Source organism: Arachis stenosperma, chromosome 3 (genome assembly GCF_014773155.1).
Source record: "Arachis stenosperma cultivar V10309 chromosome 3, arast.V10309.gnm1.PFL2, whole genome shotgun sequence".
Lineage (NCBI taxonomy): Eukaryota > Viridiplantae > Streptophyta > Magnoliopsida > Fabales > Fabaceae > Arachis > Arachis stenosperma.
In genome coordinates this window covers 172,549,047-172,621,135 of record NC_080379.1, presented here as the reverse complement: position 1 = coordinate 172,621,135, position 72,089 = coordinate 172,549,047, and the positions used below count along the sequence as shown (strand labels likewise).

The 72,089-nt window shown below is 35.9% G+C and overlaps 6 protein-coding genes across 10 annotated transcripts; 4 read left to right on the top strand and 2 right to left on the bottom strand.

Annotated features, from left to right (window-relative positions):
- The first annotated feature begins 18,383 nt into the window (after positions 1-18,383).
- Positions 18,384-22,498, top strand: LOC130967495 (uncharacterized). The gene is made up of 10 exons (XM_057892375.1): positions 18,384-18,617; positions 19,283-19,435; positions 19,544-19,711; positions 19,812-20,003; positions 20,096-20,349; positions 20,839-21,045; positions 21,136-21,228; positions 21,326-21,430; positions 21,527-21,931; positions 22,216-22,498. Exons 2-10 carry the CDS (start codon positions 19,294-19,296, stop codon positions 22,339-22,341), a joined length of 1,692 nt encoding a protein of 563 aa, XP_057748358.1. The 5' UTR covers positions 18,384-18,617; positions 19,283-19,293; the 3' UTR covers positions 22,342-22,498.
- A 392-nt stretch (positions 22,499-22,890) lies between these two features.
- Positions 22,891-25,669, bottom strand: LOC130967496 (pterin-4-alpha-carbinolamine dehydratase 2, mitochondrial). 3 transcript variants are annotated; one of them, XM_057892376.1, is made up of 5 exons: positions 25,356-25,669; positions 24,251-24,336; positions 24,042-24,165; positions 23,875-23,943; positions 22,891-23,216 (listed from the first exon to the last, which is right to left on the bottom strand). In XM_057892376.1, exons 1-5 carry the CDS (start codon positions 25,513-25,515, stop codon positions 23,128-23,130), a joined length of 528 nt encoding a protein of 175 aa, XP_057748359.1. In that variant the 5' UTR covers positions 25,516-25,669; the 3' UTR covers positions 22,891-23,127. The 3 variants fall into 3 exon arrangements, with proteins under 3 accessions (XP_057748359.1, XP_057748360.1, XP_057748361.1); XM_057892377.1 differs by lacking the exon at positions 25,356-25,669 and adding an exon at positions 24,831-25,045; XM_057892378.1 differs by lacking the exon at positions 25,356-25,669 and adding an exon at positions 24,633-24,844.
- Positions 25,670-26,550: 881 nt separating this feature from the next.
- LOC130967337 (uncharacterized) lies at positions 26,551-31,851 on the top strand. The gene has a single exon (XM_057892149.1). The coding sequence runs from the start codon at positions 26,551-26,553 to the stop codon at positions 31,849-31,851; it is 5,301 nt and encodes a 1,766-aa protein (XP_057748132.1).
- Positions 31,852-42,603: 10,752 nt separating this feature from the next.
- On the top strand, positions 42,604-47,856 carry LOC130970205 (T-complex protein 1 subunit alpha). Its single transcript, XM_057896202.1, has 16 exons — positions 42,604-42,968; positions 43,045-43,134; positions 43,218-43,304; positions 43,404-43,463; positions 43,579-43,629; positions 43,773-43,868; positions 43,994-44,059; positions 44,263-44,480; positions 44,947-45,043; positions 45,495-45,581; positions 45,821-45,955; positions 46,201-46,305; positions 46,653-46,781; positions 46,907-47,010; positions 47,163-47,253; positions 47,358-47,856. Exons 1-16 carry the CDS (start codon positions 42,831-42,833, stop codon positions 47,442-47,444), a joined length of 1,641 nt encoding a protein of 546 aa, XP_057752185.1. The 5' UTR covers positions 42,604-42,830; the 3' UTR covers positions 47,445-47,856.
- A 19,647-nt stretch (positions 47,857-67,503) lies between these two features.
- LOC130968291 (probable inactive poly [ADP-ribose] polymerase SRO2) lies at positions 67,504-69,096 on the top strand. Of its 3 annotated transcripts, none has more exons than XM_057893482.1 (4): positions 67,504-67,875; positions 68,104-68,288; positions 68,369-68,499; positions 68,608-69,096. In XM_057893482.1, exons 1-4 carry the CDS (start codon positions 67,535-67,537, stop codon positions 68,716-68,718), a joined length of 768 nt encoding a protein of 255 aa, XP_057749465.1. In that variant the 5' UTR covers positions 67,504-67,534; the 3' UTR covers positions 68,719-69,096. The 3 variants fall into 3 exon arrangements, with proteins under 3 accessions (XP_057749465.1, XP_057749463.1, XP_057749464.1); XM_057893480.1 differs by having other exon boundaries at positions 68,050-68,288; XM_057893481.1 differs by having other exon boundaries at positions 68,050-68,288; positions 68,591-69,096.
- Positions 69,097-69,122: 26 nt separating this feature from the next.
- On the bottom strand, positions 69,123-70,291 carry LOC130968292 (uncharacterized). The gene is made up of 2 exons (XM_057893485.1): positions 69,601-70,291; positions 69,123-69,502 (listed from the first exon to the last, which is right to left on the bottom strand). The coding sequence occupies exons 1-2, from the start codon at positions 70,080-70,082 to the stop codon at positions 69,328-69,330; spliced, it is 657 nt and encodes a 218-aa protein (XP_057749468.1). The 5' UTR covers positions 70,083-70,291; the 3' UTR covers positions 69,123-69,327.
- Positions 70,292-72,089: the final 1,798 nt, after the last annotated feature.

The window sequence follows — 72,089 nt, the reverse complement described above, 5'->3', positions numbered from 1 at the left end:
CAAATTTTAAAAAATTTATATTTTTATAAACTTATGAATTTAAAACAGAACATTAAACAATTTCTAAAAATTTATTAAAAATTATTCTTTGATTCATTAGCATCTAAAAAATTATTATCGGAATTTTTGATGTTGAATTCAAATTTAAAATTATCACATTGATTCGATTTAGTACTATACTGTATAATTCAAATTTAACCAATTCGATTTATACTTAAAACAGTGTTCTTATGTAATTCGAACTCATGTGTTTCGATTTACTACTATATTGTGTAATTCGAATTAATTTAATTCGATTTATATAAAAATATAATTAGAAACATCTATGTAACATTATTTAGTTTGGGTGATTTATGTAATATTGACATTAGTTTGGTGTATATAATAAGTGTTTTACCCAAAAAATATTTTTGAGTACAAATAAAAGATAATAAAATAAATCATTAAAGAGAATCAAGATTTAAGAGTATGAAATTACCTAAAAAGAAAAAAATTATGGAATTGATGTATCTCTGTGACTAAAGTTAAGATTATTTTAAGACTCTTCTTTTATTGATTAATTATCTAAGATACATATATTAATTGTTATCCTAAGTATATCATTCCTAATCCAATTAACATCATCTTTAACACTTATAAATTAATAAAACATAACACTTATTATTTGAGAATTATTTTTAAATTTTTTCATTTATGTCATGTTATCTAAATCATCGTATATATTAAACAAATTTTTTAAAATAGTGTTAATAACAACATACTAAGTATCATTTAGATCTTTTGTATAATAAATTTGTCTCATTTAAATTATAATTACAAATAGATCATTTTTATAAATTGATATTCTAAAATTTATATTATAAATACTAATCTAAAATTATCTTTTTTATTTTAAAATTAATCGCATTTAAATAGCACATATTTAAAAATACGAACGTATCTTTTTCAAAATCTAATAATAAAGGAAGCATTATCAATATTAAATACCATGCAAACTTTGATATCAAATGTGGTTCACGTTGTTGCTGAACTGCATATATATGTTTCGAAGTTGTTGCTTTGAAACCATTTAATTAATGCTGATGGCTTTAAGAATGGCTTTAAGAATGCATATGTTGATCATATTTATATATAGTAACTGGTAGATATATGCTTTCTGCTTCGCTACTAGTACTATCTTTTCAACTTAGAAGATAAAAATCTGATAGCTTTGAATCAAATCTACATAACCTTAAATCATCTATGTTTTCAGTTCTTCTGTCTAACTGACTAATTTGTGAAATTTTACAGAACATAAAGAAAAAATATATGACACGTTTGTTGAAGTTTACCTGCAATAATGTAACGACTTTTGACCAATGTGAATTTTGAGTATCAATTACGTGATGAAGTATTACACCAGGCACGGAGCATAGCGACGCAGAATTAGGGACCTCACACCTCGCCGCTGCAAAACATGTTGCGCAAGCAGGACTCTCTCGCCATTCTGCAACATCAGCGGCGATCGCATCACAAAACGCCGCCAGGCCTGAAACGGAGCATAGCGGCAAAGAATTGGCGGTGTTTCACCTTGCCAACGCAAAGCAAGGGTGCGGAAGAAGGATCTCTTCGATTGCCTTCACAACAGCGGCGATTACTTAGTGAAACACCGTTAGGTAAGGATCTATTAACTCAAATTCTGTTTTACCCCCTTTTAATTTATCCTATAAATTCTAATTGATTCCTCCCCAAATTTTGCAGAACCCCGCGAAGAGTTCTTGGAAGCGCGCGAACACTGTCATCGCTGCTCCATTGCGCCACTGCTGTCCATCCATCGTCCTCTAGCCGCCGTCGATCCTTTGCTTCATCCACAGTTCTGGAAACTCATACTCCCTCGTCCAGGGTGTGCGAAATCCCTAAGATCTGCAACACCCTGCACCTCTGTTTGGGTTGTGAAGTCGTGCAGCTCCCATACACGCTTCTCCCACCGGCGTCGAAGTCCCCCATCACCTTGGTCGTGCACGAAACTATTGAGTCCACCCTCCACCGTTCGCCATTCTGAACTATCACGGCCTCTCCCTATCACTGGTTAGTTCTAACACTTTGAGCTTTCCTTCGTGTTTTTGCTCTTGGTTTGGAATTTTGAACAAGAATTTGTCCATATCTTCTATTAATTGGGGTTAACTGCTGCTGTTTAGGGTTAGAAATTTGATTCATGTGACTTGGTCCCATGTGACCAAGCTCAGCTGGCTAATCATTATTCTGCTTCTGTCATAATTTTAACCAATTGAACACGTGAGTGTTGATTGGCAAGATAGCTAATTGAGTTAGATTAATTATCATATTGCAATTCTATCTTTTAAGAGACAATGCTGATTAGAGTGTAGTACATCTGTGTTTGATCAGCAAGAACGAATTGCTCTATTATTTTGTTTTTCTTAATTAATGAGACTAGATTATAGAGAATTAATCTCGTCTATCTCTTCCCTTGAGTCACCCTCTTATGTTGTAAATAGCTCGAGTACCTTTTGCATAGTCTGATGAGTGTGGAGCTGAGAAATAAGGTTGACTGGTTCGAGTGATCTAAAGAGTATGCTGTTCTCATTCAATTGAATTAATCTTTAAAGATACTGTGATTCTCAATTGACTGTTCATTTTTTTTTGTTCCTCCCATTTTTCTTATGATCGTTCATCCATCTTTCTCTTCTCTCTTAAACCGGCCTTAATTAGTAGACTTTGAAGGGCAATCATGTGAGTTGAAATGAATCAAGCAGGCTTTAGTACGAGTTAAAAGAAGACAACATTTGACTCTAAACCCATACTGAACCGCCTCCGCAACGGTGATTCTTTTAAAGTGAAGACTCTTAAACTGATCTAGTTACAAGTTTTTGGATGAATCCTAATAAATAGAGCCCAAATGGTTGTCATCATTTACTCTTTTTCGATCTCTTCTACACGTGATCTCTACTTTTAATTTACCAGTTAACCCTTTAAATTAATTTTTCTTCTCAGATGAGTCATGAACATTAAACAAGCCTTAAACAATCCCGGCTGCCCCTAACAATACCATAATTTACCAAGCTAAAATCTCTCGAGATGATCACCTAACCAAGGTTTCGATTCAATTCTTCCAACTAAAGAAAACTTGTGTTGAGAATGTTACTTGTTTTATACATAGGTCAGATAACATAATTAAACTAGACCATATTAATAGGACTACAAGGTGAGAATAATGCACACTATGGATTAAAATATACATGCATTTGGCTTTTGGACATTATAAAAGAAAAATGTCGATCTCCAATATGCTCTTTGTGTGCTACTAACATCTATGTTCTGCTTCTAAGCTTTGAAATTTAAAGCCACTATACAGCACTCTATAGAGAGCTTTGGAAACTGAAATCGTGTTGTTTTAATGCAGATTTATCTGCAACTGATAGTATGTAGAGGCTCTTCAACAAACCCGGTTCTGGTGCAGGAAGCGACTTTGTTTGGTGTCGATTGTTAAGTATTGTGCACGGAAATTGCCAAAGGGTGTTTTTGTTTTCGCTATTGATAATAATTGCAAAATTATTTGCAGCAGAGAAGCTTCTATAGCACACTCCAGACAAGGTTATTTTTTTTCAACTTTCTTGTTATATAAGAATATGATGATCTTGATTTATTATTATTGTACTATTCCTCTTTAGCCTTTGTGAGTAGTGAAATTGATCATTCTGTGGTAAGAAAAAGAAAAATAATGAGAAGGAATTGAGACTGATATAAACTATAATACTATTAAAGTGTTATAAGCAATATACAACATTGGCTACTGCTCAACACCACAACTTGGCCCTAGTTTCAGTTGTATCTGACTGTTATAATTAATATTATGGTGGTTTTTGGTATTGTTGGATAATTGATAATATAGTATATTTTGGATTATTGGGTTGACCTGGATTTTAGTTTCGTTATCAGCATAAGTTTATAAAAGAATACATTACTTGATAGGGACGTTAAATGGGAAGGGTGGGAGTTAATGAGACTAAAATTCTAGTAATGCTTTAAGGATAAAGGATGAAGTGTATATAGAGAATACATATCTAATCAAGCCATTTTTTACAAGAACAAGGACTTTGTGAATGACTCTTCCAAGTGACCATTGAACGTTGGTATCTTTATTTTTCATATGTTGTGTTGCTAGTCCGTTAATTGTGCTTTACACCTTGGTATTTTTTTTAACCATTTTTGCTAGAAAAGGTTAACATTTTATTTCAGCAAAATTTTGATCTGATAATTTTGATCCATCCAAATACCTTTGATGGAACAACTTTAAATTTGTTTGCTTAGTTGAATCTCTTTGAAACCTGTACATGTCATTGTACACTTTTAATTTCTCCTTGCTGCTTAGTTCCTGATATGGCTGTATTATCAGAGTATTTGGTTTATTGTGTCTGATTCATTGATTTTGTGAAAGCTCATTGATTACACTTTTTGTATATTGTGAACCTAACCCTATTTCATGTTTTGCAGCATTCATGCATGTTAGAAAATAGTACAGAATATAGAAGTTGCATTTGTATTATCCACTATGTGAAATTAGAAAATAGTACTTAATTTCATGGTGCAGCTAGCTAGCTTGGCTAGATTATGTATTTATTATTGGTAGAGAAATTGTTGTATAGAAGAGATGAAAGTTAATGTTTTTACAAATATGAATAATAATGGGTATATAATATACTTTGCATGTTTCATTTAATTCAACATTTATTTAATTGATTTCAATTTCTTTGCATGACGAAAGTTTTCTCTTTTTTATTCTTTTTTGGTTAATACAATTTCTTATTTCATTGCAAATGAAGTCAAAATTTCCACCGAACTCAATTATATACTTTATCATTGCTACTTTAATTATTATTGTTAAAGCATCTTCATTCTATGGCTCAAATCCAAATAAGGGAACCCAATAATTCAATGCACTATGTATTTTTTTTAACAAGGTCTGGTTTCATGCATTCATAGTCATGCCATTTTTTTCTGTTATTTCTCATAATACGGATTTTAAAGTTTAAATTTTCTTGTTCGTCTTTTCTTTTTTTTTTCCTAAGTAAAGAAAATATTGCACTCATAGCTCTGCTTTTTTTATTCCTATTTTTTATACTCTTTTCACTGGACCAATTATTTGCACTTACACGGTAGATGACAGGATATGGAAACTATAATACGACTTTCTTAGAAGCATATCTAAAATAAAATATCTACAATTTCAAGATTCTTATCCCTATCTGTTATAATTGTTTAGTTACGTTTTTTGATTTAATTATTTTCTTAATATAACTTTTAATCATGTTTTATTTTCGTTTTTTAAGATATTTTGAAGATTCTATTCTATTTTGATTGTTTAGTTATATTTCTTGTTATAACTATTTTTTAATTCTAACATTTATTCCTGCTTTCTTTCTCATTTTTTAAGGAAGCTTTTCTTTATCTTTTCATTTTTTGGACTTGGAACCAGCAATTCTTTCTATCGGTATTTTTTTTAGAAAGCACAGAATTTTGCAATGAGTAAGCCTCCTCCCCAATACCTTTCATGTGCTATTTGTTATCCTGGATGCAAGAATAAAATATTTCTGTTTGCGATTTGAGTTATTATGTCGCTCCCTACATGGTTTAGCTTGTAATAAATTGTTTAGTGTAACTCATATATTAATCTTCCATTTCATAATTGTGATAAACCGTGATTGGTTCTTCAGACACAGTCCATTTTGGCTCCATTTTTTTTATATCCATGTCCTTATTTACTGTTTATTCATTTGTTTGTGTTATTTCATTAAAGCCGATATAGATAAGGGCTGGATTAAAAAGGCATGAGGTAGTGCAGAATATAGGGATGGTCTGAATAAATTTTTTGACTTCGCATTTGTCAATGCATCTTCCGATGGGATGATACATTGCTCATGTCCTTTGTGTGGGTTTTGATTTTTCCAAACTAGACAGGATGCGTATGATCATCTTCTGATGAAACCCTTTACCCCTAACTATACCTTTTGGTTATATCACGGTGAGAGGATCGTAGATGAGAGCTCTAGCAGCAGAGAAGAATTAGAACCCACTCGTAACTCAGGTGATCAAATGCGTGACATGGTCCACGAGGCATTCAACTTCCCGGGAATGCAGGGGGATGATGAAGACTCGATGGATGAACATGTCGGGGACGGTGTGGAAGGGTTGCGGTACTTGTCGGACGAACCTAGCCGCGAGGCTCGTGCCTTACATGACTTGCTTGAGGATGGCGAGCAGGAACTATATCCGGGATGCTTAGGATTCTCGAAGCTGTCTTTTTTGGTGAGACTGTACCATATAAAGTGCATGTGCAGAGTGAGTGACAAGGCTTTCGGTTTGATTCTAGAGATATTAGGGAACGCCTTTCAGCATGCAAAGATTTCAAAGACCTTACACGATGCCAAGAGGATCATATGGAAGCTTGGTATTGAGTACAAGAAGATAGATGCATGTCCAAATGACTGCATGCTATATCAAGGCTCCGACCAAGACCTGTCTAGATGCAAATGGTGTGGAGCATCCAGGTGGGAGCAAAAGACCCGGATGAATTCTTTAGTAAGGATCAACGTCGTCGTCAAGAAAAATGAAAAACCTCAGGCGGCGAAGATTCTCCGCTACTTTCCTCTGATTCCACGGCTGCAGCGATTATTCATGTCCAGCAAGACAGCCGTGGACATGTTGTGGCACAAGAGAGGAACCAATTCTGACGGTTTTTTGAGGCAGCCCAGGGACGGCAAGGCCTGGAAAGCATTTGACAGGAGATATATACTGACTTTTTTGGCGATCCGCGCAGTGTTCGCTTAGCCCTGGGCAGTGATGGCTTCAATCCTTATGGAAACCTCTGTTCAAAGTACTCAATATGGCCAGTTATTCTTATTCCGTACAACTTACCCCCATGGATTTGCATGAAACAAACTAACTTTATTCTCTCCATGATTATTCCCGGTCCTAAAATGCCTGGCAATGACATATATGAATAAAAAGATGAAGGCGATGGAGAATGCTCTGATTTATCTATTTCAACGGCAGGGTGAGAAGCTGCCACCAGACATCGCTGCAGGGATGAATTTCGTAGAATCATAGAGTAAAAAATAGAATATTAGGATTGGAAATATTTTGCATTGAAGCAAACATTTTATTGAATTAGATTGAGCAACTCTTTGAAAGAGATTTATTTTTGTTCATATTTTGATGGATATATTATTTTGTTTTTGCTATAAGCTTAGATTCTAAGGTTGAAAATATTCACTCTTAAAATAATAAAAAATATAAAAAGAATTAAAAAAATAATTGAGTAATATTTTAAACCAATTATGCGTGTTTTTTTGAAAAACCCAAATTTCTTTTTTTTTAAATTTCTCTTAAATTAGCGGCGGTTTTAAACCGCCTCTGTTTGGGTTCAAAGATTATACAAAATGTTACATCTGGCGGCGGTTTGCAACCGCCAGTAAATTTGAATAACCTATAGTACCATTTAGTGGCAGTCTAAAACCACCGCTAAACGTGCGAAAACTTAGACATATCGAGATAAACTGCGGCGGTTTGGAAACTGCCGGTAATTATGAAGCAAATTGTGACAGTCTCATTCGGCGGCGGTTTTTTATTGGTGTGCCGCGAAATTTTTATTTAGCGGCATTTATACCGGCGGTTACTAGGAACAGTCACCAAACCCAATTCCGGCGCCCATATCCATGGTAGTTCGGTTAACCGCTGCCATTTAATTTTGCTGTAGTTTAAAACCGTCGCTATTCAAAAAAAAACCGCTGCCAATTCACACCTCCCTTGTTGTGAAGTAAAATATATATTTAAATTATTTGTTATGTTACTATCAGGATATGGAATTCTTTCTCTAAAACAACAAAAATAAAAAGAATAAACATGTAAAAAAAATAAAGTAAAGCAAATGATTATCAAAATAGATCTTTGGATTAAATTAGAAGGTAAATCCTAAATCATATGATCCTCCATATATTTTATGCATTGTTGTATGTATGAATCAGTCACTGATTCTATTTTCTTTTTCTTCTGTCACGTCGTTATTATTATTGATTTTTGGAAAAGAAGTCAAATAAAGTGTTGAAGACATATTTCAAGATTAGGAAGCTTCATTTTTCTATTAAAGGGATGAATGGCCACGAATTGAAAATAAGTAGTGAGAGCACTACGTTTGGGTTCTCATAACGCACTAAACTGTTTATTCATCACCTCATGGTTTTTGTTAAATATTCTACTGTTTCAATATAGTCTTTCTATGTTTCAATAGTAAAAAGTAAAATAATGAGATTTGTAAGTAAAAGTCATTGAGTGAAAAAAGACAAAGAGTTAGACTTGAAAAAAAAGAGTTATAAGTTTATTTCAGAAATTCTTTATAAGTGTTTCTATTTTGTTGTTATGATCTTGAGAATATTTTCTTATAAGTTGGGTTAACATTTTACTGTTGAAAAGTTAGGATGAATTCTTAGCCAAGTCTGATTTGGATTAGAAACTGAATTTGTCCCAAATAAGATTGATTGAAATATTAGAGAGAATTGGTGAATGTATTTCTGTTGAAAGATAGTAAATTCCGTCATTGTTGTGATGGAATAGGCTACATGGCTAGAGGTGGTAAGCGGGAAAGCCCGCCTCGCCCCACCAGAAGCCTGCCCTTTAGCGGATTGGCCCACCCCGTCCTGCCCCACCTAGTGAGGTGGTCTTAAAATTCTACTCCGCCCTGCCTAACTGCGGGCTGGCGGGCTAAGCCTGCCAAAACTCCTTTTTATTTTACTATTAACTATTAAATAATATATAATTTCACAACCATATTAATAAATTTATAATTTCTAAAGACTTAAAAAAATTATATTTTTTATATTCACAAACATTAAAATCTTTGTAATTATAAATATCTAATAAACATAATTATAAACCAAGTTTTCATCCAAAACATAATTATAAATATTGTCTCCAAAGCAAAATAATTAAATATAATCCAAAATATAATTATAAATATTGTCTCCAAAGTAACATAAACATAATCCATAACACTCAATTTTCATCTTCATACTGTAAGTTGGGTTGGAGGAGGTTGGATTTTGGCAAAAAAATTACAAAAATACTCCCTTGCCAAAAAAAATTAAGCCCAGCGAAAAAGTCCACCTCGCCCCGCCAAAGCCCGCAGCTTAAGTGGTGTGATCTAGGTGGACCTTTTTGCTCTTTGGCGATCCTAATTTTTCACTCTGACCCGCCTTTTTTGGCGAGTTATGCGGACGGCCCGACGGATTTAGACCCGTTTGCCACCCCTATACATAACACTGAGTAACTGAACCAGAATACATATATGTGTCATTTTTCTTTCTCTTTTCTATTTCTGGTTCTGTACTATAAGAGATAAAACTAAAATATCTCATGTCTCTACTAGCTATCCAGTTACACTTCACTATAATATACCATACTCGTAACTCTGTTTTGGTTTCTACTGTGTCAAGTGACAAAATAAAAGTATCTTTAATTTTCTACTCAAAGTATTTCAGCAGAATTACAATTTGATGAAAACAAGAAAAAAGTGGCTAAGATTCAACTCTTCCTTCTCTTAACCACTGATATCCATCAATCTATTTAAGATTTTAAGTAATCCACTAATTAGCATATATATGATTCTCAAATGGTATATTTATTTAAATTTATACAATTTTAACAACTTATAAATTTACTGTTTATAGGAGCATTTTTTGGAATAACACACCTTCAATTACAAATTATATAAACATAATCAATACACATACTATAAATATAATCAACACATAAATTATAATAAAACAATCAAATTAAAATTTATATATTTAAAAGAGTAAATTGCAACAAACTGATACAATGAGAAAGAAAAATGTACAAAAGGGGTTGTGTAGTGAGGAACGAACCAAAAGAAGCAGACCCAACTAGTCAAAGAATTGAGTGTAGCAACAAATAGAAGGAAGCCAATTGAAGATGGCGTTGTGCATAGTGAGCTTTCTTTTTCCTCTGAGACTTCTACTCTCTGAATCCCTTCTGAATCTTCATCTCTGGTCCGTTTCTCCTTTACTTCATTCGTCTATTCTTCCTGTGCATGTGACTGAGGTATTTATCCTTCTTTTATCATCCCCATACTCTTTCTTATATAAATTAGAGTTGCTGATTTCTTTGGTTCCATTACATACACATATACCCAAACCTATACTCATTTATTTCTTCTTTCATCTATTAATATTGACCATAAATAATTAACTTAAAATATTAAAGAATAAGTATTATTTTGATTCCTAACGTTAAGGTCAAAATCAAATTCGTCTCTAACTTTATTTTGAATTTAAAATCGTCTTCAATGTTTTATTTTGCTGCATTTGAAATTCTAGTTTAAATTTTGTTGAAATTCTAGTTGAAGAAGAAGGGAAAAAAAAGAGATGCTATTGTGATGGAGAAGAAGAAAATTAAAAAAGAATAGAAACAGAATATTTTGGTAAAAAAAAAAGAAAAAAGTATTGTAGTGAAGGACAATTTTAAAATAAAATTAAATCTTGACGATTTTATATGCAAAAAAAAGTTGAAAATAAATTTTTTTTTTTGGTATATATCTTAGAAACCAAAATCATACTTAACCCTTAAATTTTCTATTTTGAGACTTTCTTTTTTATGGAATTATTAATTAAAAAATAACACACACACACACACACACACATATATATATATATATATATATATATATATATATATATATATATATATATATATATATATGATCAGAGTCTTAATTCATCTTTTGATTTATCCTTTTAATTTCTAAAAAAAATTGAATTTTTTTGTACCTTTTATATATTTTTAAAAATAACATATATACTTAAATATATACCTATTTAAGTATTAAAAAAATAATTAAGAGAATAAATTAGATCTCTTAATCATCACTCAATAACTTTGTTGAGTTTCTTGAATTAAATTCTACTTGTTTAACTTTGTTGAGTTTCTTGAGATGACTAGTTTTACATGTGAAACGTATTATGAAAAATAAAATTTTGAGTATAAAAGTGAAGATCATATTTAAAATTTAAAAGTGGTAAAAATAATATTGATAAAAAGTAGAACAATTTTAGTATTTAAATATCTATTTTTCAATATTGTCTACTAGTATTGTAGATTGTATTCTTTAATTGCCCAACTACAAAGGCCAAAAGGTGACAATAGAATTAAGTAGAACATATTTTTCCCACTTCACTTTTTCATTATATTAACAAAGGCATCATTTTTTTTGGCTACTTTTAGCTATATTTTTCAAGAGTAATTGTACATTTTTTTATCACGGAGTTCTAGAAAACAAATCCTTAGACCTAGAGGGTATCTTGCGGAAGAGGCCACGTGAGGGGAAGAAGGCACGTGACTCTTGCAAGGTTTGTGTGTTAGGCGGTGAGTGAGGGCATGCTTGTTTGAAGCGGTGGTTGCAACAGCTGAGGAGGGTCTCCTCCAACAGTTTCCAATGGCGGCGCCAGCGAGTATGAATCTTAGATTGAAATGAGTTCATAGGATTCTTTGAGATTTTTTGTTACATTTTGTTTGTTTGAGATTGGATTTGCAGGCACAAGAAAAGTTCAGCAAACGTGAACACATGCTTCGCTAGTTACTCAATAAAAAGTACCATGCAAAAATGAAAAAGAAGAGTAATACTAGAGGTAGTAACTTTTGTATTTTGTAATTATTAATGGGTTATTAATAATATTTTTAATAGTGTGAGATTAAATCTAATAATATAGAACCATTTAATTTTTTTGTATGATTAAATTTTAACCAACTTTTTAAAAATTTGTTAGTCCGAAAAAGACTGTTAATATAATTCAGAGTAATACCCCAAATTAAGTATTCAGAATATTTTCTAACCATTTTTAATTATAAATGAATTCTTAACTTTTTATTTTATTAGACAAATTAATAATTATATAAAATTTTAGTAAACGTTATAATAATAAATTAATTTTTCTTGTTATTTAATAAATTTATAATAATTTTAATTTTTTTTAAAAATTATTAGATCAACTCTTTTATATACAAATCATTTAATATAAAAACTGATTTAGTTAACAAAATAAATATTTAAAAATTAATTTAATAATTAAAATTTATTAAATACTATAATATTTCACTAAAAGTTTTTTAAAAACTAATTTAGAATATTACTCAATAATATAATTAGTTAGGTTTTAATAAGAGTTATAAATTACATAAATCTCCTTTAATTTTTTTTTTTTGAAATTGCAGTCATCAATTTTTCTTTAATTTTTGATATTATATTCATCTATCTCCCTTGATTTTTCTTAATGACTATACATAAAATTACTTCAACTGTAGTCCAGTAATAATTCCATTATATTTTTTTTTTAGAATGAGGAGTTCTGTTAAAATTTTTCTTAAGTTTAATTTTAATACTCCAAACAACTAATTCTTTTCACATTGCTATTCAACCAAATTGAGGAACGTATGTATATAATAATTTGGGTAAATCACATAGCTAAATTAGTTGAGAATCAAAATGATGTATGTATTTTAAATTGAATTTGGTTATATATAATATATTTTGTTTGATTTTTCATATAAATCGAATCAATTAAATTTTATTTATATTTTTTTTAATGTAAATCAAATTAATTGGATTCAAATCAACTTGATTTTAGTCACCAAAATTAATTTTAGTCACCAAAAAAATTAACTTGATTTGATTTATTACTGTACAACACATACATATTAAATTATATAAATTTAATTTGATTTACTACTAATACAGATTATTGATATTTTTTACTTTTAAATTATTCATTAACTTTAAAATATAAATATCAATAAAAATTATCTCCATTAATTTGCATTCAAATAAAATATCAAAAAATCAAAACGAATAAAAATAAAAATTCGAATTCTGTATTTTAGGTCAAATTTCAGAAAATCTATATTTTTACAAATTTATTATAAATTCAAAACAGAATAATAAACAATTTCCAAAAATTTGTTAAAAATAATTATTTGACTCAATAAAATCTTAAAAATCATTATCGAATTCTTTATGTTAAAAAATTAATATAAAGTATAGTCCTTCAAAGTGACATAGAAATTAAAACTTGAATCTTTTTATAGTCAGAAATAACAGATAGTTATATAATATAAAAAGACCAACTATATTTATATAGTGAAATGCATCAAACCCACCAGGCCTAAAACTCGAAAAACACCAAAAGATCCATGACTGAAGTAGCTGCAACGGACTAGCCAACTTAACAATGTGCCTATTGGCAATACGGCACATACATCGATATAACCCTAAAAGCGCGGCAGACCCTAGCTATATCTACCCAAGTCCTCTAGTCTAGCTACGTAAGGCAGCCACTGGATGTGAAGACATGCCCCAGATTTGTCTCCAAACAACTAAGTCGACAGCAACATCATGATGTACGCCCTCACAAATTACCTCATAGTCTCCTCATCTGCACCCTTAGGCAACTCATTGAATGTATCATGCATTCATGTGCACTTCACAGTGAACTTGTCAATACAATCCGGTGGAGGTAACACACCAATAGCTCATTGAACCAAATCCATAGAGGTCAACCGCCTTCAATGTATGTCTTGAAGTTTGTCAAACATCCATTGATGTACTCACCGTCAATAGGAAGGCCTAGCTGTTGCGCCATATCTTGTAAGGTAACAGTACACTTTCCAAATGGCATATGAAAAGTATGCATCTTCGGATGCTATCTTTCCATAAAAGTGCTAACTAACAGCTCATCCAGTCTAAACCAATAGTCGTTAAGTCTCGCAAGATGATATAACTCGACAATCTACAAGTATGGTATGATCTACTCATCAAGGGACATACCATGCTATCTTCTCGTGCTAGTAATACATCGGATTGGCTGCAATTATGATAAAAACAAAAGTTAATGAAATCTAACACTACAGCAGAGGCGGAGCTTAGCGGCGCTTTTTCCTCCCTTTAGCGGCAGTTTTAAATCACCACAAAATAGATTCCCGACGGCTATGGAGACCGCCCTGGTTATGAGCGCTGGGAGTGAGTTCAGCGGCAGTTTTCAGAAACCGCTGGTATAACCACCGCTAAATACGTATTTTGCGACATTTGTTACAAAAGCCGCTGCAAAATTAACGTTCTACGATTGTCATCTTGTTTATCAGCGGTTTAAAAACTGCCGCGAATCAATTCAGTTTGTACAAGTTTGAATGTATTTTGCGGCTATGGTACAACCGCCGCAGTATAGGTCTGGTTTGTCTCTATGTTTATAGGCGGTTCCAAACCACCGCAATCCCCCATACAAGTGTCCTATTTTTTTAGTCTTTCTGGCGGTTTAAAAATCGCCGCCAAGTTAAGAAAAAAATAAAAAAAAAACGCAAAATTTGGGTTTTTATTTATGAAATCACATAAAATTATCTTAAATATTATAATAACTTTTGTTCCTTAGATTTCTAATTATTTTAGGAGTGATTGTATTGACGGATAGAATCTAAACTTGTGACAAAACCTGAAAAATATCCGCAAACCAAAATGTATTTATCAAAATATCAACAAAATATCTCTCTTGCTAAGAGTTGCATAGTCTACTTTAAAAAAAGTATGCATCAATCCAAAATAATTTCAATCCTAAAGTACTATTTTCTACTGTATCATTCTGTTGAACACATCCCTGCAGCAATCTCTGGTGGCAGCTCCTCACCCTGCCGTTGAAAAAGATAAATCAAAGTACTCTCTATTACCTTTATCCTTTTCTTGTCTGCTGCTGCTTCATCTTCCATCGCCTTCCTTTTCAACTTCTCGGCTTCCAGTTCTATCTGTAGTTCATTCAGCTTCCTTTGCGTCTCCTCTACTTTGACTCTGTTTACTGACGGTTGCAAATTTGTACCAAAGAGTTGACTAGGAGTCGGTCCGAAACCCACTCCACACACTCTACCCGGTTTCTCTCTTCCGAAAACCTGAGCAAGGGAATCGTTTTGGGACAAGACTCTAGAAGACTCATCCTGTTGCTCAATCTCCAGAAGTCTTTCCTATAGACATAAGACAACAATATGGATCCAATTCAAGTACATTCAACTTAATTAAAACTTAAACTGAGTTTATATTTGAGGCACACGATAAGCATAAGCATGCATATGGATATACATCTAAAGTGAGAGCAGAGAATACTTTTGAATGGATTGCATTCCAGTTCTATCACAAAATCAATTTGAGGAACCACAAGACACCCAAGTACGCTATAGTTTTCATCATTCAGAACTCCCTGGATTCTGAGACTTATACTGTTCTTCCTCTATTACTAAACTTGGATTCCAACCTTCTACTATTCTCTCTCTATTACTAAACTTATGCATTTTACACGCTCTCAAAATATCACTCATTTAAGTAAATGTATAAATACATAAATAAATAACTAAAATGGGCAAAGAAATAATTCAATACTAGTATTCTAGTAATTTTGATAATTGCTCCTAATCATGTGTTACATATATATTTCGAAACAAATAATTAGAGCTGTTAAAACATCATTATTCATAAAGCAATTATCAAAATTTCTGCCCAAATAAATAACCTTTTTGGTCATACAGATATTTTGTAAATTAATTGAATCCTTTACATGTAACAACTTTATATCATGGTATAAGCGTTGGACCTAAAAACTGTATTTATATACATTGAATGAAAAGAGACCCACAACTTATTTTCAGCTCAACACACAAGGAATGGGCAACTAAGAAGCAGCAATAATGTATTGATGCATTAGATATCATTGATGACTAATCATATTAAGTTGTACTTACACCAATTTCTCTTGCCTCATCATTAATATAAGAGCCATCCCTTCTTTTGTGAACCTTGATCCACAGCTTTCCTCTACCGACTATCCTTCCTTCCTTCATTGAACAATCGATTGAGCATCACATAATCCGTAAAATTAAATCAATCCAATGGTATCAACATGCTCTTTTGTTCAATCAAACCACTCAACCTTGTTTCTCAGCTCCACACCCATCACACAAAGCGAAAAGTACTCTATTTGTCTACACAATAAGAGATTGACTCAAGGGTGAGAGATAGACAATATTAAGCTGAACCAATCAAGTCTCCTCACTGAATATAAAAATTAACAGAGCAATTCATCCTTGATGATCATGGACAAAGGTATTATACTCTAATTTTTGTTATCTTTTAGAAGATAAACTGACAATCTGCTAATTAATCGTACTGAATAAAATCACTAACTCGAAACAGCTTCGATTAAACCCAATTTATAGAAGATATAGACAAATATATGTTCAGACCTTAATATTTTGGGATAACATTATCATCAATTTTATTAAGAAGTTCTTACACTACAACAGGGGCGGAGCCTGGCGGCGGCTAAACAGCGGCAGTAGTAAAAAATGCCGCTAATTAAAGAGATCCCGGCTGAGGTTAGCGGCGGTCTGGTAGGTTAGGTCACTAATATCACCAACATTATTCTAATTCAATATTTCTAATAAAATTTATTCTCATTAAGAGATCAGATTTAATATTTATAGTCAAATACTACTCAATAAATATTGCTAACATATTTTATTTAACTAAAAAAAATTATTTGCTTACATCTTCATTGTGCAACTCTATTCAAGTGATAGATACGATTCGGATCGTCTTCAATATGGAGTTTTCCAGATTTTCTTAGAGAATTCTCTCTTGGTACGTGTGGTTAATTACTGTTTAGGACAAATAATGTAATTATAGTAATTTGTATCTATCCAATTCAAACTCTTTAATTTTATAGAGTTTGTCACTAGTAATTCGAAACAACTAGCTTCGATTTACTTAGGGCTTGTGTAAATCAAATTTGATGGATTTGATTTACTGTGGGTTTGAAAATGACTAAATCAAAATTACTTTATTCGATTTACTATGGTCTTCTCTAAATTGAATTTATGTCATTCGATTTACTATAATTACAGCTAAATCAAATCTACTCCATTCGATTTACATGGAGCATAATAAATCGAGTTTAGTAGTTTCGATTTATATAAAATGATTATTCAATTTGAACATGCATGTAACATGCGTGTTTGATTTTAAAACATTCATGTAATATTAAATGCCATTCTATTTGTTTAGATGCTTTATCCTCTTTTTTTATTAGACATAATTAATTAGTAAATAAGTTCTTGTCTTTAATAATTATTTATGAAGATTATAATTAACAAAGATTACAGTGATTTATGAAAATTACATATGCAATGATATTAATAATAAAAAATAAAAGGTTATTGAATGATTATAAGCTCAATAAATATATATATAAAATAAAATAATCATAATAAAAAAATAATTAATATATGTAATTTAAATGTATTTACGTACAATTAATATATATACACATAAATAAAAAATATTTAAAATTATTTAAACAAAATAAATATATTTTAAAAATATAAAATTATTAATTAAATAATTAATAGATACAGATACATAAATAAAAAAATTATTAATTAAAAAATTATCATTAATTTTTAATTTTACAAACCAATCAAATATAATTAGAATGATTTGTTCTAAAAATAAATAATAAAATTAATTGAATATTTTTATTCTTAATTTAAAAGGAGATCAATCTTACACTATATATATGTTCCTTTAGTGTAAAATGTAAATTTTAATATTCGAAGTTTATATTTTTCTTAACAATTATTATGGCTATTAAATTATATTTTAATTTTGAGTTTAATATATTGCTAAATATAATTTTTTTAAAATTTTTTATATTCTTTTATCTTTTTTTATCTTAATTATTTTGCAGATATGATTTTATTAAGAATTTTAAGATAACATTAGACATAAAATTTGAACCTATTATTAAGATATTTCGATACCTGAATAAAGATATAATCTGTAAATATACAATAATTAAAATTAAAGACATAGACTAAAGTTTTGGTTGTTTACAAAAAATATATATATACATATTTTTTAATAAAAATTAAGACATTAATTTATTACATATTACACTTTTTTTAATTAATCTAATTATTTTGTTAATTTTTTGTATTATGTAGTTTTGCTTAGTATTTACATACATAAAATAATCAATTTAATTTAATTTAAAGTTAAATATATTTTAAAATATTTTTTATTAAAAGTAATTTAAAAATAAATAAAAAATTAAATATTTTTCGTACACCACGAATATATATTAGTGTGTGTATCTGGATATATAGATATGAATAAGATTAAAATATCCAATCATGGGCTTACCTGATTTATCGGAACAAAACGCATTATTTTTCCCAATTTTCTTTTTCAATAAAAAATGGGTCAAGGGCTTTAGCCTTAAAGACAAAATGAAAAAAGCAACCTTGACCTCCAAGGGTTTTTTTTTAAGCAAGAAAAAAAAAAAAAAGAAAATAGAAAATAGAGTTACGGCGAGGAGCATAGGAGGGTTTCGTTTTCATTCACTTCCGACGTAAATACTACGACTGTATAGGAAGAACGACGCGCCCATTCGTTTCAACTTCCTTTTCTTCTTTCTCTCTGCGACGGCGATCACCCTTTCTCCGCTCATCTTATTCTTCGCCTGGTTTGTCTTCTTCACACGCTCTTACTCTCTATTCCGCTATCGTCTCCCATAATCATTCTTCGCTTGCATGCTTCTCTTTTGTTTTTGAGAGTTTTAGAGGTCATTCTCTTCATCTTAATCTCCTCATTGTGTTTCCACAGTTTCGTAGTAGCAGGCTAGCAGCTTTTAATTCTGTTTTTTTAACCCACTTATCTCATTTTTAACGATTAATTTACTACAGCTACTACTATTATTTGATTTGATACGCTGATACTCTTATTATTTGTCGTAATGCATAATATATTTTCGGTTGATACTGGTAGGTTTTTGTTTTCGCTTTTCTCCTTTTCTGTTCAATGGTTATGAACCTTCCGTTTCAATTTATATGCTACTAGTTGAGGATAAATGTTTGCAATAACTGAGTCTGGTTTTTCTATTTTGGTGATTGGATGGATTGTGTTATTTGCAAAATAGTGCTTTTTGTTAATTGTATCAGCATCATGTATTGCTGCATGCATTTTATTTTATTTTATTTGGGTCTAAATTGTTGCATGCATTTTGAATAATCTAACTGCTTTTGCTGGGAATTCAAACGGCTATTTGGGCTAACATGCTAACTTGGGTGTTTCACTATTGGAAAATATGTATACTGCTCTTATTTTTATATTCTTTCCACCCGAATTCAGGTAGAGATACCATGCTAAAGAGAAGAGGATGCCCTAAAGGGTCAAGTGCTCAGAAGAAGATTAAAGAGAGTGCGGATAGTGGACTGGAGATTCTTGATAATTTGCCAAATGTTTTGAAAGTGGAATCCATCTCTGGAGATGTGCAGGATGCAGGTGCATATGTATTTACTTTATTTTATGCACATGATTATTTGTCTACTTGCTTTGTATTGTTTGATAATTGTCATGATAAACATATGCTACATGTTTTGGTATTTTTAGAATTCTATGTTTCAGATACGAGTATGCCAAAGAAGAGGGGACGAGGACGGCCCAAAGGTTCTGGGGTTCAGAACCATGAAGAAAGTATCCATAGCAACTTGAACAGTCAGAATATTTCATCAGCTTTGGGGGACGTTGGCCGTAGGTGTGAAGAGTCAGGACAGTCAGGTGTGGCTTGCTACAATTTTTTTTTTCTTTTTTACCTCTTCACTTTTCAATTACCATTGCTGTTTGAAAATTTATGCGTTACATTGTGTTTCAAATACAGGAATGCCAGAAAAAAGGGGACGAGGACGGCCTAAAGGGTCAAAGGTTCAGAAATGTCAAGTTGTTCAACGCAACTCAAACTTTGACCACGTTCCATTGAATATGGTGGGGGTTAGTTCTCGGGGTGAAGAGTTAGAAGAGGCTGGACCAGAAGATCCAACAACTCGTAAGAACCATAAACAGAATGCAGATGGTAAGTTGAATGTATGTATTTACTAGTTGGCTTTTGTTTCAGTTTGCAAGTTTCTACTTGACACACTTGTTTTGTAATTTGTTTTCTTCCAGGTGTAAGCATCAATCCTAAAAGAAAGGGAAGAGGACCGACAAAAGGATTGATACTTGAAATGAAGCGTCAACAGAGTGCAGACGGGAAGTTGGATGTTCTTATTCATCCAACAAAGCTAGTGGCAGTAGGTCCTGGCCGTAAAGATTTTATTACGGACCTCTCTCTTATTGTTCGAAAGCATGCCCGTTTGAACGTGCACATGTGGAGGAAGGTTCCAAAAAGTACTAGAGATACAATAGTGCAAAGTATTCTGGTATGTTCAGGCATTTGCATGGATTATTGTTGCCTTTTGCCATCTTTTATGGAATGATTTTTTTTTTCCGGAGAGGGGAGGGGGTGATTGTTTTTTCCCGGTAGGGGGGGGCTTATGTTAATAAATTCTTGTTGTATCCATCATTGATATCACCTGGTTCTGATATTGGTTTCATGGCTGTCAACTATTCTTTCTTTACCTCTTTCCCAAACAAGGTTGCTATGCAAGTATATGAAAATCCATTTGGTGTAATAAATTTTTTCTTTCAATACTCCATTGTGCTCTTTTAATGAAAAACTGGAATTTGCATGTTCAAATGTCAACATACTACCTTCTCTTCTGTTCTAGCATTAACAATCTCGCAGGCATCTCCACTTGGTTTGTTTATGGTGTGATTTTTTTTCCGTATCTTTATCCTTTATATTTTCTAGTAGAACATGTATGTATGCATGGAATTAGTTCTTTATGTTTCTTTCATTCTTTTTCAAGAACAACTGGAGACTTCAAGATACGGATATGGTGCGAAAAGCCATTTTGGATGAAGCAGGACGATTATATCGAAATTGGCGCAATAGGCTTCATGATTATTATTTGGTGTTTGAAACAAAAGAGGAGGCCTTGAAGCATGTTCCTAACGATGTCAATCCTTCTGATTGGCAATTCATGGTTGATTATTTTAGCAGTCCTTCTTTCAAGGTGCATTAGTTTATTCTCTTCTATCCACCTTACCACCCTGTGGAATATTAATGAATTCAATAACATTCCTTTGTTTTTATCAATCTTCAGTTGATAAGCACAGTAAACAAGACAAATAGGACAAAAATGCAGACAAATCATACCAGTGGCCAGAAATCTTTTCATGCGGTCAGCTATGAAGCTGTAAGATTTCAATTTAATTCAGTGGTTTACAATGTGTTACATCAGAATATATGGCAATTTTTTGCATATTATTTATTAAAGTAAACAAATTTAACAGAGGGACCCGGTGACTGGAAAGGAGCCTCATTTGCAGAAATTGTGGCAGCTGACACACAAAAAGACAAATGGTGAATGGGTTGATGAGGCATCTAAGGAAGTAAACGTAATTGCATTTTAAACTAGTACTACAACAGTATATATTGCTTGAAATTGTTCTTGCCCTCTTTAAGCGGTTGATTGTTTTGTCAATTCATCACAGGACAAGATTGCCGAACAAATTGATAAGAATTTACGTGAGCTAGAGGATTCTCAAGAAGGGATTGAAACAGTTGAACCTGAAATTATTAATAATGCCTTCGAGTCAGTGGTCAGGAATAAAACATGTGTGCTAGGTTCTGGAGGAGGACCGCAGTCTTCAAAGTCTAATACAGTTCAGCAGCTGCTGGCTGAATTAGAGGCCCAGAAGAGGGAGACAGAGAATGCTAGGAAAGAATGCAATGAAACGAGAGCTAAGCTTGTTGAGGTTGAGTCCCAGCTAGATGAAGAGCGGAGGAAGAGGGAGGAGATTGAGGCTCGTCTACTGAATCGTCAAAAGGAAATGCAGGAAATTAATAGTCAGGTTCAGACTGCTATCCAGTCTGCATTCATGCGGTATCATCCACCAGTAAGTACAGTTTATAAATCTATTTGTTGGAAATAGTATCGTTTTTGTGTGACTTATTGTTTTTCTCTTTACTGAGTTGATGATTTTGTAACATATAATCAACTCCTGTTGTTGCATTGCATTTCATTTCATCTTACTCCCTGGCTTCCAAGGACCATGACATTAGTAAAGTACTACATAACAGAAAATCGTGCATTGATTTGATTTGCATTTCTGTCTTTGTATCATATCTTAAGATTTTCTCCAATGTCTACAAGTTACATTTACCTGTGTCTTATGAATAGACAAATGAAGAAGAGACCTCAGCAAAGCAGAACAGCTTGATTGCAGAGCTTGAAGCACAACTCGTTGAGGCAGAGGATGTGATCTCAGATCTTAGATCAGAATTAGATAGGCGCAGCAGGCGCTAGTCAAGCAAAACTGGATTGAGTTATTAATCTTTGTGGGTGTCATTAATCTTTGCATTTTGTCGTCTCATGGCAATCCTTTTTGAGTTATTTATCATCCGCGTAAGAAAAACATGTGCTGATGCAACAATGTTTTAGAATCCGTAATGATTATATGGTAGAGGTCAGTAAGGTTATTTACCTGCATGTTAAATTCATCAAGATTTTTAGCTATTTCTAAAGTATTAATATTTCTTTTTATACAAGTACTAATAAACATTATTAAAACATGTGTGTGTTGTGTGATTTAAAAAAATAAAAGTTAAAAATATTGTAAAATAGTAAAAAATACAATTTAATTTTAGAATATTTTTTTAAGTATTTGTCAATTTTACATAACCATTGTATTACTATTATTATTATTCCACTTACATATGTATGGCATATATTATAGGTTTAGAACTTTAGATTAATTCAAGTTCGCATGAATTCTCGATACCAAGAACACACTTTGGCATGGCACAACCAAATCATAAACGATGTTTCCTGCACAAGTGTGACAATCATAATTAGTTGCTTGTTAATTTTTTAAATCTTCATTTTGTGCACTGAATACTCTTCTTGTTGCAATTGCATCTAGAAGCTTTTGGGAGAAACAGATCAAGTAAAAAATTTATGATAACTAAGAAGTTACAAGCAAAATATAGCAATGTAAAGATAAGAGTAACAAGCATGTGACAAAGAAGCTCATTGATAAGACATTATTGGAAGTACACATGTAAGTAATTCCCTATCACTGTTTTCAAAAACTCAGTCTGAAGGCTTTCGTCTCAGTAGGTCATTCACATTAAGCTTATCGATCTTAGCAGCAAGTATAAAGTCATTTTCTGTAAGCCCACCTGTAAGAACAAGAATCACTTGAAAGAATGACCACATGTAATATATAAAGTCAATTCAACAGAATAATTATTAAACAAAATCGTGAAAAGTTGATTCAAGCTTATTGAGCCAGCAAACCATTTTTTTAAGCATGACACGTTCGGTTAACCTATGAAATATTTTTCTCTCTATTTTTTACATTACATAGCTAAAGGCTTGCATTTGAGCAATTCCAGAATGGTCGTGACAGGGTTATCATTTCATTTTACTGCCAGTTAAGCTGCACAAATTACCATTTTCTATAAATGGTATATAAAACATATAAATTTTAACTTGGTTATTATTTATTTGTGGCCTAAATGTCTGTTCACAGGACAGGAACAAAAAAGGAAAAATATATAATTTCTTTCCTCTAGTTAACTTTCGTAAGTTCTATTGGTTCTGCAATTCATAATTCATCTGCTTTTCAGGGAAGCAATATATGTAAATTAGAAAAGCAGTATGGCACCCATTTACCTGTGATCTTATCTACAGGCTAGGCTCTCAATATTTTAAATTAACAATCTCTTTTAATTTCATTGCAGGACAATTGTGCCTAATCCATAGTCTTTTGGTACTGTATTTCTCATCTACCAATGTTTGATTAAAATAATAATTTGAGTAACGAACAATTCATACCGACAGCATGAGTCCAAATCTCAATAGTAACATTATTCCAGCCAACAAGGTGAAGATCAGGGTGATGACCTGCATTATAAACAAACCTTGTTTACACACCATAATCTCTATACACCTTTGAAATGATAAAAGTGAAAAAAAAAAAGAGAGAGAACAGAGAATGATACCTTCACTTTCAGCAAGGTCAGCTACTATCTTGAAGAATTCCAAGCCTTTGGTGAAAGTCTTTACTTTCCATGTCCTCTTCAGTTTAAATATGCCATCTTCTTTTACCAAATTCCACTCAGAAACCTAACCAGAAAATGTCAATTTCCAAAACACTTAAGTTGAAAAAGCTTTATTATGATGATGACGATTATGATGATTACAAATAAACCTGTGGCATCAAAGTGTGTGCTGCATCCTCAGTCATCGGTCGCAGTTCCTTCAGATTGCATGGCACACACTTCTTATCTCTGAGACCTAACAAAGGAAAAAAAGGTTATATATGACAGCATGAACAATGAGATTACAGAATATAGTGTTTGATAAAACTTGACTCTTTCATGAGATATGAACAAATCAGATATCACACAAAACAAAATATCTCAAATCAATTTTCATGACACAAGAAGCTCACAGATAAACATAGGGAAAAAGGGGGAAAAAAGAAAAGAAAAAGTATAAAGAAATCTACAAAGCATAATCAGAGAACATAAAAAGCTCTCTGTTTCTCATATCTTTATAATCCAAAATGCTATAACTTTTTATTTCAATACCTTGCATATCTGCGCGGGTCAGATACTAGTAATCAGATAAAGCAAGATTGTTAGAGAATAATTTAGAGACAGAAAGATCTAAGGAAGCATAGCTACTAGCACTATAACAAATTGTTGATTGAAGGAGATATAACTGAATCAAGGATATCATATTAGTGATGAATTGAATTAAATAAAAATAGGAAACATGAAAGTTACCATCCATATTTAGGAGAGAGAGAGAGAGAGAGAGAGAGAGAGAGAGAGAGAGAGAGAGAGAGAGAAGGATGTGATTGGATAAACGGTGGAAGAAAGGGAGAAGAAGGAGGTGAGGTGAGTTGTTTTTTGTAATTTTGTTGCTCAACTAACAAACAAATCAGTATCCTTTTTCACAAAACAAAATTGTTTAATTACTTTGAATTCGCAATGCAAAATAATTTTGCTCCACCTAAAGAAGAAAAATAGTTCTCTCACACTCAGCATATCTGATTAGATAGTCACAAAAAAAAAGCATATCTGATTAGATGCGACAGTTATTTACCCGCCTTTTATTCCTGTTCATTATTAGACTACATTTTTTTTTATTAACAACGGGCCTAACGCCCAAAAAAACAAAAGAAAACTAACCAGAAACTATCCTGGTTCACCTTTGGAATTTTTATATATAAATAAAAGAAATGAAACTATATATAATATAAAAAAATAAAAACATATTTTTATAATTATGAACGGTGTTTACAATACCCTTAGGAACGGCGCACTGGAAGGTGCGGTAGTTTGGCACAGTGATAGGGTGATGTGGCGGTGGATACCAGAAATTGCGGCCGCTTAGTGGGTGGAGAAATCCGAAACGGTACAGACGACGGAGAAATTGCAGATGCGACGGAGCATACGTCATGGCCATATCCTTCCAACTCCAAAGCTACGGTTAGTAAGTTGCGGACTCCGAGATTCTGAGCAGCTGCATTGAGGTGAAAGCTAAAACCCCCGCAATATCTCCATAATCATCCTTTTTTTTTTTTTACGGAAATTATGTTTGTACTGTACTTTATTTTTATTGAAAGAAAGAACCTAAGCCCAACAAGGATATCAATAGCATATACGACCTGATCTACCAGCAAGAAAAATTAGAATTTTTTTTCAGTTTTTTTATTTCAATTAAATTTTAAATAATATAAAATCGTAATTTACAAAATTGAAAAAAATTATTCTCGACAATAAGTGGAGGCGCATCAGAGACACGGTTTTTAATTTTAATATTGGGAGGCACTGGCATACAGGGTGTTTAAATTCAAACTGATTTAAATTAAACCACTCATTTAATCTAATCTAAATCGAAACCAATTAAAACCGTAATAATTTGAATTTGATTGGATTCTATTTTTTGCAAACTTTTAGATTGGATCGAATTTCGGATTTACTTTTCACAATCGATCCAATCCAATCCAAACCGCACAATATACTATAATATTATTATTTTATTATTATATTTACAATTATGTTTATAACATGTTCAATTTGTTATATATTTTTATATTATTTGTTACGGATCCGACCCACGGATCCTATGCACCCGGTTTATCGGGAGGAACCCGTTTCGACCTGAAGGCTCAAAACCGGCCCTTCAGAGCTCCTAACCAACTTTCGAATTCAAACACCTCTTATCTTGACCAAACAAGATAAAAATAAGATAACTATCATCACCTATAAATAAGAGGACCCAGGTCCCCCCAGGTATTCATTCACCCCTCACACTTTCAACCTCTTAGATCTATTCTGACTTGAGCGTCGGAGTGTCTTTGCAGGTACCACCCCCCCGCTCTGTCTGGACAGTTCGACATCCGCCTCGGCCCGCAAGTTCCCGATCCTCCTCCTGAACCGTACCAGAGTCATTCTGTACATTGGCGCCGTCTGTGGGGACTTGCGACAGTCGAACCGGATGGAGGGCATCCTGGAGGAAAACCCTTCAAGCCAGGATGACTCCCAACCACGTCGTCCAGCCTCAGAACACCAGGAGGTCACGAACCAAGCAAAAATAGCAAGTACCATCCACCGCACGAACGAACACGTAGTCACAGACCCGCAACATCCCGAGAAAGCCAGGGACAAAGCGGCACAGATCATCCAGGATCTATGCCTCCGGGTCCAAGAACTTGAAGGCAAACTGACCGACAGAGGGAAATACGCCAACGAACACGGAAGCCAGGCAACTTCCAGGCCACGATCCCACCGCGGAAGGTCGCCAACCCGACAACACGATAGGAGAGATGGTCGCAGTACTTCACGTAACCATCGACACGAGAAATCGCCAGAACGGCGATACAACAAAAAACACCACCGTAGCGCGTCCCACGATCTAAATCATCAGCACGACTCGGACGAAGACCCGAGACGACGAAACACCAAACGCACGAGAAACGACCACACCATAATGGGAGCCACGCCCTTCACAGAGAGAATCTTAAGAGCAAAACTCCCCAAAGGTTTCGACAAACCCACCGACATGAAGTATGATGGAACTAAGGACCCTCAAGAACATCTAACGGCCTTCGAGGCCAGAATGAACTTAGAAGGAGCGTCCGACGCAGTCCGATGTAGAGCCTTCCCGGTAACCCTTGCCGGACCAGCGATCAAATGGTTTAACGCCCTCCCGAACGGATCCATAGCCAGCTTCCACGACATAGCACGAAAATTCATGGCCCAATTCACAACCAGAATCACCAAAGCCAAACACCCAATCAGCTTGTTAGGGATCACACAGAAGCAAGAAGAATCCACAAGGAAATACCTCGACCGCTTCAACGATGAATGCCTAACGGTCGACAGACTCACGGACTCCGTTGCAAGCCTTTGCCTAACTAACGGGCTCATGAATGAAGATTTTCGCAAGCACCTCACTACTAAACCAGTATGGACCATGCACGAAATCCAGAACGTCGCCAAGGACTACATCAACGACGAGGAAGTCAGCCAGGTCGTCGCTGCCAACAAACGGCAGCACGCCGCCACTCAACACAGCAACTCGGCTCCCCGTCATAACCCACCACCCAAAGAGAACCAACGGGACCACCCCATGCCGGCCAACCGACCACCGAGAATAGGCAAATTCTCTAATTACACGCCCCTAACAGCACCAATTACGGAAATATACCATCAAATAGCAGATCGAGGCATCATCCCAAGAGCCCGACAACTCAAAGAAAGGACGGGAGGCAACAAAACCCTCTACTGTGACTACCACCGAGGTTACGGCCACAAAACACAAGATTGTTTCGACCTTAAAGACGCTCTCGAACAGGCCATACGAGACGGCAAACTCCCGGAATTCGCCAAAATCATCAGAGAACCAAGACGTGCGGAGAGAAACAAGTCGCCGGAAAGAGAAGGGCGTAACCCGAGAACTCAAAAGCTACCCCCCAGGGAAAGCCCGGAGGAAGACCCGACCATCATAGTGAACGTCATCACGGGCAAGGACGTGTCGAGCAAGTCAAAACTAACAATGAAAAAAGATCTCAAGGTAATGGCCGTCAGAAACCAAGCCCCAATCGCCACGGCCGACAATACGATAACATTCTTACCAGAGGATTGCCAACACGGCACCTCGGCCGAAGACGCCCCCTTCGTCATCTCAGCCAGAATCGGAACAGGACTAGTACGAAGGATACTGGTAGACACCGGCGCAGACTCCAACATCCTTTTCCGAGGAGCCTTCGACAAGCTCGGGCTCCGCGACAACAACCTCCAAACACACCGCCACGGCGTCACGGGACTCGGGGACAACTTTCTCAAACCAGATGGCTTAATTACCCTCCCCATCACTATAGGAACAAGCAATCAGAAGAAGACAATCCTATCTGAGTTCGTAGTCCTAAAAGACTCCACAGCCTATAACGTGATTCTCGGAAGAAAAACAATCAATGACCTCTCTGCAGTCATCTTCACCAAATACCTCCTCATGAAGTTCAGAACCGACGACGGCTCCGTCGGTACCATTCACGGAGACCGAGAGGTCGCAGCCGAATATGACAACACCAGCCTAGCCCTAAGGAAAAAATCCCGAGACGCGGCCGGAATATTCCTAGCCGACCTAGATGCACGACAAGACGGCCAACCTAGGCCAGAACCAGAAGGAGATATGGAAAAGCTACAAATAGGGCCAACCAAAGAGGAATATACCTTCATTAATCGAAACCTCCCATGCGATCTCAAAGAAGAGCTCTCCCAACTCCTGAAACAGAACAGAGACCTGTTCGCATTTACACCAGCCGATATGCCGGGAATAAACCCCGACCTAATGTCCCACCATCTAGCCGTGGACCCCCAAGCTAAGCCAGTGGCACAAAGGAGACGGAAAATGTCACCAGACCGTGCCGCCGAAGTCAAAAATCAAGTCAAAGCCCTACTTGAAGCTAACTTCATCCGGGAACTCCCTTACACGACCTGGCTAGCCAACGTCGTACTAGTAAGGAAAGCTAACGGGAAATGGCGAATGTGCGTCGACTACACGGACCTCAACAAAGCTTGCCCGAAGGACGCCTTCCCCCTACCAAACATCGACGGATTAGTAGACGCAACATCCGGCCACCGATACCTCAGCTTCATGGACGCATATTCTGGCTACAACCAGATCCCGATGCACCTACCAGATGAAGAAAAAACCGCGTTCATCACCCCAGACGGAACATACTGTTACACAGTGATGCCCTTCGGCTTGAAAAACGCTGGAGCCACCTATCAAAGACTTGTTAACAAGATCTTTCGGGACCTGACCGGAAACAAGTTAGAAGTCTACATAGACGATATGCTCGCCAAGACTGAATCCAGCGAACAACTAATCAACGACCTCAAGGTCATAATGAACACCTTACGAGAACACCAAATGCGGCTCAACCCGGCAAAGTACGCCTTCGGAATGGAGGCAGGAAAGTTCCTTGGCTTCATGATTACACAACGCGGAGTTGAAGCAAACCCGGAGAAATGTCGTGCCGTCCTCGAAATGACAAGCCCCAAAAACCTTAAAGACATCCAAAAGCTCACCGGCCGACTGACCGCGTTATCACGTTTTCTTGGTGCATCGGCCCAAAGAGCGATCCCTTTCTTCAAACTAATGAAAAAATGGACCCCTTTTAAATGGGAGGCAGAGTGCGAAGAAGCATTCCAACACTTCAAGAGGGTCCTATCGGAACCATCAATCCTCGCCAAACCCCAAACAGGGGAAACACTCTACCTATACCTCTCCATAACGGAAGAGGCACTCGCAGCAGCTCTCATCCGTGAAGACGAGAAAAGGGAGCAACAACCCGTATACTTCATAAGCAAAGTCTTACAGGACGCGAAAACTCGCTATTCACGCCTAGAAAAGCTAGCTTTCGCACTCCTCACAGCCTCCCGGCGCCTGCGACAATATTTCCAAGCTCACCCTGTGTCGGTCCGAACCGACCAGGCAGTCAAGCAAGTATTACAGAAACCCGACCTAGCAGGAAGAATGCTAGCGTGGTCCGTCGAGTTATCCCAATTCCAGATCAAATTCGAAATCCGGAATGCTATCAAAGCACAAGCCTTGACTGATTTCATCACCGAAATGACTCCGGGAAAACTCACCCCCGAACCATGGAAACTACACGTCGACGGCTCGTCAAACTCCACTCACGGAGGCGCCGGAATCATACTCAAAAACCAAAACGGGATCACAATTGAACAATCAGTACGATACGAATTTCCAGTATCAAATAACCAAGCAGAATACGAAGCCCTCCTGGCAGGTCTGACCCTAGCACGAGAAGTCGGTGCAAAAGCCCTAGAGGTAAATACCGATTCCCAGGTAGTCAGTTCCCAGATCAACGGAAGCTACCAGGCACGAGATCCCCTGCTCCAACAATACCTCACCAAGGTAAACAAACTAAAAGAAGGGTTCGAAAGCATTACCATACAGCACGTCCCCAGGGAACGAAACACCAGGGCAGACCTACTTTCCAAGCTAGCCAGTACCAAACCGGGACACGGTAACAAATCGTTAATTCAGGAGGTCGTTAGGTCGCCTTCCGTGTCAACAACAATCAACGCTCATCTGACGTCCTCAGACCGGGAGTCCTGGACGTGCCCTATCCTACAATACCTCATCGACGGAACTCTACCGCCAGATCCGAAGGAGGAAAAGCGAATAAAAAGGGAAGCCGCCAACTACACCATCGTAGCAGAACAACTATACAAACGTGGATTCTCGCAACCCCTACTCAAATGTGTCGAACCCGGGGACACGGAGTACATACTCCGCGAAATCCATGAAGGCTGTTGCGCTCACCACGTCGGAGGCAAAACATTAGCCCAAAAAATCGTCAGGGCTGGCTACTTCTGGCCCACAATCATTCGAGACTCCATACAACTAGTAAAAAGCTGCGACAAATGCCAAAGACACGCCAATATCCACCAAGCCTCCCCACACCAGCTCAGCACCATATCGGCAGAACGACCGTTCGGTACTTGGGGGATCGACCTCGTCGGGCCCTTCCCTACAGCTCCCGGCCAACTAAGATATCTCATTGTCGCCATAGACTACTACACCAAATGGATCGAGGCCGAACCTCTGGCCTCCATAACGGTGACCCAGTGCCGGAAATTCGTTTGGCGACAGATCATCACCCGATTCAGAATCCCTGAGGTCGTCATATCGGACAACGGAACCCAGTTTACCGACAAAAAATTCCGAGAATTCTTAGAAGGATTACACATATCCCATCGCTTCAGCTCAGTAGAACACCCTCAAACAAACGGACAGGTGGAATCCGCAAACAAAATAATCGTTAAAGGACTCAAGAAACGGCTCGACGAAACCAAAGGACTATGGGCAGACGAATTAGAGTCAGTTCTATGGTCGTACCGAACAACACCCCAAACGACCACGGGGGAAACGCCTTTCCGATTAACATACAGCGTAGAAGCTGTCATCCCAGTAGAAATCGGGGACCCCAGCCCCAGGAAAACGATCGGAGGTAACGACGAAGAAGCAGAACGAGACCTCATTAACGAAGAAAGAAGTATAGCTCACGTCAAAGAGTTAGCACTCAAACAAAGAATCAGCCTAAGATACAATCACGGCGTTATCCGACGAGAATTTGCGGCCGACGACCTCGTCCTACGACGAAACGATATCGGGCCCCCGACTCCAGGAGAAGGAAAGCTCACCCCCAACTGGGAAGGACCATACAGAATCAAGGCTGTAATCGGAAAAAGGAGCGTATAAACTCGAACGGCTCAACGGCAACGAAGTCCCGAGGACCTGGAACGCAGCCAACTTGCGACGATACTACACCTAAACCGACCTAAATAGGTCGCCCCTTATTTTCCTTTCTATTTTTTATCCTTTATTTATATTTTTGAAATCTCGGGTACTCTTTCCCGCCGTTAACGGAGGGTTTTAACGAGGCCCAACCATTCAATAAAAATTCCATTAAAAGCTATTTCCATTTTTTTTTACACGTCCCAAATACGGAACAAAAAGACACGGCCACCACTGGAGGACTGATCACCCCCCAGGCCGAACACGCGGATATCCATAAAAACCGACCAGACGACGGTTAAAGAAAACGAGAAAACAAACGGAATAGCTCAAAGCATACAAGAAGGCCCGAATGGCCCAAAAACACCACAATACGGATCATACAAAAAGGTCCCGACGGCCGAAAATACCATTAAAACGAAGTTACGGCCCTTAGCCATTCAAAACATTCAGAAATAAGCAAAGTTCAAAATACTAATTACAGAGATTAAAAAAGCTACTCAAGGTCTACAATACGACCATCACGAACAACCTTAAACGCTCCCATCACGGACACATCCACGCCAGGAGCCAGCACCAAAACTTGTGCCTTCATCGTCTCCTCGGTAGCAGTAATAGCATCTTTAGCGTCAGCCAACAGCCCCGTCTTCTCTCTCTTCAGAGCAGCAACCTCGGCCTTCAGAGCCTCCGACTCAGCAAGAAGCACGGCAGCTTGAGAACCCGCATCTGAAGCACGCTGCCGCTCCTCAGCCAATTGAGAGAGAAGCGAAGTCTCAACACCGGCAAGTCGGAGAATCTCCGCCCCGGCCTCCTCAGAAGACTTCACCGCCCTCTCCTTTGCGACATTGGCAGCCTCAAGCTCCTCCTTCAGCTTAGACACATCAGCCAGAGACTGACGAAGCTTCTTGTCCAACAAACCAACTTGAGCCATCACGGACTCGGCTTTCCGAACAACTACGGCAGAACGAAGAAGGGCACGGTACACCGACTTAGCCTGGAACGAGACATCACAGCCATCAAAAAACGATTCCGTTCCGGGCATCAAGTGCTGATCAATAAACCCTGAGGCATCAAAACGTCGATCCATCACACTAGGTACCAAACCCTCCTCCTCAAAATTCTCGCTACCCGGCTCCTCAGGTCTACTCCTCTTCCGAGAAGCCTCAGCAGCCGTCACTACGACGACTTCAGGCGAGCTCGCAGAACCGGGAGGAGCCTGAGCACCAGCAGGCGCCCCCGAAGAAACCACCCCCTGAGAAGCAGCCTGAGACTCCACGGCCGGATTCGAAACAGGAGTAGACGGAGACGACGACCCCTCCTCCCGGACCAACGCTACCTTCAACCTCGCCAAAGAAGTCAACCCACCAGCCATCTCAACTGAAAAGAAGCAGGAGAGAAGTTTAAAAAAAAAACACACCAATATATGTCCGACAAGCCTCAGGATCCCCCATAACGTCTCGAGGATTCAACGGACGCTCGCCAAACAAATGCCACAAAACGCTGGCAATGTCCTTATCCTCCCGAGATAAATCATCATAACTAATCTTAGTCAGAACCGACGGGCCAGCACCAAAGTTCCAATACGTCGGAAACCGACGCTCGCCCTCCAATGTCAGCCAAAACGGACGGTGCCCCTGAACGGGACGCACCTTAAAATACTCCCACTTAAACCCGTGAAAAGAATCCTCAAACAACCCAAAAATCTGGCGATGAGGTTGAGCACGGAAAGACATATATCCTTTCTTATGCTTCCCCTCCTTGGTCGGAAGAGTGCATAAGAAAAGAAAAAGAAAAATAGGAACAGAAGTCGGAAGATCAAGATACCGGCCACCAGTTCAAAACATCACACGGCAGCCCAACTGTTCGGGTGAAGCTGAGACGGCGCTACGGAACACCGACTAAGCAAACCCTGAACAAACGGCGAAAACGGGAACCGCACGCCAAGCCGAGTAAACATAGACTCATAAACCCACATCCAGTCCGGCACGGTGGGCGAATGAAGGTTTAAATAACAGACGCGCTCGTCGGCATCAGGGAGCACGAGCTCATACCGACCTTCCTCATCGCCACCACCACAGATCGCCCCCTGATCGCGGAGCCGTTGAAGATCATCCTCCGTCATTCGCGACGGAACGCCCCACACATCGCTGGTCACCCAACCGTAGCGATTGGGAACGCCCCTGGAGGGGGCTACTGGGGCACCCACACCCTCATTTCTCCGACGCTGCATACCTAAAACAGGGAGGAGCACCACCATCAGCCCACTAACTCTACGTAGAAGCAAGATAGAAACCTAATACCACTACCAAACCAGCGCGGTGGCTCGCCACCGCTATTAAGCGAACACGGCGGTGCTCAGCCCCTCCAAACTCAAAGATACTACCCCCCAGAAAATACCAAACACAGTAAACAAACAGTAAAACAGTATACAAGCAAAACAAACGCATGGCAAGGACAGAACAAATATTTGCAGAGTAAAAAGACGGAAAGAAAAACATGCCAACCTGATGATACAGAAGGAAGCTTGAGGAAAGCTAGAAAAACGGAAGAAGCAAAGCAGCACCAAAAAACCAAGAGGAACTTCCCTTCAGACGACGAATTTTTTCAGAAGAGAAAATGAAGAAGAAAATAAAAACGAACGAGGGAACTGAAACAAAAGTAAAAAAGCGGTTTCAAAAGGGGGCAAAAGGACACAATTAACCCTAGGCACAATGAAGACCCATAGGGGCAAAAGAAGAAAACGTCCCCTCACAATAAATACCCCCATCGAAAAAAGTAACGCCTCGAAGAACGTAACAAGCACGATTGATACGGAAGAGTCACGTCAGACCTAAACGGTCAGACGAATCTTCCATGACGCGAAATCGAGACGCCGACCTCATATCGAAAGGACCAGACGGGCACCCGAGAAAAAATCAAAAGCCCACCACAAGAACAAACGTCTCCCAGCGACAGCACGATCCCACTCGTTCTCCCGCTGCGGGGGCAATTGTTACGGATCCGACCCACGGATCCTACGCACCCGGTTTATCGGGAGGAACCCGTTTCGACCTGAAGGCCCAAAACCGGCCCTTCAGAGCTCATAACCAACTTTCGAATTCAAACACCTCTTATCTTGACCAAACAAGATAAAAATAAGATAACTATCATCACCTATAAATAAGAGGACCAAGGTCCCCCCAGGTATTCATTCACCCCTCACACTTTCAACCTCTTAGATCTATTCTGACTTGAGCGTCGGAGTGTCTTTGCAGGTACCACCCCCCGCTCTGTCTGGACAGTCCAACATCCGCCTCGGCCCGCAAGTTCCCGATCCTCCTCCTGAACCGTACCAGAGTCATTCTGTACATTATTCATGTATTATTATTATTTAATAAATATTTTATATTCAAAATATTATTTATTTGTTTATTTTAACTGACCTATAATTTTATTTCTATTGTTCTGTTATCGTTGGATTTTTAAGATGTTGTTGAGACTTGTTACGTTATTGTTAATTATTTAAAATTTGATGTTAAGACTTGTTATATGTATTATTTTTTTTAATTTACAAAACCGCAAATCCAATCCAATCCAAACCGCTTGAAATTGGATCGGATCGGATCGGATTTTTTTTAAAACACCATCCAATCCAAACCTCACCGCAAGTAAATTAGTGTTTGGATCGGATGAGTTTTTTACTCAAAACCGATCCAACCGCACCGCGAACACCCCTACTGGCAGATGGTAATTTTTACTGTTATTGTCGACGTGTGTGTGATCCATGGGTGTAGATGATTGTTAACAGTGTAAAAGATAAATTTGAGCCTCTGATTTTTAGAGGAACAAAATCGGAGAGTCCGTTTTCAGTGAATTCGGAGCCTCAAATTTGAGGCTAGGGAGAAGCATCAAACTTGAATTGAAGAAGATCGGACGTTAATTATGGGTGAGCAAAATCTAGAGTCTCAAATTTGAAACCCTTCCAATCCAAAAAACGGGAGTGAAGCAAAACAGATCTAACAATGAGAAAGTGGTTCATAAATCTGACCTTCAGATTTGTGGTCACTCCCCACGTGTCGCCCATGCATTCTAACATTGAAGACTAAAGCCATACTGCTCCTATCTTCTTTCTCTCAAGCTTTCTTCCTCTTCTTTGAATATTACTTTCTTCCTTTCCTACAACACTCCCATTTATTTTCATAACTCATATCTTACCCACCCAAAAAATTAATCACAATGCCTTAAAAAATAAAGTTGATCGTCCTCAACTTCACATTGGTAATTATTTTAGTCAAGCTAATTATGTAATTATTTTTTTAATTTTTTTAAATATAAATATAGAAATAATAATATTTATGAGTTAATGTTATTTATAGTAATTAAATGATAATATTAATATTATTTAGATGATTGTTAGTTTTACTTTTATATGCATATATATGTTTATAACGGTAGCTAGTTTACGTTGTTAATAATAATAATAATATGATTGTGAACAATAATTAGTATTATATTTTTTTTAAATGACAAACAAGCTCAACATACTCGGTGGAGCATATAACAATAAAAGAAATAAAGAAACAAAGCAATTTTTATGTCATCTTTGGCATAGCCATCAACAACATGAGTTAGTTTTACACCATTTTCTCGAACTACAAAGTGATCTAGCAATGCAATCCACTACGACCATTGTCTTATTCTGAAAAGTGAGTTCATTTCGACACAGACAGATGTTCCATATAATTGAGAAGAAACCCACTAACCATGTTTTACGCTCGTATTTCTTCATAGGAATCGTCTTCCATCTCTCAAAGAGTTTTCTTATGGACCCCGGGATGCACCATGCCCGACCCACGTGAGCGAATCACGCACACCAGACCTGCCACGCAAACTCACACGTAACAAACAAGTGTTGTACATATTCAACTTCATTGTTACACATCACACAAGCATTATCATTCTGGGCAATGATGTCCCTACTCAACCGCTCCTTTGTATTAACTCGACCTACTAGCACAAACCAAATAAGCAACTTAACTCTAAGGGGCACCAGTCCTTTCCAAATTCCATTTGTGAACTTGTAGCTAAGGATATCATCTGTCATCGTCTGTTCCTGCAAAACCTGCACAAATGAGTTAGTAGTATAAACATCTTCCTTGTCAAACTTCTACACCACTCTATATTGTACATGTGCTATCAATCTCACAACGTGCAAGATATCGAGCATTTGATTCAGATTGTCTATCTCCCATTGGCGGAGTTCCCTCCTCCATTGGAAGCTCCACACCCACTCTATCCCATCCCAGAATCCACAGTCCTCAATTACGGATCCTTTGTTATTTGAAACCAAGAAAAGCCTCGGAAATGAGTCTTTCAACTTCCCCGACTATAACCATGTATCCTCCCAGAATCTGGTTGATTTACCATCACTAACTTCCATAACAAGTCCATCAATCATCCTCTGTCTGACAGTTGCTCTTTTATTTGCAAGTTACATATTTCTTTCCACGGGCCCCCTTTTGGTGGTGATGCTTGAGTAGATAATAATTGGGTAGGATTCAGATTATTGCACGAGCACACTATCTTATTTCACAGCGGACAGTCTTCCTTAGAAAATCTCCACCACCACTTGAACAATAAGGCAGTGTTCCTAATCAAAGCATCTCCCACACCTAGACCTCCTAGTTTCTTCGGTGCATGTATCATCTCCCATTTTACAAGAGCCAATCCAGGTTTTCCATCATCTTTCCCCCAAAAGAACCTTTGCTGTAGTGAGATTAATTTTTTCGCCACCGCAGCTGGCATTTTATACACGCTGAGATAATAAATTGGTAGACTATTGATGACTGACTTGATGAGGACCAACTTCCCTGCTTTACTGAGGACCTTTGCTTTCTATAGACTAAGTTTCTCTTCCACCTTATCTATTACCGGCTTCCATGTTTTTACCAGTCTTGGGTTTGCTCCAAGATTAATACCCAAGTACCTCACTGGTAAAGTTGCCGCTCGGCACCCTAGAAGACCGCACATCTGATTCACCCATTCTTGACTACAATTTACTGGTATCAAGATGGACTTTTCAAAGTTAATGCTCAACCCGGACATCACTTCAAAGCACCGTAATAGTCTCTTGTAATTTCGCACTGTCTCCTCCTCTAGTGGACAGAACAATATAGTGTCATCAGCAAATTACATGTGTGATAACTCTATATTATCCCTACCGACTAGAAGAGGAGATATCCTCCCAATTCTAACTGCCTCCCCAATAATCCTATTCAACACATCTACAACAAGGACGAACAGAAACGGTGATAAAGGATCGCCTTGCCGCAGCCCCCTTTCCATCTTGAACAGTTTCGAAGTTGACCCGTTAATCAATATGGAGATAGATGCTGACCTGATACACTCTGCAACCCATGCCCTCTATCTTCTTCCGAACCCCATCTTTTCTAGGACGACATCAATAAAGTTCCACTTGACTCTGTCATAGGATTTTTGGAAGTCCAATTTGATGATTGCTGACGCCTTTCTTTTCAGTTTTAGCCATTGTACAGTTTCACATGCTATTAACGCTCTATCATGTATTCTCCTTCCTTTAACAAAAGCACTCTGCGATTCCCCTACTAAGCCTGGCATAACTCTCCTCATTCTCTTTGTCATCACTTTTGATATTACCTTATAAATGCATCCAACCATACTTATAGGTCTAAGGTCCTTTATATCCTTTGCACCCACAAATTTCTGTGCCAGCGCTACCTAGGTAACATTGGAGTCTGCTGGTAGTCTTACCGTCTCAAAGAAAGTCATCATAGCTTTAGTAATTTCCACTCCAATGTCCTCCTAACACTTTTTTATAAAGTTCATGTTATACCCATCACAGCCTGGTGCCTTAGATGATTCGCAGTCCCATACTACATCCTTAACTTCCTCCTCCGACGGTAACACCTCTAACGCTTGAGCTTCCTCCCTCTCCAACCGATTGACTAGACCATCTCGAAAGCTAATATTTGGCAAAGCTTCCTGTTGGAACAGATTCCTATAGAAATCTCTAATGGCTACCTTGATTTTTGCATGGTTCCTGACCAACCTCCCGTTAATCACTAAGGCCTCAATCCTGTTATTTCTTCTTCTTGCTGATGCAATGTTGTGGAAATATCTAGTGTTCTTGTCTATCTCCTTGGCATGTCAAGACCTGGACATTTGTTTCCAGTGCATATCTTGTCTTGTATACCATAGCTCACAACACCTCACGAGCGCCTTTCTTCTTGCTTTTAATGTACCATCATAAATTCTGTTGCTGACCATATTATCCACTTTCTTGATATCCTTCTCAAACCTTTTCAACTTTTCAAGTATGTTTCCAAAGTGCTGCTTATGCCATTTACCCAGCGATTTTGTTAACGCCTTCGGCTTATCCAGAAACTGTGCATCTCTCAACCCCTCCCTCTTTCTTCACCATCTTTGAGAAGCCTTCATGCGTGAACCATGAATCCAGGCTGCGAAACGATCTTGTACCCTGAACCAATCTTCTTCCTTCCACTATCAAGGGACAATTATCTGATAATCCTCTCGGTCCTCCTCTAAGATGAGTGTCCGGATACGCGTCCAGCCATTCCAAACTCACCAGGCTTCTATCAATACGACTACAAGACTAACCTCTAAACCATGTATACGTGCAATCATTAAACGCCAAGTCCACTAGCTCCATGTCATTTATCCATACTCTGAAGTCTTCAGCAGTTGCAGATATACTCGTCGCCCCTTTCCTCTCATCTATATGCACAATTTCATTGAAGTCTCCCATGTAACAAAATGGAGTTTGGCACAATCCTGCAACATAACTTAATTCCTCCCATAGTAATAGTTTTTCATCCCTCACATGCGGTCCATATACCAGACACACAACATAGTGAAAATTATCATTGGTCGTTACTCCCTCCACACATAACCACCTATCTCCTTTATAGAAATTTGTTAATTTAAAAACAGATTCATCCCATATTAATAGTAAACCTCCCGATGCCCCAATTGAATTAACACACTCCCAGCTAGCTCTATCATTACCCCAAATACTTGCTGCATCAAATTTATTCACCATCTCTTTTTTTGTTTCTATAAACCCCCAACATGTGAACTCTAAACTTGTTTTTGAAGCTTTTTATCATATTCAATTTCGCAACTCCTCCCAAACCCCTAATGTTCCAAGAGCTTAAAATCATTTATATAATTTATTACACACCTGCTTACGAATCTTTGGCCGACTCCTTCTAATTTTCTCCTTTTGCTTCGACTGTCTCCGTTTTCTAGCTAATGCTTCATTTTGTTCTTGGAGAATCGCCATAATGTCTTCTTCATCACTGCACGGAATTGCACCTAATTCAACCGCTAATTTCCAAGCCTCTCTATTCTCTGCCATATCTTCTTCCAGACTCTAAATTTGGTTTCCAAGGTGTGTCGCCGAATCTTCGTACCTACCCAGCCCTGCAACAGTCTCATCTATTACTTGAATCTCCTTTCCAGATCCTCTCCCAGCTTCATATGCTTCTTCTAACCCTACCGCCATTACCCTAGCCATCGCATCCCTGGGTTTCGGACTCCCTAGGTTCTCTGTAATCCGTTCTCTTCCTTCCCTCTCCTCCCTTACCATGTTCTGTCCCGAACGTTCAATGTCATGGATCTGCTGTTGTGTTGCATTCTTCCCAAGATCAGGTTCATCCTCACCATAATATCGTCCAGCGCTCAGGTCTCTAGCCTCATCGTCGACTTCGTGACTGCCAATCGCCGCGCCTCCTTCGGCTTCTCACTTTTCACAGCAGCGACCTTGTGCAGCCACAAGGACCTGTTCATCCTCGTCTTTGTCGCGCCTAGCACGCCCATCTGCAAAGTATATATCCTGTCTGTCATCGCCGCTTTCCTTTCTTCCGTTAGCTTTTGCCTCCCCGTCTCCTTGCATTGCACAACGGCGATCGTTCATGGCCCGAGTCCCTAGCAAAGTCACCTCGTCTTCTCTCCTCTCCAGCCACCATGACCCAATAAAGGAGCATGCTGCATTCGCTGGTTCTTCCACCAACCGGGTCAGGGGCTGCATAACCCGCAATCCTTCATACAGCTAGGTCGGGTCGTCAACAACTCCAGCCTTACCGCGTTGGACAGGCCGTACCCTCCCTTATTCATTTGGGCCCCCTTAATTTTGTCCATTCCATCCTTAGTTTTTAGAACATTGGGCCTACTTGCATTAAGCCCAATTCCCTCCCTTACACCAATGGCTGATTCCTCATTTTGAAATTGAATTCCTTCATAATTACATGATAGCGTGCAATCTGAATCAATCTCCTGATTATTTGCGTCTGTTACCATCAAGATTTCTTTCCTCTTTGTTCGCGTATAATCATGGCTCTCATAATGATAATTTGAAAACTGAATATTCCACTCATTTAATTCATAAGGTAAAATTACTATTTTGTCCTTGTCTTGTTCCTCAGTCGAAATTTCAACCCACCATCCGTGTTATAATCCTCCCTTTCGCCAGTATTGAAAGGATCATCTAGTTGTATTGCGTCCAAATTCAAAGTGTGACATTGACTTGAAACTTCTGACAATTGTGGAATGGCCAATGGGGGAGGTAGGAGAAATCGAGCACCCCGTCAGTGAGATTCTCTGGCTCTTACTCATCAGAGGATGCTGTCTCAGTCGACAACCCGGTTTTGGCAACATAATCCGAATCGCCCTCGCTGTCGTCTTGTTCAACACTATCACGAGGCTAGGCGAAGTGGACCAGTTTTGCATCTAATGGGATTACTTGAGGACTCGAAGAGGACGACCCACCACCACCATCTACGTCACGAACCGTAGCATACCACTCCATCACATGTTGTAGCATTAGCCTTACATGTACGTCGAACATTACCCTCACATGCTGATCAGCTTCAAGCCAGAATAACTTGTTTGTAAATCCACTACTCGAAAGTGTTGATAAAAATCTATATGTAACTCGTCCAACCTCTTTGAAACCTATTCCCTCTATGTTACTCAGTATGACCGTCTTTAGCATATGTAGAGTATCAACACGACAATTGCGCAACATCACAGTTGAATTAGCCTAAAAAATCACTCCTTTATCACCGTTTCTTACTATCTAATTAGGATAAATTACAATAAAAAAGAAGAGATTATTATCCATGAGAGCAAAGTAGAAGGATGAAGAGAGAATAGAGAAACGAATGAATTGTGACTAATGGCTAGGGTGGGAGTCTATATAAGAGACTATATATAGAGTTTTTCTCCAAAATATCTACCATCTAGGGTGCATAAACACTTACACTATAATATACATATTTCGGGTGCTGTGGCCCTAATTCCTATTTTGACCTTATTTTGGGTGCTGTGACACATATAAGGTTTTGAACGCATTTTGGGTGCTTAATACCTGTTGTTTGCGTGCAACGTATCCCAGGTGCATTCTAGATACGTCAGATTTTTTACGCATCATATTCCGGAGTTTTAGTACTTGGGATATGTTCATATTCATATTTGTCTCACAGTATCTAAGATATGGTATGTTATTTATTTAAAGTAATTATTTTGCAATTTATGTATTTCAATAAATTATATAATTATTTAATTTAAATAAAAAAATCCTTTAGTTTATTGTAAAACGAATTATCATAAAAAGAATGGAGATAAAGTGAAAATTACATATTTAACCTAGGAAGCACGGAGGAGTGGAGGAGGATTGAAAAAAGGAAAAGTTGGGGGGGGTTGTGAAATTTTGAAACTGAGAGTGAACCCTAAAACCCTTTTAGTGTGACTGACTGACTGGCCTGAAGAGCGAGTGAAGCATCCAGAAAGCCCTAACAGTCCCGCCAAGACCTCCTCTTCTTTCCACTTCCCGACTCCATCATCCATTGATTTATACACTCTGCAGTCCCTGAAACCCTAAATCTCTGAATCTTTCTCTCACAAAAATGGCACTGGTCGCTCAAACACCAGACATCTCCGGCGAGAGGCAGTCCGGCCAGGACGTCCGCACTCAGAATGTCGTCGCCTGCCAGGCTGTCGCCAACATCGTCAAGACCTCCTTGGGTCCCGTCGGCCTCGACAAGGTCCACCACCTCCACTTTCTTTTCTTCTCCTTCAGATCTCTTTGATTTGGTTGATTCATTCGTTTTGTTCCCTCAGATGCTCGTGGATGACATTGGTGACGTCACCATCACCAACGACGGCGCCACTATTCTCAAGATGTTGGAAGTCGAGCACCCTGCTGCCAAGGTGTCACTCCATTTCTTCACTCTCTCCACTTTCAGTTGTTGTTGTTGCTGTCAAATTGTGATGCTGAGGGATTGGCTTTTCAGGTATTGGTTGAACTCGCGGAGCTTCAAGACAGAGAAGTTGGTGACGGCACCACCTCCGTTGTCATTGTCGCTGCTGAGCTCCTCAAAGTAATTGGCACTTCAACTCTTTCTTTTTCTTATGCTTTATTTATCTTTTTCATTGTTATTAATAAATATCATGTATCTAAGTTATGATTTCTCGTGCAGAGAGCAAATGACCTTGTTAGGAATAAGATTCACCCAACCTCAATTATCAGCGGATACAGAGTAAGTCGTTTCAATTTTATAGGTTTTTCTTCTGTCTTTGCAGCCACTTTTAGAAATTATGTTGTTCTGGAGTATGATTCGAATAACTTCTCGACTTGTGGATTACTCTGGATAGCTTGCGATGCGGGAAGCTTGTAAATATGTTGAAGAAAAGCTCTCCGTCAAGGTATCGATTGCCTACTAATACAGCTTTCCCATTCTGCATTTTTGTATTGATCAGAGCTTGCTTCTCTTGCCATAAGTGCGATGCAGTTACTAGCTCTTGTATATCTTATTTGTTACTAAATCGGATTTGTCTATTGACTTTAGGTTGACAAGCTTGGAAAGGAATCCCTTATTAACTGTGCCAAGACCAGCATGTCGTCAAAGTTGATAGCTGGTGACAGCGACTTCTTTGCTAACTTGGTATGTTTGAAGTTTAGTGCTTGAAAAGGTTAAATTTTGGGGATATGGACTGCGCAATTGCAAAAAGCAGTTTCAGTTCTCATCATGTGGGCTTATGGTTCTGGTGGTTTTGGTTATTTACACAGGTCGTAGAGGCAGTGCAAGCTGTAAAGATGACCAATGCTAGGGGGGAAGTTAAATACCCAATCAAGGTTGGTTTTTTGAATTCCTTTTCATCTTATTGTTTATATGGCTTGCTCCTAGGTGAAACTAAAACATTCTATTTTCAGCATGTGTTGAGAATCTGTGATGTGTACTTCAATTAGTTAAATCTTGCCTTTACGTGCTTTAATTATCACGGTCTTTCTCTGGATTTTATTCTGTGTCCTTTTTTTTTGGTTCACCATTATTATAGGGAATCAATATATTGAAGGCTCATGGAAAAAGTGCTAGAGACAGCTTTCTGATGAATGGTTATGCTCTAAATACTGGCCGTGCAGCTCAAGGAATGCCTCTTAGGGTTGCCCCTGCAAAAATTGCCTGTCTTGATTTTAATCTTCAGAAGACTAAAATGCAATTGGGTGTTCAAGTATTAGTTACTGATCCCAGAGAGCTTGAGAAAATTCGTCAAAGGTAATATTAGTACAATCTATGCTTAAATCTTCTGTCAGTGACATATGATCATGCCTTCCATATTATTCTAAAAAACAATCCTGCCAGACTCCCTTTCATATTTCAGCGGGAATATTTATTTTGTTGTTAAAAATTAAATAGTGTTATATACCAACACAGTTGCTGTTCACCATATATTGCTAAGTGTTAAATTTTAAAATGGTCTTAAGAATTTGCCAGGGGTTTCCCTTTGTGTACACTGAAATTTTCCCTTTATAGATTTTTCCCTTTGATTATTGTTATGGTTAATAATTCTATAATTTTTCAATTACTTAAAATAGTAAATAATTGTGTAATGCCAATGTCCTTTATTGTGGAAATTTGCTTGTGCTTTGTCTAAAACAATATTGTTACCACCTCGGAAATAAAATAATATCCAAGTTTCACTCCATGGCTTGGCAATTGGTCATTTTATTTCGTATTGCAGAGAGGCTGATATGACTAAGGAACGCATTGAAAAACTATTGAAAGCTGGAGCCAATGTTGTTTTGACTACTAAAGGAATTGATGACATGGCACTCAAGGTATATTAATTTCTTTTTTTCTTTGAAATTCTTAATAGTTTTTACTTTCTGCAAGAGACATTAGTTGTAATTATTTCATTTAGGCATGCGCAGAAAATAATTAATTTTTTTTATTATGCTTTACATGTTGATAAGGAAAAAGAATGCCTTTCAATTGTAGGATTAATATAGCTTAGTTACCAAAACACCACATCTAGGGTTCTTCCTTTTTAGGCATCACACCAAAGAACTTATGTTATGCCTGCAGCTAGATTTTTTATGAAAGTTTTCTTGTCATCTACTATATTCATTATCTACTACTAATTTTCTGCTTCCTGCACCAATAAAAGGCTCGAGTCAAATTGATGCATTGTGTGGTTTACTGTTTAAATTATGTCTGGTTTCTTGACATAAGAATCATAAATTTTTTCTGTCTTAAGTAATATTCTAATTATTTAATCTATTGTTTCAGTACTTTGTTGAGGCTGGTGCAATTGCTGTAAGACGTGTGCGGAAAGAGGATATGCGTCACGTTGCCAAGGCAACTGGTGCTACATTGGTATGGCTGTTTTATTCAAATTTTATTTTTAAATTTTAACTGCAGCTTAAGGTACTAAACTTGATAGTAAAACTGAAAATGATTATGTGACGTTAGCTTTATGTATATTTAAACCAGGTGTGATTATTCAAGATTTAGTTACATTTGACCTGGTTAAAAAAATAATTGTTTTTAGCTTTTAGCTGTATTTCTCTTTATTTGTCACCACCTTTTGACTTGACCATGATTTGTTGGCACAGGTCTCGACATTTGCTGATATGGAAGGGGAGGAAACATTTGAACCATCGTTTCTTGGATATGCAGATGAGGTTGTCGAAGAGCGCATATCCGATGATGCTGTTGTTATGATCAAAGGAACTAAAACTACAAGTGCAGTAAGTTAATGGATTTAAATTGTTAGTTAAATTTTTTGTTTATTATATAAAGTAAGAAATACTTTAAAACATGGACTTTGGAGGATCTTGGACGGTTGGACCCTGCTACATAGCAGAAAGAGGAAAAATAGAATTTCTGATAAAAATAGAAATCATTGCTGGAAATTGCCTGATCTCCTTCCATATGTTAAGAAAAATCCTGAAAATTTCATAGATTGATCATTCTGTATTATTTGATTCTATAGGTTTCTTTGGTTCTTCGAGGTGCAAATGACTACATGCTTGATGAGATGGATAGAGCTCTTCATGATGCATTATCAATTGTCAAGAGAACTCTTGAATCAAATACGGTATTTTGCTGTGTTTTGCTTTCGACCTTATTTTTCTATCTTCAAATAATCTGAAGGTTTTGAAATGATTTGATTTGTATTTCATCTGGGAAAATATTACGAGTTTTGCAACTCTTGTTCAGCTGTGTTAAAATTATTACCAGCAGTTAGGTAATACGTTGAAAACTATAGTCAGTCATTGCAATGGTGATGATTTAGGATTTGGATTTGATGTTTACATTGCTATTCTTTGTCATGTTAATTAACTATAAAGAATTTTCTGTTTCCCTGTGGACACTGATAGATACTTTTTTGTGTTACTATTTCCCTTTTTTTTATATTTTAATTTTTCAATCAATAAAATTTAGGTGGTAGCTGGTGGAGGTGCTGTTGAATCAGCATTATCAGTTTATTTGGAATACCTTGCCACAACTCTAGGATCCAGGGAGCAGTTGGCCATAGCAGAGTTTGCTGAATCTTTGTTAATCATTCCAAAGGTAAGTGATAAGCTTAATTAACAGCTTAAGGTTTTAGGTCATGTGGCTCTTCAAATAGATATATATCCTAGTGTCCTATCATATAATCGCTTAAAAAACATATTGATGACATGAATGTGGTGCAGGTGCTTTCTGTCAACGCTGCGAAGGATGCTACTGAGCTGGTTGCAAAATTACGTGCCTACCACCATACAGCCCAAACTAAAGCTGATAAAAAACATTTATCAAGGTAAGTTACCTGTTATTGATAACTATATTTTCCTTATCTTCGTTATTATTAAATTCCTATTTGCTTTCGTGTTTATTATATTCCCAGCACTTGAAGTATTCTATTTTGTATTTTATTATAACCTCTTCGTTCTTGTTTCAAAATATCTTCAGCATGGGTTTGGATCTCGCAGAAGGAAAGATCAGAAACAACTTGGAGGCTGGTGTCATTGAGCCTGCAATGAGCAAAGTCAAAATTATTCAGGTAACTAGTTAGTTACATTAGTTTGTGAACTTGAAGCCATGGGTTCCTAATAGCTTTCTCAGCAAAAAATTATTACGATTCTATTTTTGATTTTTTTTTTTCAGTTTGCCACTGAAGCTGCCATCACAATCCTTCGAATTGATGACATGATCAAGCTTATCAAGGATGAAAATCAAGATGGAGAGGAATAGTCCGTAATCCAAGTTTGAATAGGTTGTGCATTTGAAGAGGGCCTCATCATTTTAAATGCCCTGTGTTGTGTGGTTTTGGCGGGAGGCTTTTAATTTCTTTCTCAAAGTAGCTTTTATTTTCTTTAAATTTAAGGTCTTTTTTCCTTTATTAATTTTAATTTTACATTTTTGAGATTTTCTGGGCACGGGACCACAATGGAACATTGCGATGGTTTTTGACCAGTTAGAAAATGGCATTATGTGTAACAGAAGTTGCAGTGTTGGTGGATTGGGAACTTTGTTGGTAGGCTGCTCATCCAACGTTTTTAATGTAAGAACTAAAAACATGGGAAAGTGGGAACGTGATGCTAATTTAATTTGTTGATAGAAGCAACATATCCGCCACTTGATATGGAATTGGTGTTACAAAGTATGGTGCTATAGTCCACATAGGCCATGTTACTTCAGATTGAAGTAATTTTATAACCTATTTTTTTTATAGAGTATGAAAAAGTGACTTTTTTAGGGGAAAAGATATTTTTTGGGGTGTTTAAAAAAACCAATTTAACTAAATTGAATTGTAGTCGAACTGAAATTGTTTTAAATAAAAAACTGAAATGAAATTATAGATTTTAACAAAATCAGTTTATTAAAAAGTTTTTGGGGTTTAGTTTGGTTTTAAATCAAATAAAATTGGTTTTATTCAATGCCGCCATTCCTCTCTTTGTTGTCGCTACTACTAACCCACTACTGCTATCATCATTGTTGCCATCGGCCAGTTTCGTAGTAGTTCCTGCGTTGCGCACTGTCGTCGATTTTTAACATAGCAATGCCATTCATCTTTCGCCTGCTGTCGCTGCTACCAACCCACCACTGCCATCATCAATGTTGCTGTCGTCGAACTACTCTCCGTCGGCCAGTTTCAGCATTGCTCGCTGTTGTCGTTGCCTTCTAACACAGCAATGCCATTCCTCTGTCCTTTGTTGCCGCCACTACCAACCCATCACTGCCATCATCGTCGTCGTCGTCAAACTACTCTTCGTTGGCCAGTTTTGCAGTTGCGGCGTCACTCACTGTTGTTGTCGCCTCATCTTTGCTCGTGATTCTTGTGTGGCTCTAGCTTTGTTCACCCTTTATTGAATCTTTATATTTGAATGGTTTTTTTGCTTATGAAAACAATGTTATTTCCGATCTTTATCAAATATCCCAATCTGAACTTTTCCATTTCAAACAAACCTTAGGATCAGTTATTGCTGCAGTTTATGGTGGAATAATGTGCATAGGCGTGTTAATTGTTCTTGGAGACTTGATGCTGGGTCCATTTGGCATAGGAGCTGAGATCGTGCTTGCTGCTACCATCTTTTGTGAGTTGGCCGAGACATTAGAAAAGGAACATGACCCCTGATCTTGGCTTTAAGGAACTAGTTTCTTTCTTGATTGGCAACGAGCTTACATTTAGTTTAGTTAGTTGGCTTTCTTGTAAATAATGAATTGATTTTCCCTAGAATTTTTCTTCTTTTTATCCTTTGAACTTTTGGTGTTTAAGCATTGTTGAACAACAAGTCTAAGATGAGAATAATTAAGAAATGCAAATTGAATTAATCAATTCAGTTTTTCCAACCAAGATGGTTCTGTTTTCATCTGTTAACAATTTATTGATGTATGATAATCCTCGTGATTCATATGAGCAATCTGAATAGTCAATATTTGCATCACAATCAACAATTTCTTGATTAGACTTCAATGACTAAAGCTCCTCATCAAGACTCTCCAGAATGAATCAAGTTTGGATACTTGAAAATTGCATCAAGTTTTTACTATAATAGTTTACAACGCAACTTCCAATGATGGTGCAATTCTATACTTGAAAAAGAAATTAAATGTATGGAATAGTATAGTTTTGAAGGGGGTTACCTTCATTGCGTTGTTGTGCCCATATCTTGAATTTGATAATGAAAAATAGCTTAAAAGAGATTGATGACTTGATTACAAAAATTCACAATGGAGTAAAATATGTCAAGTTATCCTCTATGAGAAGTGAAAACTTCAAAGCATGCATTAAGAGGAAGAGCATCAACTATAAAAGCCTTGTTTGTTTGAATGCCAAAACTCGGTGAAATTCGATGTGTTTAATGTTGGAGGCAGCATTGAAGTTTCGAGTAGCATTTGATTTGCTAGAGTTACAAGATGATAAATATAAAAATAAGCTTAACAAACCTCATGGTGTGCCTACGGATGATGATTAGACTTATGCTTTTTTGCTTTTTTTTTTTTTAAGGAAGAAGTTCATTGAACACGGAGAAATAGAATAGAAGAATAAAATCGGAAGAAGATGAACTTTGATGCTCACTGCTGCGACAGAGAAAGGAACGCTCTCGTGAAGACGGCAACCCTCCCATGAAGATGGCGACACTCTCGTGAAGATGGCGACGATGTTCTCGTTGGCAGGGGCGTCTTAGGCGGTGCGTGACGAACTGACGATTCCTGCGATGACCTTGAGGGTGAGATGAGGAAGCAATGAGAAGGAGGATCGCGACGGTAAAGGGGTTTAGAGGGCAGCAGACGATGGAGGAGATGTGGACTGGAAAGATTGGGGTTCTTCGAAGAAGAGAGGAAGTGAATCGGTGAGTGAGACTGAGAGGGAGTGAGGCGGCTTAGGGTTACAAAGGCCAAAGAGAAACAAACTAATATATATGAAGGGCATTTAAGTAATTTCTTATAATGGAATTATACGAGTTCCCACGGGACCAGGACTCCCATTCCTGCTCCCGCCCTGTTTATTATACGGTCCCTGTCCCCCGTCTTCGCGGGGAGAAAATGGTCCCCAAACCTGTCTTCCGGCGGGTAAATTCTCGCGGATATCCGCTCCGCCGGAAAAATTGCCATGCCTAATGGTATCCTCCAATTTAACAGGCTAAAGACTAATTCATCGTTGATTTGAGCTCTAGTTAAAGGTCTGTCGCTAGCTAATGAGTTGCTGCATACATAAGGTGGGATTCAAATTTCCGACACTTGCTTAAGTGGGAGAGTGAATGACTACTCGACCAACCCAAGTTGGTTATATTTTAAGATGCTACATTGCACATTTATTAGAGTTTGCATATTACTAGTAATAAATACATGAAAGAAGTCTTTAGCATCGGAAGAAAAATCAAGTTGCATTGTGAAAATAATGATTTAAGCATAAAATTAATGGTGTCCAAGATACAAAGAAAATATGATAAATATTGAAAAACTCCAAATGCTATTAATATGTTATTAATTGCAATTATGCTTGATCCATGCCTATAGTTGAATTTTGTAAATTGGATTTTGGAGGAGTTATTTAGGGTAAAAAGGGGAGGAGAACTGTAACACCCAACCACAAAATCTTTATGCTATAGTCATAAATAAAAGGTGGTGAATTATTATGACACCTAAAAAAAGTACATACATAATACATGAAAAATAATGATATAACTAGGAACCTACGAAAGAAAGACTAACAAAATCAATAGCCGTTAGCCACACTCAAACCACGTTAATGCAAGTGAACGTCATATACAGAAGCAAGAATATATATATATATATATATATATATAAGTTCAGAAATAGGATACATAGTAGTTATTAGTCTCGACCTGTGAAAAAAAAAGGTCAGCTAGAAATATTACAAAACCAAAAAAAATATACAAAATAAAAATCCTATTTCTCCAAATAAAAACTTCTAAGAAAATATACAATAAAGTTTTTAAAAGTGGAGAAAGGACTAAATAAACCAAAATAAACTTCAAAAGAGTCTTTTTTGCATCTCTAAACAGAATCCTACACACTCAGAGAGGTACATCACGCCCTGCATCAGAAAAACAGAAAATCCACGACGGGTGAGAACTCGAAGGTTCCCAATAGGGTAATAGTTTCAAATAAAAACTATATATAAAAAACATGAATCCACTGGACAATCCTAATCTCCAACTTCACCGACGTTCAAGTCTAGGGTCTTAACTAATCCCAAAAAGGGTCAATTTGCTAAAGTCTCAACTCTATTAATTACCTCTAGCCTCAATTATTCTCAATGCATCATCATCTTTACTCCCAATATTCAATTACTCAGTTCAGTATTCAATTCAGTAATATCAATCACAAATAACAATTAATACAAAACAAATACAATTAGAGAGCATGCAAGACAATTATTATAATTAGCAATTAGACAAAAATATACAGTTAGGCAAACCAAAACAAATATGCACATTTAAACAATAGCAAACAAATGCACATGATACATGTCTGTCCTACTGGTCGTGAGCTCACTTATCGATTAAAGTGCCAGAACCCGAGACATCCGATAGCTAACTCGGACATTGTCTTTCTACTGCGCATCCCCAAGAGGAATATAAACGAAAGAGAATGCATTTTTACCTTCTCCCGAAGAAATTACGAAGGAGTGTGACTTTTCACATTCGAATGAGTGTGCCTTTCCCTCTTGCAACCAGAGAAAAATATGGGAGAACAATACGAAGAAGAGTGCCTTTCTACATACGAAGGAGAGTGTCTTTCCACCTTCTCTACATTCACACTGCAACAAGAGATAGAATCTTTCATCCTCAACTTGTCTATTGCAACAAGAGAGAAAATTCTTCATCCTCAACTTGACTATTCGTGAGCGGGACAAAGCCACCGTCCTCATCGTGGGAGGGACGAACCACCATCCCCACAATATCAATAATGCAAGCGGGACAAAACCCATGACCCTGCCATGCAAGCAGGACAAAATCCACAACCTTGCCAATCAATAATCATTATCAATCAAACTCACTGTCATCATCAAATTTATTAAAATTATAATCTTAACCAATCCTAACCCCATTCCTTTATTAAATAATTAATCTCATCATTTCGTGAGTGGGATTAAGCTACCGTCCTCACTGTGAACAGGACGAATCACCATCCCCATAATATTTTTATCTGGTTAACCAAGTGTTTATCTGAGAATTAATCAATTCAATTCATTAGATTTATCCATACTCTTTTCAAAGCTTAAAAATTAGTTATCGGATGTCATATGGAGGTTACAGGAGATTACGAGCTTACCGGGAAGACAAAACAGTAAAAAAATAGCATTTTATAGAAAAAAGATGTGTGCACACATACGGTACAAATTCTGCAATTCTGTAGAATTTTCAACAGCGATGTCCGAACTTAAAAAATCCATAACTTTGGTACAAAAATTGTTTTCTCTCCGTTCTTCGACGGTTTTAAAATACACATCCCCAATTTTAATTCAAGATTAATTTCACTCAATTCTAAACTTCGAGCGTTAAGTTATGACCTGTTGAAATTGGCTAAAATCATTAACTTACCCAAAAATTTCTGCACAATTCATTTTTGTCATTTTTCAAATTCACCTCTTTTAACATCCATAGCCCTTAATCTTAGGCATCCTCTACACTCAATCATCAATCCCAATTTTCAATTTACAACTTAGCCATTCAAGACCCAAAACAATCAATTTCTATTAATTAACCATTTTCAATTTACAACAATTCCATTCAAAACCAAAACCAACCAATTCTTTTCAATTAACCACTTTCAATTTACATCAGTTCCAAGTTGAACATCATACCACATTAAAAAGAAAAGTATAAGGAACCAAAAGTTTATCAGCCAAACACTAAACAAAACTACATTTATTCATCTTAATAATTAATTAATTTTAAACTTTTTAAATTTAAACTTTAAAAAATTTTAAATTAATTAACTAAACCTAATTAAAACTTATAAAAACCTTCCTCATTTCTCTCACATTAACCTATCCACCTCCAACAATCACAAATTCGAAAAATATATAAAAGAACATCCATTTAATATAAAAAAGAAACATTCTGATACTTAGTAGAAGAAACATCCATATATATTAACTCGTAGAGATTTTGAATTCATCCAAAGTATTTGGCTAGATTTTGGCTGATATGCTTTTGGTTCCTAACTTTACTCACATTAAAATTGATGCATATAGCTCACCCATTATACCACAGCACAATCAATACATATTAATATAATATTTCACTCCGTCAATCCTCGTCAAACTTACCAACATTAATCCAATTACAGCCTCCTACCCAATTATCATTCAATAATAATTAATCAATCAAATTCACACATTTCTACAATCCATATGACTTAAATCAATTCCGTCATACTTATCAAGGGTGCAACTCACTCAATCACGACCTCTGACTCAATTTTCATCCAAACATCAATAATCAATCAAACCACACATTCATACTACAACATATCAACATTTCAACAATCACTCCACCTCAATTATTCAACTACACCATAATCAAACAATATCAATTATTCAACAATATTATAGGATCATCTAACCTATATTTTCACATAGCGTTATATAGTGTTTATCCGAAACCAAAATTCATACATTTGTTGACGGCAGTTTTCAAATTCCTTGAATTTTCTCTCTGGTCAAATCCAAACTTCAATTAATGCAACCAAGTCTCAGCTGAGCCTCCTCCAATCAAATGACGCACCCAATTCTGCACAAAATCAATCAAGCAACACTACTCAATCTAATTACACCAAGATTACACATTTTCAAGCTAGGTTTTCGCATATAATTGAAAAAAATCAAAGAAAAAGAGTTCTCTTATCTTGTACGACATAACCTTGGATCAAAATCCCGCTAGAATTTGAGATTAAGTTTTCCCTATACGTCAAACAGGAAAACAGTAATAAATTGAAAAATGAAGTTGTGTTCTCACAATTAGTTACCACAAAAGCTATATAGAAATGAAGAAAAAGACAAGATGAACGCCTGACTGGTTTGTGAGAAAAGTGGATTTGAAGTTGAGTTGTGAATAGTGTTTGGGTTCTCTCTTCTCTTTTCTCTATGTCTCAATCTCTCCTCTTTTTCTCTCTCTCTTTCTATTTGTGAAATTGGTGATTTTTTGTGAAATGGGAGTGAGTCATGTGTTTTTATTCAAGTGGATGAGGGGTATTTCTATCCTTTCTCCCATTGACCCCACCTAGGGTCAAATTTTTAAAGATAAGTGTTCCGATTTGTATTCTAAATATTTTTCAAATTATTTTTACAGTTTTATTTTTCTCATACGCAGTACCAGATAGACTTAAACTTGTACAATTAATTTTAACGCCGGTACATATTTTTTCACAATTAATTATATTTTTGTGTTCTAAATAATTTTCTGAATTAAATTTTTATCTATAAATTTCTAAATTATAAATAATAAATTTTTTAACCCAGTCCAAACGGTTTAATGCCCTCCTAACTCACTCTTAATTAATCAGTTAATTAGTTATCTAATTACTATTTTTTCGAATCTTACAAGAATTCAAATTAAAATTGCTTACTTGTTTGAATTCTCTTTATAATCACTACCAAGACAAAAAGAATGAGTCTCAAAGTAATCAAGATGCAATTATTAAAAAAGAGGATAAAAAGGATACCCTAAATATTTATTTGTAATAAACTGGACACGATTTAGATGCTAAATCTGAACTTGATAGATATCTGAAAGAAGATTGTTGGTCTAAAAGTAAGTTAGCAAAGTTATTTTGGGTTCGTCGAAAAAAAATTCAACTTGATTCCCTAGTCTTGCACGTATAGCTCGAGAAATTCTAGTTATACCCATTTCTACAATTGCTTCTGAGAGTGCGTTTAGCACAAAAAGAAGGATTATTGACCTTTATCGGAGCTCTTTGATACCACAAAGTTATTGTATGCACTCAAGATTTGATAATAGAAGAGTCTTTTGGACTAATTGAAAATTTTGAAGAGATTGAAAAAGCTGAACAGAATAGTGTACTATTTTTTTTTATTGCTTATTTGTTACAAATCGTTAGTTTTTCTACAATTAATGAGATTTTTTTATGTTGGAAGAAATTCTTGCAACAAATGTTGGCACACATATTTCTTTAGAAAATAATTAGAATATCGTAATGGGCTAAAATTGTATTCAGTTTGAATTAATTTATCTAACTTCATTTAGATTAGTGCTAAATCATATCAGGTTTTGAATTTTATCATTGAACAAAAATTAAGATAATGCTTTAGTTTATTAGTATGTACATATTTTATGATTTATGCAATTTTTGATATATATATATATATATATATATATATATATATATATATATATATATAGAGAGAGAGAGAGAGTTAAAATTAATTTTTTTTATATTAAAAACTAGTTTTAGCATATAAACTAGTTTAAACTGATTTTTTAAATTAAAATTAATTTTATTTTTATAAACTAATTTAAACTGGTACACTACATTATAAAAAGTATAAATCAGTAGTTTATTATGTAAAAAAGTGGTTTAATTTAATTTTTAAATTATTTAAAATATTTTGGTGCAAGGAATGGGCGTTATGGCAAAGAACAAGAAGAAAACTAAAGGAGGAATTTGTCCAATAGTAACAAAAGGTGCCTCCACTGGTTGACATCCGATCCAACCTAATAGTAAGCGATCCGCCAAAAGCGATCGAGAGTATTCCCTGAAAGAGCTCTCTAAAATGCTTGCCGATTAGAAATCATTTTGAAAGAATGCTTCGCGTGCCAAAAGGGGCCCTTTCTTGGTCGTTAGCCCTCCTTAGCACAAGCACTATCCCTCATATTATCCAAATATATAAATCTTGGTAAAAAGACTCTATCATGGCATTGTGGATCCTCAATTCATTGCTTATCATCGGGTATGTCTCAATTTCAGTTCAATTTATGAAAAAAAAATCATAAACACTCCTTGTTTTTAGGAGAGTAAATTAATATTTTAGTTTTTTTAAAAAAATTAATTTTTGACAATATTTTTTAAAATAGAAAAAGATTTTGACCTTCTAAAAGTACTTTTTAGGGTTATTTTATCTAATTTTTTTTTCTTTTCTTTTACCAGGACGATCTTGTTATCTATATTATTTCTTTAAAACAAATTATGAATTTTAAGTTGTGTTTTTTTCTTTGAAAAGATCACGTTTAAGCCGCCTAATTGCAATACTCCTTTTCAAAATAAGTGTTTATGCATGACTCCTGTACTTGGCTTTTAGGAACTAGTTTCTTTTTTGATTGACAACTAGCTTACAGTTAATTTAGTTAGTTGGCCTTCCTGTAAATAATAAATTAATTTTTCCTAGAATTTTTCTTTCTCTTATTCTTTGAACTTCTGGTGTTTAAGCATTGTGTTGAACAACAAGTTTAAGATAAGAATAATTAAAAAATGTAAATTGAATTAATCAATTCAGTTTTCCCAACTAAGATGGTCATGTTTTCATCTGTTAACAATTTATTGATGTATGATAATTCTCGAGATTCATATGAGCAATCTGAATAGTCACTATTTACATCACAATCAACAATTTCTTGATTAGATTTCAATGATGATTAAAGCCCCATCATCATCAAGATTCGAGACTCTCAGAATAAATCTAGATTAAGTACTTGGAAAATGAATATAATAGTTATCCCAGATTAAGATCACTATCAAAAGGAATTATATAGAGATTTCTGTTATAACTAGGCTCCCTTACATACTTATATATGTGAGAGCATGAGGTTCTGCATTATATACTATTCCTAGCTATTATTTGTTTCATTTTATTCCTGTAGTAATAATTATTTGTTATAATCTCATTTCTTAGTTTTTATATTAATTGAATAGTTTGTTGTTCACAAAACAAAATCTTCAACTCGTGTGTGATTTTGTTTATTTTAACTTCATTTAGTTTAGTACTATATTATATCATATTTTAAATTTTATCATCGAACATGGAGTAAGATAATACTTTAGTTTACTAGTATGTATATATTTTATGATTCATACAACTTTTGATATATATACATATAGAGAGAGAGCGAGTAGGTTAAAATTAATTTTTTTTATGTTAAAATCTAAGTGAGCGAGAGAGAGAGAGTTAAAATCAATCCTTTTTTATGTTAAAAACTAATTTTAGTATATAAACAGTTTAAACTAATTTTTTAAATTAAAATTGATTTTATTTTTATAAACTAAACAGGTGTATTACATTATAAATTGGTCTAAATCGGTTTATTATGTAAAAAAGCAATTTAATTCAGTTTTTAAACTATTTAAAATAGTTTGGTATAATTTCAGTTCAGTTTTTGAAAGAAAGTGAACCAAATCGAAAAAACTGAACTAAACCATAAACACTCCTAGTTTTTAGGAGAGTAAATTAGTACTTAATAAAATTCTATATTCAAACAAAATACTAAACTAAGTCTAACTAAGTTGTTATAACCGTTTTTCAAATCACGCGCCTCCTCCTTCTCCATTTCCTCCTCCTCCTCCTCCTCCTCCTCCTCCTCCTTCCTCTTCCTCTTCCTCTTCCTCTTACTAACATCTCAGTTGCTATTTTTTCTTCTTCTGTTTTTCTTTTTTTTCTTTCGTTATCGTTGTCATCACCATCATCACTACCTTCTCCTCTTCCTCTTCCCTTTTTTCATTTGATTTCTTCTTTTCAATCATTTTTCTCCGTCCTACTTCTTCTCCATCATCATCGTTATCATTATATCATTATCGTCATTATCATTATCATCATCGCCATCTACTTTATCATCATCATCATTATTATTGTCGTTATTGTTGAATTTTCGTCATATTAATGATGTTGTCTGATCAGTCTTGTTTGTGTACTTGTTTTCGAACTGAGTTTGCATGTTGCAATCATTAAGTAATTTCGGTGTAAAAACTAAGAAATTTATGTGTATTTATTAAGAAATTTCAGTGTATTTTTATTCTGATAAGTTCTGCATAATTTAAAACTTAGCATAACGATGAGGGGTCCAACCCTTTCTTCTTCAAGGTAAGGAAGAATATTATCTACAATCCGACCAAAAAACACACAGTTTATCATATTATTCCTCCACATTAACTTGCTAATGAGATGCTGCAGTACTAAAGTGTTAATCATTCCATAACAATTTGCGTTAGGCCATGATATATTACTTTAGGTCTTGCAACTTCTTCTTCTGTTTTATCATCATCATTTTTTTTCTTATTCATCTTTTTCTTCTTGTTTTACTTTCTTAAGTTTCTTCTTATTTTACTCTCTTAACAAGAATAAAAACAATGAACTTACATTCATTTAACTAAAAGAAAGAAAGAAATAAGAAAAAGAAGAAGAAGAAGAAAAAAAATACAACATTAAAGAAGGCATTTTTGTGCTTTTGTAGTAAAGTTTCGGTATACAAATTAAGAAATTTATGTATATTTGTTAATAAACTTTGGTGTATTTTTATTCTAATAAATTCTGCATAAATCAAAACTCTTCCTCTTCTTCCTCCTTGTCTTCTATTGTTGCTTCTTCTTCTTTTTCATCATTATCTTCTTTTTCTTATTCATCTTTTCCTTCTTATTTTACCTTCTCAAGTTTTTTCTTATTTTACTCTCTTAATACGAATAAAAAAATCAAACAAAGAAGAAGAAGAAACACATAATGCTGCAAAATTACTAGGAAGGGGATAAATCTACATTCATTCAACTAAAAAAAAGAAAAAAATAAGGAAAAAAGAAGAAAAAAATGCAGCATTAAAGAAGACATTTTTGTGCTTTCGTAGCAAAGTTTCAGTGTAACAACTAAGAAATTTATGTGTATTTGTTAAGAAATTTCAGTGTATTTTTATTTTGATAAGTTCTGCATAATTCAAAACTTTTCCTCTTCCGCCTTCTCATATTCTGCTGCTTCTTCTTCATCATCTTTTTTTTATTTTATTTTCTCATAATTCTTATTTTTTCACTATTTTAAGAGAAATAAAAAAAATCAATACTGCAAAATTATTAGGAAGAAAAGGAGGAAAAAATGCAGAAACAACTCTAGCAATAAAAGAATGACAATAGAGAGAAAACACTCAAAGAAGAAGAAGGAATGCGACGAAAAATAAGGAGAAATGCGAAGAAGAATATAGAAGAACGCGAAGAAGAAAAAGGAACGTGAAGGAGAAACGTAACACCCTACTACACTGAATCTTATGCTTAAGTTATAAGATAGAGGTGGTGCGGTATTACGACTTTTAGAAGTAAATATATATATATATATATATATATATATATATATATATATATGTATATGTAAATATGATAGTATTAAAAATGATACAATATACGAGGAGCCTTGACAAACGGATAAAGCAAAATTGCAAAAATAAAAAGTGCAACGCTCAGGAACGTGATTACTTGCGTGAAGGAACAAAGATCATAAGCATAAATAAACAGATAGTAGGAATAGAGGGTCAAAGGTACAAAATAACAAGCTCCAAACTCAGCCTGCGAAACGAAGGCTGGCTGGAGGATATTTACCTACATATATACATAGCCCGAAACCCAAAGATACATACATAAAATCCTAGTTCTCCATAAACCTCTAAAAGGTACAAAAGTAATACATAAACATACGAGGAGAGTCTATACATATATATAAATCAAAATATCAAAGTAAGCCCCAAAATGTAACCACTTCGCTTCAGAAGCTCAATACGCCTAGCGAGGTGCCTCTTGACCTACATCTGAAAAATACAACATAGTATGGGATGAGAATCGGAGGTTCTCATCATGGTAAAGGTGTCACGTACATAAGATATAAGGTTTCGGGAATGCGAGAGGCAATCCTAGAACTCCGATACTCTGTTTATAAAACTTCAAGAATTAAAACTAAAACCATAAAAAGGGTGGTTCTCTAAAACCTCCTAAACTTAACAAAAACTCTAATCAAGAGCCTTAAGTCTCCGTCTTCCTTCAATCCTCCAAACTTCGGTAGAACTACAAAAAAAAAAAAAAACAAAGCAGACAAAGCAGGCACAAATAAAATACAGATATAGCAAATAGAACATTTAGCATATTATAGTCACTTAGACATTCCCAATTAATACACAAGCAAGCAATTCAAACAATATGCACATGATGCATGCCTATCCTATGGCTGTTGATATCAACTGTCGGTTACATAGCCAGCCCGACATGTCCTGGTAGGTAACTGTAGAAAATTAACCATGGAAAGAATTCCAAGCTAACATGGGAAAGACACACCCTAAGCTCAATAATAACTATGGGCAGGATCCCAAAGACACACCCCAAGCTCAATAATAACTATGGGCAGGATCCCAAGCTGACATGGGGGAGACAATATCCCAAGCTCAATATTATCCATAGGACGAATTCCAGGCTGACATGAGGAGACAACACCCCAAGCAGACATAGGGGAGACAACCTCCTAAACTCAATATATTCAATCATTTCTCATAAATATCATTTTCATTCTCAATAATAATTCATAGCTCATCTCATATTTCTCAATGTTACCTTACTCTCTTAAGTGATTCATATATCACTTGCATAATCTTTGTCACCTTAAATACTATTTTCTCCAACTACATATTACCTTTTAAAAATCTTTCTTCATTTCCAAGTTACTACCATTTCCTATCTTCATCCGATTACTGAGCTTTCTAACAAGATCTAGAGTAAAGGGAATGAAAATAGAGGTTTAGAGGTTTGAATTTGAGCTTTTAAACACAAAATCTATTTTTGCTGAAACAGGAGCTACGCGTACGCGTGGGCCACGCGTACGCAAGCACCTTCGTCACGTCGGTGTAGGTGGTTGCATATGCAAGCTTATGCAGAACAGCAAAAATGCTGAATGCTGCAGAATTTTCAGTTTGCACTTCGAACTTCTGACGCGCATAACTTTTTCGTTTTAAATTATTTTTCTTCCGTTTTTCGAACGGCGTAAACTTCACAAACCTAATTTTTATATTAAACAAGTTTGAAACCATTTTGGGATTCGGAAGTCGAGTTATGCCTCGCCGAAGTTTGGCCAAAAACTAACTTTACACAAAAGACTCAAAACCTCAATTTTCTTGGAACCTAAACTCATATCCATAATTTTACACCTAGATTCAGCACAATATCAACACTACACTCTTCACATCATACCACCTTCAACCATACTTCATAATTACACAATTTCAAACCTCAATTTTCTTGTTTTGCATCAACAATATTATCAACAACTCACTCAATACACATATAATCATATCATCACATCATCCATCACCAATTCATCAATTAACACACTATCCTTAGCATAAGCAGCAACCATCCAACATACACTCAATTTATATCATTGTAGTTATCACAGGTGCTAAGCATTGAACATTTTTTTTTCATTCCAACATATCCTATGGGCAGCTAGCCTAAGTTTTCATAAAACATTTTATATTAAATACGTAAAACCTAAACCATACCTTGGCCGATTTCCATGTATTACCCAAGGCAATCCACTAATGCACCAAACACAGCCCCAAGAGGTCCAAAATCACCAAGGCAATATTAATCGAGTTTCCAAGAGCATACCTAACGGGTTTCCAGCTTCCTAAAGTCCAACCTCCAGCATCCCAACCATCAATTGTTTCCAGAATACACAATTCACACTAAATTCACCAAAAAGCACTAAAATTACCATAGGACTCACTAATTCCGTAATTTGACAAGGGTTATACGTTCTTCATCTTACCAACGGAGAATTGATGCAAGACCCATCAAGCTCACGAAACTAATTCGATTCTAAACATCAAGTTTTAAACAAATCTTAACACATACACTCATAAATCTTCTAAATTGAGGGGTGAGAAACTGAAGACAAGAATGATGCTTACCTATAAAATTGTTCTGATAGATTCGTAGAGCTTGACGTGGTGGACGCGTGACCACAAACGGTACGGCGATCGGAGCTCGAAGCGAGAAGTTATGAAGGTTTGATTTATGGTGTTCGGGTTTATCTTTTTCCTCCCTCACCATGCATTGCTTCAGCGTGTTTATGCTGAAGGGAAGAAGAGAATTGGCTCTTCTTATATGTGGTTGGGCTGATGGGTTGGACCTTGGGCCCATTTTGGGCTCGGTTCAACCGATTCGGTTTGTTTGGCTCAATCTTGGGCCAAATTCTTTGAAATTAGTGTCAAAATTCATATTTTAATTAGTTCTATCTCATTAAATCATAAAATTCTATTTTCTAATTTATGTGATTAATAATTATTTTATTAACTAATTATTCATTAATTTCTCAGGGTTTACATTCTATCCTCCTAACAAAAATTTTCGTCCTTGAAAATTCGCTCTCAAACACAAATTCACATTCTCTAGTCTCAGGTAGAAGATCAAAAACTTAATCAAATTCATGCCTAACTATATCTGTTTGTTTCACTATTAATTCAGTCTAGTTCTTTTTCGATTACTGAAAACTTCCTTACCCTTCAAGAGTTCCATCTAATTCAAGTTAATCTCTAATCCTTCTCAACTATCTCAAATACTAATCAATTCTTTAATCCCTTAATCAGAGTCAATTTCACAATAACCTAAACCACACACTCACACTTTCCATCTCTGACCTTATGAAAGCCATCGAAATCATTCCATATCCCAAGTCTCATTTCTCTCGTCTCTACGATTCTAGAGCTAACAAATTCACTGCGTTTTCGCAGCGTTACTCTGATTATAAGTCACTAGGATATTAGTCATTCATATACTCTATCAGAACACTCCTTGAATCTCTTTATCTCTCTAACTAAATGCTGTTGACCATTTATTCAGCTGCACGAGTTCTAGTCTTTGGTTGTCTTTTCCCCTAATCCATCACCTCCTCCATCCTTTTCAGCAGTAGCTAGCACAACAGCAACCCTAAGATCAGTCGTATCATCTCGCTCGCGTCCATGAGACGCCATTTGGATCTTGTCCACACTGAACAATTGATATTAAGGTGATCAGTCTTAATATCTAAAGTTTAGTGCTTCGAGTCTCCAAAGGTAATGCTCATGAATATTTATGCTATATATGTCTAGGAGACATCTTAAATAGCATGTACACACAGCCAGAGTATGCTCAGAAGCACAGTCAGTCCATTTCCCAGGCTCTAAGGGGACGAACTGCTCTGATACTATAATGTAACACCCTACCACACTGAATCTTATGCTTAAGTCATAAGATAGAGGTGGTGAGGTATTACGACCTTTAGAAGTAATATATATATATATATATATATATATATATATATATATATATATATATATATATGATAGTATTAAAAAGGATAGAATATACGAGGAGCCTAGACAAACGGATAAAGCAAAATCGCAAAATAAAAAGCGTAATGCTCAGGAACGTGATTACTTGCGTGTGAAGGAACAAAGATCATAGCATAAATAAACGGAAAGTAGGAATAGAGGGTCAAAGGTACAAAATAACAAGCTCCAAACTCAGCCTGTGAAGCGAAGGCTGGCCGAAGGATATTTACCTACATATATACATAGCCCGAAGCCCAAAGATATATACATAAAATCCTAGTTCTCCATAAACTTCTAAGAGGTACAAAAGTAAAGTGAACATAAACATACGAGGAGAGTGTATACACATATATAATTCAAATATTAAAGTAAGCCACAAAATGTAACCACTTTGCTTCAGAAGCTCCAGACGCCTAGCGATGTGCCTCTCGACCTGCATCTAAAAAACACAACATAGTATGGAATGAGAACCGGAGGTTCTCAGCATGGTACAGGTGTCACGCACATAAGATATAAGGTCTTGGAAATGCCAGAGTCAATCCTAGAACTCTAATACTTAGTTTATAAAACTTCAAGAATTAAAACTAAAACCATAAATAGGGTGGTTCTCTAAGGCCTCCTAAACTTAACCAAAACTCTAATCAAGAGCCTCAAGTCTCCGCCTTCCTCCAATCCTCCAAACTTCGGTAAAACCACAGAAAACAAACAAAGTAGACAATGCAGGCACAAATTAAATACAGATATAGCAAATAGAACATTTAGCATATTATAGTCACTTAGATATTCCCAATTAATGCACAAGCAAGTAATTCAAACAATATGCACATGATGCATGTCTGTCCTACGGCTGTTGATATCAACTGTCAGTTACGTAGCCAGTTCGATATGTCCTGGTAGCTAACGCTAGAAAGTTAACCATGGAAAGAATTCCAAGCTGACATGGGAAAGACACACCCTAAGCTCAATGATAACCATGGGCAGGATCCCAAACTGTCATGGGAGAGACAACACCCCAAACTCAATATTATGCATAGGACGAATCCTAGGCTGACATGAGGAGACAACACCCCAAGCTGACATGGGGAAAACAACACCCCAAGCTCAATATATTCAATCATTTCTCATAAATATCATTTTCATTATTAATAATAATTCATAGCTCATCTCATCTTTCTCAACGTTACCTTACTCTCTTAAGTGATGCATATATCACTTTCATAATCTTTGTCACCATAAATACTATCTTCTCCAACTACATATTACCTTTTAAAAATGTTCCTTCATTTCCAAGTTACTATCATTTCCTATCTTCATCCTATTACTAAGCTTTCTAATAAGATCTAAAGTCAAAGAAATTAAAATAGAGGTTTAGAGGTTTGAATTTGAGTTTTAAAACACAAAATCTATTTTTGCTGAAACAGGGGCTACGCGTATGCATGGGCCACACATACGCGTTGGAGTGCATTATTGAAAGATCACGCGTACGCGTTGGCCACGTGTACGTGTGGGTGTACTTTTTCCTTCCTCGCGTACACAAGCACCTTGCTTGCGTACGCGAGATGCCCAACCCAAAAAAGTTGGTCGTATCACGTGTAGGTGGTCGCGTACGCAAGCTTATGCAGAATAGCAAAAATACTGAATGCTGCAGAATTTTCAGTTTGTACTCCAAACTTTTGACGCGCATAACATTTTCGTTTTAAATCATTTTTCTTCCGTTTTTTGAACGGCGTAAACTTCACGAACCCAATTTTTATATAAAATAATTTAAACACCATTTGGGAGTCCGAAAGCCAAGTTATGCCTTGCCGAAGTTTGGCCAAAAACCAACTTTACACAAAAGACTCCAAACCTCAATTTTCTTAGAACTTAAACTCATATCCATAATTTTACACCTAGAGTCAGCACAATATCAACACTACACTCTTCACGTCACATCACCTTCAACCATACTTCATAATTATACAATTTCAAACCTCAATTTCCTTGTTTTGCATCAACAATATTATCAACAACTCACTCAATACACATATAATCATATCATCACATCATCCATCACCAATTCATCAATTAACACACTATCCTCAGCATAACCAGCAACCATCCAACATACACTCAATTCATATCATCGTAGTTATCACAGGTGCTAAGTATTGAACATTTTGTTTCATTCCAACCTATCCTATGGTCAGCTAGCCTAAGTTTTCACAAAACATTATATATTAAATACATGAAACCTAAACCATACCTTGACCAATTTTCATGTATTACCCAAGGCAACCCACTAATGCACCGAACACAACCCCAATAGGTCCAAAATCACCAAGGCAACATCACCCGAGCTTCCAAGAGCACACCTAATGGGTTTCCAGCTTCCCAAAGTCCAACCTCCAGCATCCCACACCATCAATTGTTTTCAAAATACACAAATCACACTAAATTCACCAAAAATACTAAAATTATCATAGGGCTCACTAATTACGTAATTTGACAACGGTTAAACATTTTTTTACCTTACCGACAGAGAATTGATGCTAGACCCATTAAGCTTACGAAGGTAATTCGATCCTAAACATCGAGTTTTAAACAAATCTTAACACATGCACTTATAAATCTTCTAAATTGAGGGGTGAGAAACTGAAGATGAGAATGAGGCTTACTTATGAAATTGTTCCGATAAATTTGTAGAGCTCAACGCAGTAGACACGTGGTCGCAAACGGTGCGGCGATCGAAGCTTGGAGCGAGAAGTTATGGAGGTTTGATTTATGGTGTTAGGGTTTGTCTTTCTCCTCCCTCACCATGCATTGCTTCAACGTGTTTATGCTGAAGGGAAGAAGGGAATTGGCTCTTCTTATATGTGGTTGGGCTGATGGGTTGGGCCTTGGGCCCATTTCGGGCCCTGTGCAACCGGTTCGGTTCATTCGACCTAATTTTGGACTAATTTTTTTTAAATTAGTATCAAAATTTATATTTAATTAGTTCTACCTCACTAAATCATAAAATTCTATTTTCTAATTTATTTGATTAATAATTAATTTATTAACTAATTATTCACTAATTACTCGGGGTTTACAAGAAACGCGCGTGTGTACACGCTGTGTATAATAAAAGTAATTTTTGTTAGTTTTAGACTAATTTGGTTGGACTTTGTTGTCAAAAAAATTTGAATGTGTAGTAGGACTTATTAGTATTTTAGTTTTTAATAAATTATTTTTGACAGTGTTTTTTAAAATAAAAAAAGATTTTGACCTTTTAAAAGTATTTTTTAGGGTTATTTTGTCTAATTTTTTTGTTCTTTTCTTTACTAGGACAATCTTATTATTTATATTATTTCTTTAAAACAAATTATGAATTTTAGGTTTAGTGTGTTTTTTCTTTGAAAATATCACGTTTAAGCCGCCTAATTGCGATACTCCTTTTTAAAATAAGTGTTTTTGTTTTGTTTATATTTTATATTTAGATTCATTAATTTAAAAAAAATTAATATGGTTCGAAATTCAAATACATTAATAGATGAAGTATATATAACGGATGGATGCCGTATTTGTTATTTTCTGAGGGCAGCCAGTTGATTTGATTCAAGTCACCGACCTACCGAATTACATGCGGCCGTGGAGTGCTCACAATAGAAGGTGATAGACTGATAGATTTTCGCATAGTGCACCATACTGACATGCAATGGATATAATTCTGATTCGGTATTTCATAGCTGGGAGGGAATTTTTTAAGTAAAGAAACGAACAATCACAGAAAATTTTACAGTTTTTACCATTTTGATTAACTTAGTTCATTTTAGTTTTAAAATTTGTGGGAAAGTAAATCGAATGGTTATTTTAATACTTTGCCTTGGGCCAGGGGCATGCCAATAAGAGACGTGTTCTAATTATCCTTTAATACTATCGAGTCTTGTTCCTTGTTCCCCAAGTCTCAAACCCATGCCCAGGCAGCCCAGCCCATATAAATGTCTAATGCGCAGCTTAATCAACAATACAACCATGGAGCAAATTAATATTTTGGTCAGCAAGGGCCTAATGAACATATTAGAAGTTGAGAATGAAGAATACCAATTAGTTAAGAATGGTTTCTTAAAGGGTATGGGATTCATGGGGAATGTTACTAATGTGATGGCTATACATAAGAACAATGTTGCATCTAGCTTGACAAGGCAAGCACGTTTGCACTCCTTTATGATTTTCTCGAAGGCGGTAGCAACCAAGTGTGGTGGGGATCCTAATGTGAGGTATGCTTGGTATGGTAGCTCTCTGGATGACCTCAAACAGATTGTATCTCTTGGATTCCATGATGATCATTATCATAATCACTCTCATGGTGTTGGGATTTCCCTATTTTCTGCCAAATATTCCATTGACAGGTAAGTTATTGATAAGATTGTATTTGGTAAATGTCTCCCAAATATGATATAGACAAAGCAGAATGATTGTGTTTTTATTTTCATTTCTTCTTTTTAAATTTGTTACAGGAGTGTGACTTGTGAATAAGAAATAAAAGAAAAATTTGCTTATTTGATTGATTTATTGATTAATAGTGCAATGTGCACAATGGAAGATGAAAATGGTTTGAGACACGTGATGCTGTGTAGAGTGATAGTAGGGAAGGTGGAAGCTGTTCCTGATGGTTCAAATCAGAGCCACCCTAGTTCAATCCATTATGACACTGGTGTTGATGATATTTCAGCACCTACAAGACATATCATATGGCCTGCTTTCATTAATTCACACATTCATCCTGATTATATTGTTAGTTTCAAGTATACTTATATGAAAGGTAAGAAGCTAATTTATATAAGCCTATTATTCCTTGTTGATTAATACATTATGGCCAACTAGTTTTTGGTTATGATAAAGATCCACAGGTATACAGGGGACAAAATCCTCAATCAAAATATGTGTTGTTTCCTAATTTGATGGCAAGAGTCTCAAACCGTTTGAAGCCTTTGCAGATGTCTTATTTAGTCGGAAGTTATCGCCTTTACCAAGTAACAACAACATTCTCCCATTATTATTACCAAGCTTTCCATGTTCATAGATATTCATCACCTGGATTGGTTGTTGTGATGACACTTTTAGCTGGTGGCTTCCTTTAGGAACGTAAGATTTCAAGAGAACTATGGGTCAAGGATGTGAGATCCATAATTGGAGACCCACTGCTGCGTGAAGTGATTTCAGAAAGCAGTGGCAATTTGCAACTTCTTTAGTCTATTTTGTCGGCAGAAATGTTATGTTTTATGCAAACATATTCTCTTTAATTGGTTGAAGAACAAGAATACAAGAGAAAAACAAAATTTTACATACTTGTAAACATTGATCTTATATGCACATGAAGGGTTCATTGTATTAAGCAATAGAAAACAAGGGAAAAAAAAAAGATTCATTGTTATTTCTCTTTTTTTATAAGCACAGAGAAAAAGAAAAAAGAGGTTTTTCATATAATGCCTTCAATAATTATGTAGAAAGCTTGATTATATTCCTTTTGAGAGTGGAGATAAGACTGTGGGGGAAGCTATTAATTATTGATGGGGATAGATTATTATTACATGGTAAGCCTTCTAAAGGTAATGGGATAGTTTATTACCTCCGGCTCTGTCATATTGATTGACTCGTTGTGATTTGCTGGGTTTCTAGAAAAAAAAATGCTACATTTTATATATATGCATATGAACATGGTGCAAACTACAGAAAAAAATAGTAAAATAATCTATCATCAGTTATGAAATTGATATGTCCTGCGATGATGAACAACGTAACAAAGTCATAATAATAACAATGTGATGCGAAATTAAAAAGAAAAAAAAAGCAGGGTTTTGTTAGGCTAAGAGCCAGAAATTTCTCTGGGTTTTAGTGTTGAGAACATAGCCTCCTTGCTGTCCTTTTCTTTGCACAGCGACACAAGTGCAAGTGCTGTTTTGGATCAAATACTCTGCTGTGTCTAATATTCTTCCTCCCTTCATCATTGACGACCCTCCCCCTGATCTCCTATATCTGTATGCATCCATCATCTTAATTAATTTCCACACATTCAAAAGCCAATAATAAATAATTCTCATTAAAGTTAAATTAAAGAGTTGGTAAATAATTACCCTAACAGTGCTGAAGTAATATTGCGCTTTTGGCCTATAACTATGACATCAACCTTTTGCGTTTTGCTTTGGGAGAGGATTGTGGTACCTCTATCTTTATCCATCTCCACCTTCATCACGCGCACATTAACCTTAGGCTGAGCTGCCTTACAAGCGTGCTTCATCTCCTCGAGAAAATCCACAGCACCACCTTCGCCCTCCGCCGCTGCACCGCCACCTCCGACGTCCAAAGAGGCAGTGGTGGTACTCCCTAATGAAGGCATCTTGAGGATGGTTGAGAGTGTATTGCGCCACGAATTAGGGTTCTCAACATGCAAGAGGATCAACTCGTCGTGATCCACCACCGCGTGAGACAGCGCGTATTGGAGCGCAGCCGCCGATTCCCTCGTTGGATCAGCCACAACCATCACCTTCCGTGTTTGATTCCCATTCCTACTACTACTTCCTCCTCCCCCTGCTACATCTTGCATACTCGCATGCATTTTAATTTCGCCTCCACGCGCCTTTTCTTCCTTTATCTTTATTTCTTTTACCGCGGCGGCCACCGCCACGTCATGCTACCACGCACCACCGCCCTTTAATTTGAGAGACAGAGAAGAGGATAATAATAATAATTAATTTAATTTAATCTTAATTCAATTAATGAACAGACGCTAATTATTGTGTGTTGACCCCTCATGCATGAGTAGCAGCTAATATGATTGTTAGTAATTTCTCAAATAAGTGCGCCTTTGTTTTTACTTATGCTATATTTGGGATGCCCCATCGTGTCTTTTCTATCAAATTCCATAATAAAACCAATTTTCCTTCAGACCCGGTCAAATGCTTTATTATTTAACATCCTCATCACGCAATAATATATATAGAGAGAGAAGAGTTTTATTTTTAAAATTAATTATTTAGATCTGTGAAAATAAAGCTTCTTTACTTTTCCATATATATATACAGTTATACACACACATACATTCCCTGTCTTTCACTCCACTTCTGCTGGAAAGTGTCAAAGTAAGGACCTCCAGGGCCTATCTAACATGAAACTAGTTGAGTTGATGATTGCAAAAAAGATATTAGCCTACGATCCATTATTTCTTTCGGTTTCATTCAATGATGAAATCCCACAAACAAAAAGAGCAATGTTTTTTTATTTATAATTTATATATATTTTCATAACCTCACATGCATGTACTTTATTCTTTCCCCAAATTTTTATCATGCTCTTCAACAAACTAAAATATCGCCACAACCATTAGTCAAAATTTGTTACTTCATTGTATCTCTTTTAACTTATTCCAATGAGTCCCTTTAACAATAGGTATGTCAACCATCAGGTAGTGATTAGTGATAACCTACGTTTTAGGGTACGTATCAGAGTTTTAAAGAACGAGGAAATGTTGAGTCTTAATTATAACCAAATGGAAGAAAAATTCGCCTACCTGCCTGTTTTTTATTAAAATATACATGTTTCTTATTATATCAACTTTGATAGTTTGATCCAAATATATACTTCCGTGATCTTGCTACGTATAAATTTGTCTCAGCATTGCAATATATTGATATACATTAGTTTATTTCAATTTAAGAATAAAACTGAAGAGTTATATATATGATAGAATCAAATTAGATTAAAATTTAAAAACAACAAAGTAAACATCAAATGTTAATGAATTATAACTCAAATGGTATAATCTTTTCATATTCACTTAAGAGATTGTGGATTCAAATCTTCTTATTTTTAATAAAAAAAAATGAACATCAAGCGAAAACATTTATTTATTTATTTATTTATTTATTTATTTTCATGTGGAGTAGAGAGGCATATGACTATATGAGGCTACTAAGCTATCAGCAGAGGCACATTAGGATCAGGTGAATCGAGTACACATCAAATGATCCCCACCGCCATACTTATTATTCTTACAACTTCAAGCCTAATATACTCGCAATCGAAAAAAAGAAATTAAGAATATATGTTAAAAGTTAAAACTTATCATTTTATTAAAAAACTTACTTTTCTTACAATATTAGTTATTTTATTCGATTATTTAATTTTATTATTTTTTATAATTATTTATATAATGATAATAAAACTATTTTTATTAAAGTGATAATACATAAATATGTATGTATATAAAATATTTTGTTGTTGTTACATTAAAATTAAATTATGCATTGAAAATAAAAAAATGGGATGTGTCCCTCATTTTTGTTTATATACACATAAAAGAAAGGTAGCTAACATATATTCTCAAATAAAAATATTATATGTATATTAAAAGTTAGATATTAAATTAATTATTATATATTTTTTTAAAGACAGTGAATTGCATTTATTAAAAAGATAGTACAATTTATTTGTATAAATTTAACTTATTTTTTATTTATATTTTATGTTTTAATATATTTTATATTAATAATTTATTTTAGTGATTAATTTTACTATATATTTAGCATGATTCTAAATTTTAGCATGATTCTTAAAATATATGTTA

Bases quoted from the DNA above. Each gene is read 5' to 3' on its own strand.
- LOC130967495 (XM_057892375.1), top strand. From the start codon at position 19,294: ATGCTAAAGAGAAGAGGATGCCCTAAAGGGTCAAGTGCTCAGAAGAAG. The intron at 20,350-20,838 runs GTATGTTCAGGC...TTCTTTTTCAAG, and splicing joins CAATAGTGCAAAGTATTCTG to AACAACTGGAGACTTCAAGA. The intron at 21,431-21,526 runs GTAATTGCATTT...AATTCATCACAG, and splicing joins AGGCATCTAAGGAAGTAAAC to GACAAGATTGCCGAACAAAT.
- LOC130967496 (XM_057892376.1), bottom strand. From the start codon at position 25,515: ATGGCCATGACGTATGCTCCGTCGCATCTGCAATTTCTCCGTCGTCTG. The intron at 24,166-24,250 runs GTTTATTTGTAA...TTTTCTGGTTAG, and splicing joins CACACACTTTGATGCCACAG to GTTTCTGAGTGGAATTTGGT. The intron at 23,217-23,874 runs GTATGAATTGTT...TTGTTCTTACAG, and splicing joins GATTTGGACTCATGCTGTCG to GTGGGCTTACAGAAAATGAC.
- LOC130967337 (XM_057892149.1), top strand. From the start codon at position 26,551: ATGGAGGGCATCCTGGAGGAAAACCCTTCAAGCCAGGATGACTCCCAA.
- LOC130970205 (XM_057896202.1), top strand. From the start codon at position 42,831: ATGGCACTGGTCGCTCAAACACCAGACATCTCCGGCGAGAGGCAGTCC. The intron at 43,305-43,403 runs GTAATTGGCACT...TTTCTCGTGCAG, and splicing joins TCGCTGCTGAGCTCCTCAAA to AGAGCAAATGACCTTGTTAG. The intron at 45,044-45,494 runs GTATATTAATTT...CTATTGTTTCAG, and splicing joins TTGATGACATGGCACTCAAG to TACTTTGTTGAGGCTGGTGC.
- LOC130968291 (XM_057893480.1), top strand. From the start codon at position 67,535: ATGAACATATTAGAAGTTGAGAATGAAGAATACCAATTAGTTAAGAAT. The intron at 68,289-68,368 runs GTAAGAAGCTAA...GTTATGATAAAG, and splicing joins CAAGTATACTTATATGAAAG to ATCCACAGGTATACAGGGGA. The intron at 68,500-68,607 runs GTAACAACAACA...GGCTTCCTTTAG, and splicing joins GAAGTTATCGCCTTTACCAA to GAACGTAAGATTTCAAGAGA.
- LOC130968292 (XM_057893485.1), bottom strand. From the start codon at position 70,082: ATGCATGCGAGTATGCAAGATGTAGCAGGGGGAGGAGGAAGTAGTAGT. The intron at 69,503-69,600 runs GTAATTATTTAC...GGATGCATACAG, and splicing joins ATTACTTCAGCACTGTTAGG to ATATAGGAGATCAGGGGGAG.